Raw genomic sequence first — 72,089 nt, 5'->3', positions numbered from 1 at the left:
AAGTGGGAGGCACATATGCAAAGTGTGGTAATTCCTACACCGTTCACCTGATTTGGATGTAAATACCTTCAAATTAAGGCTGACAGTCTGCAGCAAATCCATTGTGGTGGTGTATAGAGCCAAAAATGTTAGAATTGTGTTGATGTCCCAATATTTATGGGCCTGACTGTATACACACCTTTTTTGAAAGCCCCAGAGGCTGCAACACCTAAGCAAGAGGCATCACTAACCAAACACTGCCATGAAGACCAAGGAACTCTCCAAACAAGTAAGGGACAATGTTGTTGAGAAGTACAGGTTAGGTTATAAAAAAATATCCAAATCTTTGATGATCCCCAGGAGCACCATCAAATCTATCATAACCAAATCGAAAGAACATGGCACAACAGCAAACCTGCAAAGAGACAGTTGCGAACCAAAACTCACGGACCGGGCAAGGAGGGCATTAATTAGAGAGGCAGCACAGAGACCCAAGGTAACCCTGGAAGAGCTGCAGAGTTCCACAGCAGAGACTGGAGTATCTGTACATAGGACGACAATAAGCCGTACGCTCCAAAGAGTTAGGCTTTATGGCAGAGTGGCCAGAAGAAAGCCATTACTTTCAGCAAAGAAGAAAAAGGCATGTTGTGAGTTTGTGAATAGGCATGTGGGAGACTCCCAAAATGTATGGAGGAAGGTGCTCTGGTCTGATGAGACAAAAATTTAGCTTTTCAGCAATCAAAGAAAACGCGATGTTTGGCGCAAACCCAACACATCACATCACCCAAAGAACACCATCCCCACAGTGAATCATGGTGGTGTTTTTCAACAGCCGGGACTAGGAAATTGGTCAGAGTTGAGGGAAAGGTGGATGGTGCTAAATACAGGGATATTCTTGAGCAAAACCTGTACCACTCTGTGAGTGATTTGAGGCTAGGATAGAGGTTCACCTTCCAGCAGGACAATGACCCCAAACACACTGCTAAAGCAACACTTGAGTGGTTTAAGGGGAAACATGTAAATGTGTAGGAATGGCCTAGTCAAAGCCCAGATCTCAATCCAATAGAAAATCTGTGGTCAGACTTAAAGATTGCTGTTCACAAAAGTCAACCATCCAACTTGAAGGAGCTGGAGCAGTTTTGCAAGGAGGAATAGGCAAAAATCTCAGTGGTTAGATGTGGCAAGCTCATAGAGACTTATCGAAATCGACTTGATGCTGTGATTACCGTAAAAGGTGGCTCTACAAAGTATAGACTTAAGGGGGGTGAATAGTTATGCACATTGACTTTTTCTGTTATTTTGTCCTATTGTTGTTTGCTTCGCAATAAAAAAAAAAAACCTCTTCAAAGTTCTGGGCATGTTCTGTAAATTAAATTTTCTAAATCCTCAAACAATTCATGTTAATTCCATGTTGTGAGGCACCAAAATCCAAAAAAAGTCAAGTGGGGTGAATACATTTGCAAGGCACTGTATATGGAGAGAGCAGTGGGTCCCTAGTTGATATTGCTGGGCAGGAGTGCCATGACTTCCTGGAGTAAACAGTCTTGAGTAACTGTGCACAGTGACTCAGCCGAGACTGTGCTTGATATATTCAATGCCTGTGTGAACCATCTGCTAAACTGCCTCGGTAAAGTACAGTAAACTTGTTGCACCAAACCTTGCCTCATTATTGCCTCTTCCAACACTGCATGGGACCCTGCCTTGCACCTCACATTTCATCACCATCAAGGGCTTCCCGAATCACCATCAGGCAGGAGAACCCAAGGACCAGTGTGTACCCTTTCCATCACTGCACGGCCCAGAGGAGCATCAGGGTGGATAACTTCAACCTCTATTATTGCTACTGTCACTCCTCATATCCTCTCCTCTCTCCTGGCCTCATTGCAGTAGCCTATAGCTTTAAGGGATGTGTTGCAGCCCAAAAACAGTTGTTTAGGACAATTAATAAAAAGAAGAAGCTTTTGTGGAATAAAAAAAATTCACCCTACAGTCAAGCATGGAGGAGGTTGCCACAAGAGAAATGGACTGCAATCAGAGTTGACACTTTAGAGAAGATGACTAACAGAATACCGTGTGGATACTTTATGGGGTTTTCTGAGAAAAATTCGTTTTTAGCAAGTTTCGCAGCGTGCCTCTCTAAACAGAATATTCACACTTACCTGTTCCTTGATCTTTGGTCCTCCGCACTACCTCTACGCTGCCTCTGCTGTGCTCATGTTCCGATCCCCACAGTGTTCACATCCAGCGCAACATGAGCATGCTCACATACTCTGCTGCAGCCAATGACTGACTTGAGTAGTGATGTGGCCACAGGGGCAAGCACTCTGAAACAGCTATCTATGGATGGATATTTGGCTTGTCGATACCCTCTGCAGTTGCTGCACAGTGGATGGGTATATTTATAACATACTGTAGGTTGGAGTCCCAGCAGGTTAGGTTGAGTAATGTAGCCAGCTTTATATAACTTGGTGCAGTCTGGGGATTGACAGACCGGGAAGCGAGCATAGGCCTAGTCAAGGAGTTAAAGGTGGTGCCTGTGTAGTGTGCTCTGACACAACCCCTTATTTTAACCCCCTGACTTTAGATATTCACCAGGGCTTGACAGTATAGAAGTGGTTCATTAGCTTCTTCTTCTGTTTCATTAAGTATGGATTGTGACATTTTTCTAAGAGGAACGTCTAGCTAATACATTTTCATTTGAAAACCTGGCCACATTAGAAATATTTTAATGAAAAGAGAGACATGCAGCTTCCCCAATGTTTTTTCCAGAATTCATTAATATGTGAAAGTGTCGCAGAAGCAGTGAACTGGAAACTGAAATGTTATATATATTACAGAGAAATTTTATAAATCCAAGAAAGAGCATATTAGTGCACAGTAAAGAAGGACATGTTTTTCCCAGAACATAAATCAGGTGCAGTAGAACAAAATGTAACATGCAAACATAAAAGTCACATCAAATGTAAGAGTACCTCATTTAATAAGTAATATCTAATTTAAAAATACCTATGGTGTTGCTAGAAATATTTCAGAAAGACCCCGTTGCTTATACTTAGAGATGAGCAAAGTTTAAAAAAATTCAATACGGCCAATTCGCCGAACTTTGTCAAGAAATTAGATTCGTTTGTGAGGGAATGTATAGATTGCTGCAGAGAGCCTGCTCCATATCCGGCAGGTGTCGGCTGTATCATACAGCTGACACCTTGCAGCAATGATTGGGAATGGCGATCCCGTCGAACCCCGTCCTTTAACCCCTCAGATGCCGCGATCAGTTGGAGTGACAGAAGAAGAAAGCTCCCCCCCTGGTCCAACAACCCACCCCCTAGTTGCAAATCTGAAACAAGTGACGAGGAGAAGTGTAGTGTACGGGGACTGTAATGCCCGTCACTACAGAAGGGTCACTTGTGTGCTGTCGTCCCCCTTATCTATGGGGAAGTTGGTATAAGTCATCTTTATAAAATGTAATGTAATGTAATGCTATGTATTTCCCTGTTGCTGTAAAATGTGCATGTACAGGCCTGCTAGGGGTGTCATTTCAGCTCTTAGTCACTAGAGGGAGCTAGGGAGCCCTAGTTTATATAAGGCCCAGTCAGGGAAAGGAAGGTCTAGAGTCTGGAGTCTAGAGTTGTAGTTGGAGACTAGACAATGTCAGAGTCCAGTCCAGGCCTGAAGCCTGCGGACCAGGAGAGGGTATTGCAGTCCCTGTAACCGGGTTCCAGATCCAAGGAGAAGGTTCCCCTCCTGAATTTATATATGCAGAAGCAGGAAGAACACTGTTAAACAGCGAGGGAGTTCTGAAGTTTCTAGAGCCTGAGGAAGCTGAGAGAGAGACAGAGGCAAGTCAAGGAAAGCAAGAGGTACTCAAGACAACAGAGGAGGTACTTGATAGAGATAAAACCAAGGATATACGCCAGAGCTAGGGCATTGGACCTTGGAGAAGAGTTTCTATGTTCCAGGATCAGTCAGGAATAGAGTGCAAGCTGCTTGTACTGCAAGTCCTGTGTTTAACACTCTAAAGTCACCTTGCTATATATATATATATATTGCCTGCATCAACGGTATTGAAAATCAACTGTCTTCAAAATAACTGCGCTTCCGTCAATGTCCCTAAATGATGACTACTAAAGTTTGAATTCTGTTTTAACATCACGTGGTTCCTCAGTTATTCCTGCTATCAGCAAACGGCGTGCCACCGTTTAATTGGCACTGGCGTCACGAACATTTCTCATTATCACCTGCCCTTGCAGAGAGTCAGCCGTCTCAGGTTAGTGTCTATTGCACTACAACACCCAGGAACATTTCTAAACCTAACTTGAGTACGCTGCACCTCTCTTTTGGCGTCCCCGAACAGGATTCGCACGCTTTATAGTGCAAGAAGCGTGAACTTTGTGCCTTATACAGTTGCCCTGTGACCAAAGTGACAAATTGCCTGTTTTATTAAAGTGGACTTTGTGGACTGAAAAACATACCCAAAGTGTGCCTAAAACCTCCAAAAAGCGCTGTGCAGTGTTGCGCTATCAAGAGGAAAGAAATCGCCACATCGGAGTGTGGTTTTATGGACTTTTTACCATCCTGCTTGCTGTCAGTGAATAGACAGCGTTTCTACCAAAGATGGCCGCTGAGGCTACTGAAATAGCTGCTGCGTCATCTTCATCCCGAAAAAGCGGGAAAAATTGGCGCCTTTTTGAGGAAATAGCGGGAAGGAGTTCAAGGTCAGGCGCCACTGCTTATCTGGACATTTGCATGTCGGCCAGCATGGACTCCGCCTTCCCCATACTGGAATACCTGGGGGGCGGCCTCCCAGTGCAATGGGAGGATCTGGCTGATCTTATTGGCGCCACCCTGTCGCTCTCCAGAGAAGGATCGAGCATGTTGGAGAGTGAGCACTGCGTTGCTGCAACGTCCGTGCCTGAAATATCAAACATGGATAATGTTGGTGTCGAGCCAGAGGAGGCTCCACCGGCCTACTCTCCTGGACCGGAGAGACCCGCCTGCCTGCCACGGGAGAAAGAACCAGAGCCCTGCTATGGCTCTTGGAGAGACTTCTTTCAGCCCTCTTTCAAATGGTCCTCATTAATGGCAGAGATCCGGGAGGCCGCTATAAAGCGGAATACCAAGACTAAAATATATTATGAGGAACTGACCAAGACAATCCATGAACGACACACCAACACCCAACCCCGCCTGGAAAGGAGAAAGGGGTTGGTGGTGTCCTTTGACAAAACCCGTGGCTACGGGTTCATCCAAGATTATCTAACTGGCAGAGACTTGTATGTTAACAGAAGATCTGTCAAGAGAGACTACCTCCCTTCCTATCAGCACAGCCTCCGCGAGGGAGAGGAAGTGGAGTTCACCCCTGCCGAGAGCCTGAGAGGCCCTTATGCAACTGCCGTGACCCGTCCTATACGAGAACCTGAGGACTGGGAGGCAGAAGAAGACTACTCTGGCTGCGAGCGGGAACCTGAACGCTCTCCAGAGCCGGCCCATCACGCCTTCCAAGAGCGGGGCTCCTTCATTTGGCCTAATGTCTTCTGGCAGCCAACCGTGTTGGAAAAATGGGTGAGCCCCTATCCTTCCCCCGAGCTGCCTCGTCGGGAGAAGACCGTACAGGACATGGAGAACTTAAAAGGACTTCGGGTTACCTTGGAGAATATCCGGAAGGGTAGGAGACCCGATGCGCCACCGGAATCTGCAAAGGCCGCGTCCGAGCCATCGTTGACAGTACCTGCGCCGGCGGCGCCAGCAGAGGACAGCGATTCCGACACAGAGAGCATTGGTGACCAGATCGTCCGGCTGGAGGAAAAGTTGCGGGAGCTGCGCAAGATTGCCACCGCCAGGATCCGGACGCCGCCTAAGGAGGATGAGGTAAGGGTGCCTGTCACCACCCGTAGACCACCTTCTGTCACCCCCGCTCCGTTGTGGCCCCAAAGAGGACCCGCTAGTGCTGTGAACTGCTGCACAAAGCCCACCGGACCGCTTGCGGCGGCGGTACCCAATGCAGCACAACCCACAATCATTGTGCCGGGACCGGTACGGTCCACAAGAGGGTTTACCCCTAGGCCCATGGGGCCAATACCTATTAGGGGCCCCTTTACCTTGCAGCTGCCCCCTGACACCGTTATGTGGGCACATCCTCCTGTAGAGGACTACTACAGGCCGTACTTGCCAGCAGAGCCGGGTAATTATGACATACCCCTGTGAATCAGCCTGCTAGGCCTTTGATTTATTTTGTTAGAAATGATGATGTTGGAAGCTTAACCCTTCCAGGACAGGAGTCCTATGTTTCCTGGTCGTTTGTTGCTGCTGCCAGTTTATCCACGGCTCAGTGGTAGGTGTCACCCACTGAAGTATTAAAGTCAACGAAGCCAAGTTTGTTTCCAGGACCTCCTGCCTGCTTTTGCTATCCTACGCCAAGTTGTGCCTGTTCCTTTGTTGCACCTTTTACCCTTAACCCCCTTTTCAGGTTGATCAGGGGTATTACAGCACTTGTTTTATATTGTGCAACTTGATACTAAGGAACCGTGCCCGGAGATAGACTCAAAAGAACCTGAGCCTCTGAGATTTTTGCTCTTTTAAAAGGAAATGTGCCCAGAGATGGACTCCACCGCATGAGAGCCTCTGTGATTTATAGGAAAATAACCTGGGTACGGACTCATATTTGTTCTTTGAGCCTCCAAGAACTTTTATACTGTTTTACCGTTTCTTGCTGTTCTAATATGGACTTATTCATTGTCATGGACTATCCTGGTATTAATGTCACGCTGTGCCAGGTCAGCGCCCCAGTTCCATTCACTATCCTGAGAGAAGAGAACGACGCCCCTTGTCACCACCCTTCACCTTTGCCAATTGGACCTGATATGAATGACATATATGTATGCCTGCATGTGTCTTTTTCTGTTTCAGGTAAAGATTCCAGTTGGGTGGGCCCTGATGGAGTACGAGGTCGTACTCAGCTTAAAGCAGTGGGGTATGTAGTGTACGGGGACTGTAATGCCCGTCACTACAGAAGGGTCACTTGTGTGCTGTCGTCCCCCTTATCTATGGGGAAGTTGGTATAAGTCATCTTTATAAAATGTAATGTAATGTAATGCTATGTATTTCCCTGTTGCTGTAAAATGTGCATGTACAGGCCTGCTAGGGGTGTCATTTCAGCTCTTAGTCACTAGAGGGAGCTAGGGAGCCCTAGTTTATATAAGGCCCAGTCAGGGAAAGGAAGGTCTAGAGTCTGGAGTCTAGAGTTGTAGTTGGAGACTAGACAATGTCAGAGTCCAGTCCAGGCCTGAAGCCTGCGGACCAGGAGATGGTATTGCAGTCCCTGTAACCGGGTTCCAGATCCAAGGAGAAGGTTCCCCTCCTGAATTTATATATGCAGAAGCAGGAAGACCACTGTTAAACAGCGAGGGAGTTCTGAAGTTTCTAGAGCCTGAGGAAGCTGAGAGAGAGACAGAGGCAAGTCAAGGAAAGCAAGAGGTACTCAAGACAACAGAGGAGGTACTTGATAGAGATAAAACTAAGGATATACGCCAGAGCTAGGGCATTGGACCTTGGAGAAGAGTTTCTATGTTCCAGGATCAGTCAGGAATAGAGTGCAAGCTGCCTGTACTGCAAGTCCTGTGTTTAACACTCTAAAGTCACCTTGCTATATATATATATATATTGCCTGCATCAACGGTATTGAAAATCAACTGTCTTCAAAGGAACTGCGCTTCCGTCAATGTCCCTAAATGATGACTACTAAAGTTTGAATTCTGTTTTAACATCACGTGGTTCCTCAGTTATTCCTGCTATCAGCAAACGGCGTGCCACCGTTTAATTGGCACTGGCGTCACGAACATTTCTCATCATCACCTGCCCTTGCAGAGAGTCAGCCGTCTCAGGTTAGTGTCTATTGCACTACAACACCCAGGAACATTTCTAAACCTGACTTGAGTACGCTGCAGAAGGAGGATAATCAGAAACAATAGATGACATTGAAGTTGATGGAAAGGAAACAACAACTTCCTTCTGCTGACGTTGACGAGCCCTGACTGCTGGAGAGGGGGTACGGGCTGATGGGAGATGCAGCAATTACTGCATCAGGCTGTAACACTAAATTAGTGGCACGGTTTTCCCACAACACTTTATAATGAGGTTCCATGTATTGATGCACAGCCGTTGGGCCAATATTAGCACCCCGGCCGTGCCTCACCTTCTGCCCACACATTCTGCATAACGTCACCCTCCTGCCACACTAACGAGTATGACATTTTCTCTCCACCACTGTGTGATGCCTGCCTGTCGCTGCTTTTATGAACCTGTGCACTACTAGTGTGCTCTTACCCGACTGTCATCATTGGTAGTTGCACGCCCAGATGAGTCCAGAGCAGACCTCTCCTCCAAGTCTGTGCTGGCCTGTAACTGCTGACTGTCCTCACAAAGCTCATCCTCACTGAAAACAGAGCAGCATACATTACTTGGCTACCTGCAGGAGCAGCAAAAGCAAGAGGCAGGTTCAGGACAGGTGAGGACACAGAGGCCTCTGAGTTCTGGGCCATGCCAAATAAGTGTGGTTTTGGAGGAACCCACTGACTCCTGGCTGTGTGTATCTGCTGTCACCTGAGATGATGTTGAAGAGCGAGTCAACCATTCCAGTACAGCTGGACTGTTGGTAAGAATACGACTGCTGGATGACAGTGGCAGCTCTGGCCGGTTGCTGCGGCTGCGGCTGCTACCAACCCCATTTCTTCTGCTGCTACTTGTGCCGCCTACAGCAACAATTTTGCCACTGCCCATTCCATTGGAGGGCCCAGGCAACTCTCTCTTGCCCAGGGCCCAGGCAATTATCTGTTACCCATAGTGTACAGTAGCTGTATCAGTAATATAACAGATTTACTATGACTGTTGCAGCAGTTGAACAAGATAAATATGGCAGTATATTAGACCGCCCTTAAATACTGAGTTTGATGGACAGTAAGTCTATGTGTAAAATGACAGCGTAACTGTGAATGTTGTAGCAGTTGAACGAGATAAACGTGGCGATATACACTGCGTGCAGAATTATTAGGCAAATGAGTATTTTGACCACATCATCCTCTTTATGCATGTTGTCTTACTCCAAGCTGTATAGGCTCGAAAGCCTACTACCAATTAAGCATATTAGGTGATGTGCATCTCTGTAATGAGAAGGGGTGTGGTCTAATGACATCAACACCCTATATTAGGTGTGCATAATTATTAGGCAACTTCCTTTCCTTTGGCAAAATGGGTCAAAAGAAGGACTTGACAGGCTCAGAAAAGTCAAAAATAGTGAGATATCTTGCAGAGGGATGCAGCACTCTTAAAATTGCAAAGCTTCTGAAGCGTGATCATCGAACAATCAAGCGTTTCATTCAAAATAGTCAACAGGGGCGCAAGAAGCGTGTGGAAAAACCAAGGCGCAAAATAACTGCCCATGAACTGAGAAAAGTCAAGCGTGCAGCTGCCAAGATGCCACTTGCCACCAGTTTGGCCATATTTCAGAGCTGCAACATCACTGGAGTGCCCAAAAGCACAAGGTGTGCAATACTCAGAGACATGGCCAAGGTAAGAAAGGCTGAAAGACGACCACCACTGAACAAGACACACAAGCTGAAACGTCAAGACTGGACCAAGAAATATCTCAAGACTGATTTTTCTAAGGTTTTATGGACTGATGAAATGAGAGTGAGTCTTGATGGGCCAGATGGATGGGCCCGTGGCTGGATTGGTAAAGGGCAGAGAGCTCCAGTCCGACTCAGACGCCAGCAAGGTGGAGGTGGAGTACTGGTTTGGGCTGGTATCATCAAAGATGAGCTTGTGGGGCCTTTTCGGGTTGAGGATGGAGTCAAGCTCAACTCCCAGTCCTACTGCCAGTTTCTGGAAGACACCTTCTTCAAGCAGTGGTACAGAAAGAAGTCTGCATCCTTCAAGAAAAACATGATTTTCATGCAGGACAATGCTCCATCACACGCGTCCAAGTACTCCACAGCATGGCTGGCAAGAAAGGGTATAAAATAAGAAAATCTAATGACATGGCCTCCTTGTTCACCTGATCTGAACCCCATTGAGAACCTGTGGTCCATCATCAAATGTGAGATTTACAAGGAGGGAAAACAGTACACCTCTCTGAACAGTGTCTGGGAGGCTGTGGTTGCTGCTGCACGCAATGTTGATGGTGAACAGATCAAAACACTGACAGAATCCATGGATGGCAGGCTTTTGAGTGTCCTTGCAAAGAAAGGTGGCTATATTGGTCACTGATTTGTTTTTGTTTTGTTTTCGAATGTCAGAAATGTATATTTGTGAATGTTGAGATGTTATATTGGTTTCACTGGTAAAAATAAATAATTGAAATGGGTATATATTTGTTTTTTGTTAAGTTGCCTAATAATTATGCACAGTAATAGTCACCTGCACACACAGATATCCCCCTAAAATAGCTAAAACTAAAAACAAACTAAAAACTACTTCCAAAAATATTCAGCTTTGATATTAATGAGTTTTTTGAGTTCATTGAGAACATGGTTGTTGTTCAATAATAAAATTAATCCTCAAAAATACAACTTGCCTAATAATTCTGCACTCCCTGTACTGTATTAGACCACCCTTTACTACTGAGTCTGATGCACAATAAGTCTGTGTAAAATTATAGATTAGCTATGAATGTCGCACTAGTTGAACAAGATGCACATAGTGATATATTAGACCGCCTTTTAATACTGAGTCTGATACACAGTAAATCTATGTGTAAAATGACAGATTAACTGTAAATGTCGCAGCAGTTGAATAAGATAAATTCGGAGATATATTAGACTGCCCTTTAATACTGAGTCTGATGCACAATAAGTCTGTGCTAAATGACAGATTAACTATGAATGCTGCAGCATTTGAACAAGATAAATGCAGCGATTACACTTAACTTGCAGTCTCCCTATGCTCTCCTTATGCTCTCCCTACAGTCTCAAAAAACTCTCCCTACGATCTCCCTGCACTGTTCCTGCACTCTCATTCTCCAATATTCTTTTTTTAACTGTTTGCAGCAACACTGTCCCTAGCACTTGTCACGTCTCTCTATATGCTCAGCTCTTAGTGAAATGGCAGTACAGGATGAGGCTTTTAAGTAAGAGTGTCACGGCTGAGGATGGGGAAAACCTTCAGCCGTGCGATGCACAGAGATGATGGTCGCTGCTCGACCAGGACGACAGGATTAGGGAGCATGTCACCTCCTAAACGCATCCCTAACCTGACCCTGACTCCTAGCTACATGAGCCGACCTTGATGGTAGGAGGGCTCATGCTCCGGAACCTTGAAGTCCCTGCTAGCCCTCAAGATGGCCCTCACCTAGGAGCAGGGTAAGACGACCTGTTCCTTCTGGACACGAAGGAACAGGAGTCTCACTGGCCAAGCTGCTGGGAAAAAGGGGAACACAAACAGTCCTATGGATATGGCAGGTAATGTGAACTAGTTCCACTTACCTGCCACAGCCTTGCTGACTGGATCCCTGTGCAGGCAAGCTGAAGTCCACACAACATTCAATGAACCCAGCAAACACACAACCACACACAGGAACCCAGATCCATAGCTGCACCAATATACAACAGGAAAATATCAACTGAACATCACAACATGGTGTATCACAATTTATGACCACAAGGGTGGCCTCACTGGCAGATGGAAATGTGACCAGGAGAGTTCCTCCAGCTTACAACAAGGCTGGAGTACCCCTCAGACATCATGTCTTAACTGAGGCTTTATAGCCCATGCAGCCACACCCACAATCGGACACACCCAGTGCACACACACACACTAGGAAGGAAGTTACCCTTCCAAGCCAGGGAAGGGAAACACACACTTAAAGGAGAAGTGTCCAAAACATGAGACACACTGTGGCTGTTGCCGCAAGCAACGACATGGGTGGCACTCATGTCCTGGGAGTCAGCCCGAAGGTCGGGACACAGCCACCACATGTACACAACGACTAAACGTTGCAACGGACAACCACAGTGAGGGGAAGATGTCAGTGCACACCAAACATAAGACAGAGTGCACACAGACATACATAAGTGCATACATACAGACACACAAACTCCAAAGGGACCGCACACATACCTGTTGTCCGCGGCAACCGCACTTGAGGCAAACTACATCAAGCCTCAAGCTGCGGTTGAAACAACAACCCAAACCGCGGGCAACTGTATGCGGCTCCCAAGGAGTCACAGCCAGAACCGTGGCCGTGACAAAGAGACAGCACGGGATGAGGCTTTTATAGGATTGTGACATCACAGGGGATGGCTATCTGCACATTGGGTGGCTGCACAGCATTATGGGTGATCTCACATTACCGGGCTCCTTACTTTCACTTTGTAACATGCGAAGCTGGCATTTTCGAAAAAAACTAATTATTACCACGAAGCGCAAGAAAATTTGTATTTGTGGCGATTCGTTCCCTGTTAAAGCCTGCAGGGGTTTGTATTCGCCCTTGTGACTAATATGTCAGCTCCAGTTACAGGAAAAAAAAAAAAAAAACATAAAATGCCACTACACATCACACTGCAGTTTCTAGCCACCCCCCCATAACCTCCACCAACCATAACCCATACATCCCCTATATCAAAATTACCATTGGGGACAGAATTTGAAAAGTATTTTAGTTGGAGTTTGTGCATTTTTCCAGGTATAAAAAAATAGTAAAATAAGGAATACATAAAATGTATGTATATATCTCTCAATAAAGGTGCAATTATTATTTACATAACCAGATACAAAAAAAGTTATGGCTCTCAAAGACACATGTACTAAATAAACACAATGCATATGGTCATTTTACACTGCCTGGTGCAGAGTGCATGGTGACTAGTGATGAGCAGCAGGGGCAATATTTGAATTCGCAATATTTCGTGAATATTTGAGCAAATATTTGTCATAAATTTGCAAATTCAAGAATCCGCAATTATTTTCTTGATTGCGAAAATCGGCAATGTAATATGCGCGTATTGCTCGCGCAATACAGGCGGGGGTCACTGTTGCTAAATTTTTCAAGCTGCTAGAAGTTTCCTGAGACTGGAGAAAATGGTTGGCACGGCAGAACATTACAATGGCTTTATATGCAGATAGAGCGCTCCAATATATTCGCAATTTCGCAAATCGGCGATTAATGATGCGCATATTTTTGCACAATACATGCAACTTCACATTCTAGCAGGTCTGACTACATATTACTGATTGGTGCACTAAGTATTGTCACACTACCTAACACCCTGCGCTGGAACCTATCAGCTACACTATATCACGATCTAACCTACACTGACTATCTCCCACTATCTGTATTATATATATATATAAGCTAACTAACTAACTATCTAATGTAATTAAACAGTAAAGCACAGAGCACAGCAATATCACTGCTGTCTCTCTCAGAACTTTAAAAAAAAACAGCAGAAAATGGCTGCTGGGGAGGTTCTTATATAGTAAGGGGTAGGCAACTTTCCTATTGGTTGCTAGGAATGTTGCTAAGCTCAGACAAAGACATTGCAGCCTTCTCATTGGCCCACAAGCAAGAAGGGAGGTTACTGATGAAAAAAAAAAAAACTAGAATATTCGAGAATAAGAATATATAGCACTATATTCTAAATATTCACAAATTGTCAAAGTGGTGATATTCGCAATTAAAATTTGTGATTCGAATATTCGTGCCCAATAGAGATGTCGCGAACATAAATTTTTCCATTCGCGAACGGCAAACTGGAATTTCCGCAAATGTTCGGGAACGGGCGAACCGGGCGAACCGCCATAGACTTCAATAGACAGGCAAATTTTAAAACCCACAGGGACCCTTTCTGGCCACAATAGTGATGGAAAAGTTGTTTCAAGGGGACTAACACCTGGACTGTGGCATGCCGGAGGGGGATCCATGGCAAAACTCCCATGGAAAATTACGTAGTTGACGCAGAGTGTGGTAAGTTAAATTTGCAATGCGATTAATATAACCTGCATTCGCATTGCGATTACAACTTAGATCTGAGTTCCTAATGGTTGTATTGCTAGAATTGACGAATATAATTAATATAGCACTATATTCTCAATCTTCGTTATATTCTAGCAATACAACCATTAGGAACCCAGCTCTAAGTTTTAATCGCAATGCGATTAATATAACCTGTATTAATTGCATTGCGATTACAACTTAGATCCAGTGGCGTTGCGAGGGGGGTGCGGTGAGTACGGGCCGCACCGGGTGACACCAGTCTGATGGGGTGTCACCCGCGGCCCGCCGGCGCAGGAGTTCTCACTCACAAGTTCAACTTCTAAACTTCGCAAGCAAGCAAGCACGTTGCGCCGTCACGTGGTAAAGGGGGACGGAGGTGTGACCCACTGCAGCCTGGTGAGTGGTGGGGCGCCGCGGCAGCTGCCCTGCAGGAGTCTCTGGTGCCGGGAGGAGGAGGTAGGTAGAGCGGCTCTGACTTTATAGACCAAATTATTTTAATAATACCCCAATAATAATAAGTTAATAACCGAACCCCATTCATAAATTACTGGTGGATTATTATAGAGACGGCCCAGACCAGGAGACATAAGGGGTTGGGTTGAACTGTGGGCTGGGGCCACCCGGCCACATTTACTAATCTTTGCTCAGGGGGGCCCTCATAAATATAGACCCACATGGTGTGGACTGGTCATTTTTACTAAGGAATATAGTTTAAACGTTTATGTGCAAAAGAGAAAATAAGAAGTCAGCTCCAATCAGATATCTGCACATAGACCAAGACTCTGGGTCTATGCAGATATCTGATTGGAGCTGACCTGGTGACTTCTTTTTTTTTTTCTTTATCTCTTTATTATGGCTTCGGGGGGGGGGGGGGCAGGAATGACACCATTTTCTACCGCACCGGGTGACACCAGCCATAGCAACGCCAACCATTAGGAACCCAGCTCTAAGTTGAATTCGCAATGCGATTAATATAACCCGTATTAATAGCATTGCGATTACAACTTAGTCAAATTTGTGACACTGCAGCTTCAGAATGAATCTAAGATGGATGCTGTCCAGGAGGTGGGAGGGTCTGGGAGGGAGGGTATGCTGCTGATTGGCTGGAATGTGTCTGCTGACTGTGAGGTACAGGGTCAAAGTTTACACAATGATGACGAATAGGGGGCGGACTGAACATCGCATATGTTCGCCCGCCGCGGCGAACGCGAACCAGCGATGTTCGCCGGGAACTATTCGCCGGCGAATAGTTCGGGACATCTCTAGTGCCCAACACTAATGGTGACAGACAAAAATAGTTTGATCCTCCCCATACAGTTTGTATATTCTGGCAACACATCCCCAGAAAATGTCTGAACTATTAAAATATAAAAATGGTTTTCCTGCACAGTGTATGTCGTAACAGAAACAAAAATACACATAAGATTTGTCTTTTTTTTTGGCCATCTTGTCCCCCTAAAAAATTTAAAGGGCTTCTGTCACTCCACTAAACTCATTTTTTTTTTGTCTCTTTAAAATCCTTATGCTGCGATTTCTCAATATATAGGGCTATTACTCAGTTTAATTCAGTAGTTATATAAAAAAAACTGACTTTTATAATATGCAAATTACCTCTCTAGCAGCAGGTAGGGCGGCTACCTGCTGCTAGCAGCCGCATCCTCCTTTCATAATGACGCCCCCTCCTCATGTTGATTGACAGGGCCAACGGACGCGCTCGTTCTCTGACTGGCCCTGTCTGCGTTTTAAATCTCGCGCCGGTCTTCAGTTGGCGCAGGCGCACTCAGTGGAGGACGCTCGCTCGGCCGCTCCATCCTCAGTGCGCCTGCGCCGGGTGTACATGTGACGTCATCGGCGCAGGCGCATTGAGGATGGAGCGGCCGAGCGAGCGTCCTCCACTGAGTGCGCCTGCGCCAACTGAAGACCGGCGCGAGATTTAAAACGCAGACAGGGACAGTTAGAGAAGGAGCGCGTCCGCTGGTCCTGTCAATCAACATGAGGAGGGGGCGTCATTATGAATGGAGGATGCGGCTGCTAGCAGCAGGTAGCCGCCCTACCTGCTGCTAGAGAGGTAATTTGCATATTATAAAAGTCTGTTTTTTTATATAACTACTGAACCAAACTGAGTTATAGCATTATATATTGAGAAATCGCAGCATAAGGATTTTAAGGAGACAAAAAAAAAATAATGAGTTTAGTGGAGTGACAGAAGCCCTTTAACCACCTCCGGACCGCCGAACGCAGCGACGCGTCCTGGAGGTGGTTATTTAACTCCGCCTTGACGCGCCGGCGCGTCCTCTCGCGAGACGCGAGATTTCGGTCACAGCCGGCCCGCGCATGCGCATCGCGGGCCGGCAAAAGTTCGAGGAGAATTGCATCAGCAACCTGCCAGCCAATGATCGTCGCTGGCAGGTTGCTGATTTTTAAAAAATCGAATCACAAGCCATATAACAGATCATATTAGTAAATATGATCTGTTATATGGCTTCTCTGCTCCTCTGCTGGTCCTTTTCGTCGGTTGGATCCAGCAAAGGAGCAGACTTCACTGTGAGTACCCACTAAACACTGTCCTTAGCCCCAGATCACCTTCCATCACCCCCATCATCCAAATTAACCCCTTGATCGCCCCCTGTCAATCACTTAGTGAAAGACAAAAAATGATCAGTGTAAACTGTCACTTTTTTTTTTTCACTAGTATTGGCTGTTTTAGGATAGTTTAGGTCCCTTGGTTAGGTAGTTAGCGTCAGTTAGCGCCCAGCCCACCGCACCGCAGTCACTGATTCGCTGATTAGCGTATCGCTAATCAGCATTTGTACTTTTATAGTATCTGTAAGTGATCAAAACTGATCACGGTCAGATCTATAATAGTATTAGTGTCACTTTAGCTCGCCCTCCACCCAAAACGCAGTGTTTGCCCGATCAGGCCTGATCGATCGCCCACACGTGCGTTCACCCACACCCGCCCCACCGCAGTGACAAAAAATTTATTTTTTTTGATCACTGCACATTCACTTTACACGCGCTGCGGCGATAAAAAAATCTGTTTTGATATTTTTTATCAACTGCAGCGGCCTCCGGTACTTCGCTAGCCTCCCCTTTGTAAGACAGGCTTGCTTTTTTTCTTGGGTGGTCTCAGGGAATACCCCTAAATTTAGTAGTCCAAAATGTCAAACAGGGGATATTCTTCTGAAGAGGCCTACAGGATTCTGACCCAGTCGGATGAGGAATGGGAACCCTCATCTGACGAATCTAGCGGGTCAGAATATGAACCTGTAGAAAGCAGTGGCTCTCTGACCCAAAGTTCGGACGAGGAGGTGGAGGTCCCTGATAGAACCAGGCGTACCCGGCCCCGTGTCGCTAGACCACAGGTTGCGCAGGATCCGCTTTAAGAGCAGCAGAGTGGGGCTGTCGCTGCCGGATCACGTGGTGAGGCATACACCAGCAGCGCAGCCCTTCCTGGACCTAGTACCAGCACTGCCGTACAACATGGTGAAGTAGCGAGCACCAGAAGGGCAGTTGAAGCTGGTACGGTGGCACGTGCAGTAGTTACCCCGTCGCAGCCACCGCACAGACAGGCCCGTAGAGCCCCTAGAATCCCTGAGGTGCTGGCAAACCCTGATTGGCAGTCACCAACTTCAGCCGCACCAGTAGTTCCCCCTTTCACCGCCCAGTCTGGAGTTCGGGTTGAGACAGCTCAGATCGGTTCGGCACTGGGATTTTTTGAGCTGTTCTTGACTGCGGAGCTCTTGGACTTAGTCGTGGCAGAGACAAACCGGTATGCCACACAATTTATAACCGCAAACCCGGGAAGCTATTATGCCCAGCCTTTCAGGTGGAAACCAGTCCAAGTTTCCGAACTTAAAATTTTTCTAGGCCTTCTCCTCAACATGGGTCTAACTAAAAAGCATGAATTGCGGTCATATTGGTCCACGAACCCAATTCATCACATGCCCATGTTCTCTGCTGCTATGTCCAGGACACGATTTGAGACCATCCTGCGTTTTCTGCATTTTAGCGACAACACCACCTCCCGTCCCAGAGGCCACCCAGCTTTTGACCGGCTCCACAAAATTCGGCCCCTCATAGACCATTTCAACCAGAAATTTGCAGATTTGTATACCCCCGAGCAAAACATCTGCGTAGACGAGTCCCTAATACATTTTACCGGCGCCTTGGCTTCAAACAATACATCCCAAGCAAGCGTGCCCGGTATGGGGTCAAATTGTATAAGCTCTGTGAAAGGGCCACAGGCTATACCCACAAATTTCGGATCTATGAGGGAAAAGATCAGACCCTGGAGCCGGTCGGTTGCCCTGACTACCTGGTGAGCAGTGGGAAGACAGTCTGGGACTTGGTGTCACCCTTATTCGGCAAGGGGTACCATCTTTATGTGGACAATTTTTACACAAGTGTGGCCCTCTTTAGGCATTTGTTTCTAGAACGGATTTGCGCCTGTGGCACCGCGCGAACTAGTTGCGTGGGCTTCCCCCAACGGCTCGTTACCACCCGTCTTGCAAGGGGGGAGAGGGCTGCCTTGTGTAATGAAGAACTGCTCGCGGTGAAATGGAGAGACAAGCATGACGTTTACATGCTCTCCTCCATTCATGCAGACACGACAATCCAAATTGAAAGGGCAACCCGTGTCATTGAAAAGCCCCTCTCAGTCCACGACTATAATGCGCTCATGGGAGGGGTGGACTTCAATGACCAGATGTTGGCTCCCTATTTAGTTTCCCGACGCACCAGACGCTGGTATAAGAAGGTGTCTGTATATTTAATTCAATTGGTTCTGTATAATAGTTTTGTTCTCTACAGTAAGGCTGGGAGAACACGATCCTTCCTCAAATTCCAGGAAGAGATCATCGAGAACCTCCTGTATCTAGAAGGTTCCGTGGCCCCATCCACCAGTGTAGTTAGCCGTCTACATGAGCGACATTTCCCCAGTGTCGTTGCTGGTACCTCAACCCAACCGCCACCCCGAAAAAAATGTCGTGTCTGTAGCAGGAGTGGAATAAGGCGTGACACCCGCTATTTCTGTCCTGACTGTCCTGACCACCCTGCCCTATGCTTAGGCGAGTGTTTCCGGAAGTACCACACACAGGTACACCTAGCATAGGGATTGCATCTCACAGGACAGGCACACAGGGCTATTAGGGCCCTTTTACTCACAGCTGCTGCAAACCTCTCCTTTCACCTGGGATAAAGTGCATAACGTACTTCGCCACATCTTTGGGCGATTTGCGCTTTGAACATTGTCCCATGGGGAAGTAGAGGTTTGTTCTATAAAGGTAAAAAAAACTAAACAAAAAAAAAATTACCGGTAAGTAAAAAAGTTAACGTTCAGTTAAAAAAGTTTAAAAAAAGTAAATATGTTCTGTTCTAAAGTTAATAAATTTATTGCGTTGCGGCCTGGTTTTTTCTTTTTTGTTTTGTTTTTTTTACCTTCCAGGTGGACCAACCTATCGACTAGCTGCAGCACTGATGTGCATTCTGACAGAAGCATTGCGCTGCTGTCAGATTACACGCAAGTCGGTGTATGCGGCGCTGCAAGACGAGATTTCTCCTCTGCAGTAAAAGATACGTTTGCCGAGGCATATGAGCTGAGGAGGTGGCGGTGTTCATATACTTTGGAAAACACTTTGTATATATATATAAAAAAAAAAAAATCCCGGCAATGATTTATTCATCCACATCGATTGATGTGAATGGAGAAATCTGGTTTGCCAGGGCATACGAGCTAAGTGGGTATGGATGTTGGGCGGAGCTCCTATGTCCTGGCAGACGCCTTTCCCCTCCTTTTTCTTTTTTTGGCAGAGATTTTTTCATCCACATTAATCGATGCGAATGAAGAAATCTGTGCCGTTCATTTTTTTCTTTCAGCCCAGAGGCTGAACGGGAAAAAAAAAATCTCATTTCCCGTATGCTCAATATAAGGAGAATAGCAGAAACTCCTAATGCTGGGCATACATGTAATGATTGCGGAGACCCTCAAATGCCCGGGCAGTACAAACACCCCACAAATAACACTATTTTGGAAAGAAGACACCCCAAGGTATTCGCTGAGGGGCATATTGAGTCCATGAAAGATTGAAATTTTTGTCCCAAGTTAGCGGAAAGGGAGACTTTGTGAGAAAAAAATCAAAAAAAATTTTTCTATGAACTCGCCATGCCCCTCATTGAATACCTTGGGGTGTCTTCTTTCCAAAATGGGGTCACATGTGGGGTATTTATACTGCCCTGGCATTTTAGGGGCCCCAAAGCGTGAGAAGAAGTCTGGTATCCAAATGTCTAAAAATGCCCTCCTAAAAGGAATTTGGGCCCCTTTGCCCACCTAGGCTGCAAAAAAGTGTCACACATGTGGTATCTCCGTATTCAGGAGAAGTTGGGGAATGTGTTTTGGGGTGTCATTTTACATATACCCATGCTGGGTGAGATAAATATCTTGGTCAAATGCCAACTTTGTATAAAAAAATGGGAAAAGTTGTCTTTTGCCAAGATATTTATCTCACCCAGCATGGGTATATGTAAAATGACACCCCAAAACACATTCCCCAACTTCTCCAAAATGGGGTCACTTGTGGGGTAGTTATACTGCCCTGGCATTCTAGGAGCCCAAATGTGTGGTAAGGAGTTTGAAATCAAATTCTGTAAAAAATGACCAGTGAAATCCGAAAGGTGCTCTTTGGAATATGTGGGGTCACACATGTGGTATCTCCGTATTCAGGAGAAGTTGGGGAATGTGTTTTGGGGTGTCATTTTACATATACCCATGCTGGGTGAGAGAAATATCTTGGCAAAAGACAACTTTTCCCATTTTTTTATACAAAGTTGGCATTTGACCAAGATATTTCTCTCACCCAGCATGGGTATATGTAAAATGACACCCCAAAACACATTCCCCAACTTCTCCTGAATACGGAGATACCACATGTGTGACACTTTTTTGCAGCCTAGGTGGGCAAAGGGGCCCACATTCCAAAGAGCACCTTTCGGATTTCACCGGCCATTTATTACAGAATTTGATTTCAAACTCCTTACCACACATTTGGGCCCCTAGAATGCCAGGGCAGTATAACTACCCTACAAGTGACCCCATTTTGGAAAGAACACACCCCAAGGTATTCGCTGATGGGCATAGTGAGTTCATAGAACTTTTTATTTTTTGTCACAAGTTAGTGGAATATGAGACTTTGTAAAAAAAAAAAAAAAATCATCATTTTCCACTAACTTGTGACAAAAAATAAAAAGTTCTATGAACTCAATATGCCCATCAGCGAATACCTTAGGGTGTCTACTTTCCGAAATGGGGTCATTTGTGGGGTGTTTGTACTGTCTGGCCATTGTAGAACCTCAGGAAACATGACAGGTGCTCAGAAAGTCAGAGCTGCTTTAAAAAGCGGAAATTCACATTTTTGTACCATAGTTTGTAAACGCTATAACTTTTACCCAAACCATTTTTTTTTTTACCCAAACATTTTTTTTTTTATCAAAGACATGTAGAACAATAAATTTAGAGAAAAATTTATATATGGATGTCGTTTTTTTTGCAAAATTTTACAACTGAAAGTGAAAAATGTCATTTTTTTTTCAAAAAAAATGTTAAATTTCGATTAATAACAAAAAAAAGTAAAAATGTCAGCAGCAATTAAATACCACCAAATGAAAGCTCTATTAGTGAGAAGAAAAGGAGGTAAAATTCATTTGGGTGGTAAGTTGCATGACCGAGCAATAAATGGTGAAAGTAGGGTAGGTCAGAAGTGTAAAAAGTGGCCTGGTCTTTCAGGGTGTTTAAGCTATAGGGGCTGAGGTGGTTAATAATAGCTCTGTAGATATAACATTTTAAAAGTCATGGTTTTTGGAAAATGGAGATACAAAGAAAATTTAGATTTTTTTCCAAAGGTTTTAGTTTTTAAAAAGTACAAGACATGGCAAATTAAATGGTGCTGTTAAAAATACAACTTATCCTTCAAAAATAAGTCCTCATATGGATATATAAACAGAAAATTTAAAAAGTTATGGCTATTGGAATTTAAGGAGGAAAAAACAAAAATACCAAAATGAAAATGGTCCCAGTCCTTAAAGCGTACCTAAGTTTTCAAAAAAAAAAGTTTACCTTACCTTTACCTTAGTTCTGTTCACAGGGGAAATCACACTTACAGATACACAGGAGGCTCCTATAATATTTAAAAGCTGTTTAGAAGCAGTTCTTTTATCAGGATCTCAGGTAGCTCTGATATGCTCTGCTCCCACTTCCTCTCAGCTGTTACTAGGGATGGTTCTTGCCTGATAACAGTGGACTGAAAATTAGGTGGACGTGAGACCCCTAGCGGCCATGATTTTACAGCTTTTTTTAACTCTTTCCCAACCAGTACGGTGTTTGGGAAGGGGTTAAAAAAAACCTGGGTCTTTAATGATGGCACCCGCTCCTGAGTGAAGCGGGCTCCATGACCACAGGGTCCTTGCTGTTTTATACAGTAGACACCTGCGGCTCATGTCCGGAACTCGCAATAATGCTCGTTGCAGACATTTAACACTTCAGGCAATATGGTGTTGGAAAGTACAACTTGTCCTACAAAAAACAAGCCCTCATACGGCTATGTAAACGGAAAGATAAAAAAGTTATGGCTCTGGGAAGGCAGGGAGCACAAAATGAAAATGCAAAAACTAAAAAAATGTCCGGGGTAGAAAGGGTTAAATGAAGTGATATACTGTAGATATAGAAGTTACACCATTCTCTATTAAATTAAATTAAATTGTGTGAAAGTACAGTGACTCTTTAGGGGTTAAAGAGGCCATGGCACAATGGTGAGCGCTGCAGCCTCTTCACAGCATTGTATAGAAGCTGTGCTTGGTGTCAGAGCTCAGGCCATTCATTTGAACAGGACTGAGCTGCGACTAGCCCAAATGTGTCACTGGCCAAGGAAGAGACAGCAGCGCTCTTCAAATATCTGATTGGCAGGAGTCGGACCCCCATCAATTAGATATTAAAGAGGATAGGTCATCAATAGCTATAGAACTGCTGTGGGTATAGTCCATAACTCCCAATGCTAAATGAAGAACTTCCAACAATGTCACCATGTTATGGAACTTGCTAATACATTGTATAGACCAAGGGGGTCATTTATCAAACTAGTGTAAAGTAGAACTGGCGTAGTTGCCCATAGCAACCAATCAGATTCCACCTTTCATTTTCCAAAGGAGTTGTCCAAAATGAAAGGTGGAATCTGATTGGTTGCCATGACCAGTTCTACTTTACACCAGTTTGATAAATGAGCCCCCAAGTTCCCTATTTGTAGTTTTAGTAGTATTATTTTCATGCATTTCGAGAAGCATAATTTAAACTGCTCTTTATTTTAGTCCTTTGCATCCATCCAAAAACTCTATTATAATGTAAAACATATACAAAAAAGAGTGTATACACAGACATAAAAAAGCCCATATGTGGTCACTGTACTCTGATAAAGAGGGCTCCTTTATCCTTCTATGATATTTCTTTATCTTCCTTTATCCTTCTCACATATGTTCTCTCACCTAAATCCCTCATCCATTCTCCCCTCCTATTCCAGAACTTCCTAACTTCCCTCCTTTCTCTCGTCTCCCTCTCTCCTCCCTATAGGCTCCTTTCCTGCTCCGTCCGTCCCAGCCTACTTTCCTACCAAACTCTGACTCACTTTGTGGACCCTTGTTCTTCCAGCTGTTATGGTTTTCTGCTAAAGCTGTGCACTCACAGCCTGGGACGCAGACAGATGCCTAGGACAGGTAATTGTACAACATTCCATACACTTTATTACTATATCTTAATAATTTCCCTTCAGAGGGTCCTGAAAATACTGAAAGCACAATAGGCATCGAGAGATGTGACACCAAAGATTAAACCCTGTAAGCCTTAAATCCTTATGATCCTTCAATGTCTCATATTGTCCCTTAAGGTTCTAAATTCTTAATCTGCTGTAATGCTGACAAGTGTAAATGGATATACGGCACGTTTTGTGGGTTCTCTGCATACATCTTAGAATTAGAATAAAAATGAAAGGTTTCTTAAAATTTTACAAATTGTGTTGCCAGGATTTCTGCTGATTCACTTGTATTTAAAAAGAAACCAGGGGCTACGTAAACTGTAAGCATGATAAATAGGGAGCAATCATCCATCTGGATTTCTGCAAACCAAAGGTCGACCATATTATTACCTTATAGCATAATCAAATGCATGAAGATTTTTGTCGTGCTAGGTGTGTGCTGTTGTGCGTTGTGAGTCACAGTGCCTAGCTGATTTCGGCACTTGTATTGCATTCAGAAATGACATTCAGCTTATATGTAACACTGGCATATGAAACTTTATCCTTATATGATGCCATTGCCTCCCATTTATAAAAAAAAATGTAGACAATAAAAGCGCCACAAAAGACCACCTCTTATCCAGACCAGGTTTTCCATGACAGACTTTTAGTTCCACCACATAATATGCACACTGGCCATCTTCATTGAGAAGACCACCCCCTAGAAGACCACTTTTCAATTAAGTTTTGGGTGGTAGTCTCAAAGAGTTTTCACACGGTACAGTGATCCCTCAAGATACAATGGACTCAGGATAAACTATTTTCAACATACAATGGTCTTTTCTGACCCATCTTAAGTTAAAAACCAGACTCAACACACAATGCCTCAGACTCAGATCCAACCAATCAAGGTCACTTCTCTGGTACAATAGCTGTATTAGTTGCTGGTTAGCAGCTATTCCTGACTGTTACATTTAAAGACTTGTTTTATATGTCTTAGCTATCTGCTTATTTTTCTTAAATCTTCATTTTCTCTTATCTTGGATGACATTTTGGGTTTTGGAACCGATTACTTAACTTACAATGGTTTTAACATACAATGGTAGTCCTGGAAGCAATTAATAGTGTAACTTGATGGACCACTGTATTACATGTTCCAATAGTGGTGATGGTCTAACGTATATTTGTTTGCCATATGTTTAGATGATCGTTTATGGGCCTATTTTCAGTGTATATTCTGAACATAGAGGCCAAACATGATAGTTCTTGAGAACATTTGCTTGGAAAGACACATGAGATATATTCATATATATTCATTTCCTGTTATCAGTGGTTAAAGAACTGCATGCAAAGTTGTCTTGTTAACCAGTTCATTGCTGCTTTGGCTACAATGAATGTCCTGCACATGAGAAACATGCCCTGTGTGTCCCCTGCCGTCATTAGTCTCCTCTGTGTACTATGTTCTGACCGCTCTCTTATCTTCCCTGTATAAATAACTTTTACGTTTGTTTAACCGTTTATTATTAATCTCTTCTGCCCTTTCCAACAGAACTTGCTTCCTCCTCCTGGATAAAACTTAGTCCATCCACATTTATCGTATACCTTTATGTTGTTACCTTTGCTACAGCTTAAAAGGGGTTCTCTGGGAATGATTTCAAATAGCTGCCAGCAATCTGTCCTAGAATGTGAGCAGGATTAGTTGCCACCACTTGCAGAGCTGGGTGAGGTGGCAGGACCTCACTACACACTACTCTGCTCTACAATAGATGGTAATGATGTGATCCTGCCTATGATATGCCATCAGGGCCGGAATGGCCATAGACCCTACAGGGAAATTACCCAAGCTCTACTCATGGCCACCAGCTGAGTACATAATGATCTGATTCTCTCCTATACACCTGGTCAGTGGCTGCAGGTGCCCTCCTGATTTCAACCGTATTTCTGTCCTCAGGATAGTGATACAGTTGAAGACTGTGGTACAGGTGGCGGCATTTTGTGTTGCACTGTGGTATTTGGTTGTTCTGGTGTGGTATATTGTTTTGCACTAAGGTATTGCTGCCTCTGCCTACTTTGGTTGTCCCTGCCTACATGTGTTGCCCTGCCTTCTGTCAATTTGGACACACCTAAAACATGGGGCCACTTTTAGGTTTTTTTCCAGGGCCACTTTAATTTTCCAGTCCGCCCCTGTATGCCTGACAGGGAAACTCACCTGTCATATGCAAGTGCCAGAGCGTAACGTGTAGTGAGGTCCCATCACCTCACCCTCCTAGGAAGCTCTTCACGTGGAGGCAAGCAGTCCTTCTCACATTCTAGGTTGCTGGTGGCCATTTTAAACCATTCCCGGAGAACCCTTTCAATCATATTAGAATTATTAGGACTACCAATGACAACACTAAATCTCCACTGGGATATAGATGAGATCCTACCTTGTCACCCACCGGTGGCACTGGCACTCCCTTTGGGGCCTAGAAAGCCAAGAACAAATGAGAAACTATAGTTTTATTTATATTTTTTTATATTTTTAAGAATTGATCTTGCATTTTTTTGTCCATTGTTTCATGTTTTGCTCTCTTCAAAAAAAGCCAGCCATATACATGAGATAACTGTCAGTCAAACACTTGTTCAGCCCACAGTCATCTCTCTCCCCGATGCCTCCATAGAGGCATACTTGGCTCAGCAGAGTGGGGAATGGGAGAGAGGAGAAAGCCGCTGCCAGACACCGCTCTCTGAGAATAAGCGGATTTAGCGTGTTAAAATCCATTGAGCCTGACCCTTTTCTCCCCCAATATCTGCTATCAGAGGAAAATTAAGAGGCCCCCATGCACATTACATGGTCAGCCGATCCCATGTATATGGAAAACTCAAAGAGATATTCAATGATTTTAATATTGAAGGCCTATCCTCAGGATGGGCCATCAACAGGATTGAACTGGCCCACCAGAGAATCCTTCTGTGGGCCCAAGCTCTAACAATCATGGACTCCTTGTAAAACAAGGCCCTTAAGGTCCTATATACACAGAGGGAGGGCCTTGGAATAATTTCCTTGGTGGGCCCAAGGGACTTCAGTCCGATGCTGGCTATCAATATAAGATTGGTGGGTGTCAGACACCCGGCACCCCTGCGATCAACTGTTCCTAAGTAGCTCCACCACCAGAAGTCAGCACTGGAACTACACAGCTCCATTGATGGCCTATCCTGTTCCTCTCTTTAGGAAAGACCAGACTGCTGTACTTTCCAACAATACATTTGAAAAAGGTTATGCTGAAAAATATTGCTCCTACGGAACACAGTACACAGAGCCTAATCTATTCCTCTGCTCCATTCAGCAAATAAGTTCTGGTCTTCATCTTTTTAATTCTATATCTTCTCTTTGCTCCAGTAATAGATGGGTGGATCTGCTGGACAGAGCCAAAAATGCTGAAGAAACTGCTGATTATACCAAATTTAGCTAAGCCTCAAGACGAAAACTGCTTCCGAAAGCAGAGAATGAGAAAGTGAGGGTGAATGAGGGAGTGACTTCAGGAGAGAAAGTATTTGGTGGGCATGAGAACTGAGCTTTGGCAGACCTTGTACAGTTAATGTAACCCTTCCATTGCCACACACTAATGTCTGGAATATAACTGTATTAAATACAATATCAATTTAGCAACGTATATTACAGCTCTTTTATTAGATGTGCCTGGTTATAATACAGTTATCTCGTTCTCATTACTGTGTGGCCACAAGTTAATGCCACCATAATAAATAATAATGACTGCAAAGGCTGGATTAATATATAACAGTTGTGGCATGCTAGTTGTTTTATGCCTGAGCCAGACACAACTGATTACAATTTTGTGCTCTGGTCTGGTATCCGTAGTTAAAGGGGTTCTCTGGGCTACAGATATTGATAACGTATCCTCCAGATATGTACACACTCCATCCTCCAGGGGCTACCCAAAACAGCTGATCGGTGGGGTCAGTGGCGTATACAAATTATGTAGTAGATGTCACCTGCAGTCCTATGTAACACCACAGATAACACAGTGATAACTTTTTGAGTACAGATAATGTAGTAGATGGGTGTGAGGCCCCAGAATTCAGAACACGCACAGTGTGACCTGGAGTCTGGGGCCGGGCTGAGGCAGTGTGGGCCAAATTTTATATACCCCCTCCCCCCTACCCTACCGTGAAACAGATATTTGGATGGACATAACATACATTGCTATGAAATATACAGGAGAATACAGCACCATCTCCTGTGATATAGACTATCCTCAATGTCTTCATTCGGAGGTAGGACCGTCTTGACACCTTCTTTCAGCCGCATCTCATCTCTGCAAAGTTTTGCAGAAAATGTTTTAGATTCCTCACTTTACTATCACCCTTACATAACAGACCTCCCCTTCCCCCGTAGTGCTCATAAGTATAATGCTCTCTGTATAATTATAATATATAGTGGCCCCCTCTGTATTATTATTATTATTATTATTATTATTATAATGACCACCTCTGTAGTATTATAGTAATAATTATGGCCCCCTTCAGCTCCTCCAGCATACAGTCCCGTGTAAGATACATCACTCCCCCTGTCTTCAGTCCTTCTTGCAAACAGTCCCATGGAAAATACATCACTCCCCCTGCCTTCCGCTCCTCCAGCATACAGTCCCATGTAAGATACATCACTGCCCTGCCTTCAGCCCCTTCAGCATACAGTCCCATGTAAAATACATCACTCTCCCTTCAGCTCCTCCAGCATATAGTCCCATGTAAGATACAACCCCCAGAGGATGCCATCTGCCCATCTCTGCTGTCCATATACCAGTCCTACCAGTATTACCACTTCACATACCCCCTGGTCACCCCACACCTAACAGTCTGAGTCACTTGTCTCCCTGAGTGTTAGGTGGGGTGACCAGGCGGGCAGGTGGTATATCAACACTGTGACACTGACTGTCACTCAGTGCTGATAGCCAAGCACCAGGCAGCGAAGTTCCATGAGAGCCAGACCAAGCAGGACCGTGGCAGTCAGGGTGCTGGTGAAGGATGACCAGAGAGACAGTACTGCCCAGAGGATGCCATCTGCCCATCTCTGCTGTCCATATACCAGGGTAGGCCTGGTATATGGACAGCAGAGATGGGCAGATGGCATCCCAGAGAGGCATACTGTCTCAGTGTCCCTGGTCATCCTTCACCAGCACTCTGACTGCAGTGCCATGGTGTCATGTGCTTGGCAGCCTTGTCCTGGCTCTCATGGCACTGACTGGCACAGTGGCACTTCACTCATATTATCATATATTACCCCTAACGCCTACCTGCCCTCAGCCCATGCCAACACAGTACACTAGTCATTACTGACCTAATTACACACTCAGGATGGGACTTTGGGACTCTGGGACAGTGACACTGACTGTCACTCCCTCTGTCTCAGGGTCGCTTGAATCACTGTCTCTAGGCTGGACTACAGTCTACTACTGATTCAGCGACAGTGCGGCAGCCATCTTCTGCTTCTTCTTGCTCCGGCTCCTGGCTGTGCACTGTCTTTCCCGCCTGGAAGGTGGGCAGAGCCTATCAGGAACTGCCGTGCGTGCCCCGCCTCGCCTCCTCACTCTGCTCTGCAGCCGGGCGCTGTGTGAAAAAAAAAAAAACACAGCGTCGGCGATTTAACTTGTGCCAGCCCAGCGGACAGCGCCCCCCCCTGCAGTGTGGCGCCCGGGGCAATGGCCCCCCTAGCCCCCCCACGCTACGCCCCTGGGTGGGGTGGTGGGTGTCAGACTATCACTGATCTGAGGTATGACATGTCTGGAGGATAGGTCATCAATATCTATAAAGTGAGTTAAAGGGTTCACTAGTGAGCACCAAGACCCTATCACTTAAGGCTTTTGGGTGGTGCGAAGGTTGCCAAGTGACCCCATAAATGTTCATTATTTTTTTTTTACTTGTTCCTGCTCAATATATTGTTTTCAGAGTTGCCACTTTTAGTGCTGGAAGCCCTCCAATAATAACATGTGCAGCTGCAGGAACGTCTAGAATAAATGTCCAGCATTGTTTAAGCCGAATCTATAAAAATAATACAGTATTTTGGTATCAGGTAAAAGTGTAGTGGACCATTTAGACTTTTTCTTTCTTGTTATCCCTCTGGCTCTTTCTACATTAGATTACATGGTATGTGGACATCCTGGGGACGAGGATAAGAAGTGCAGACTTTAGCACATTACCTGGAAGTACTCCTTGTTTTGCTGGGCCCATAGTAAACAGGGGCGGATTGGCCGTAGATCTTACAGGAAAATCTCCTGGTGGGCCACCTGGGCCCTCCTCATTGTCAGTCAGTGGAAGTTTTCGGGAATGTATTTTGTGCTGCTGGCAGTATTTTGTGATGGACTGTGGTATTTGGCTCTGTTGGGGTGGTATAATGAGCCACAATATGGTATTTCTCACCCTGCCTTCCATCAATTTGAACCCCACTACAAGACCACTTTTAGTAATCTTTTAGTAATCTTTCCAGGGCCACTTTAAGTTACTAGCCTGCCACTGATAAATATGCATAGTAGACTACGTACAATGGTATACAGTAAAAGAAGAACATAGGGGTCATTTCTCAAATCACAATTTTTGTTTTGTGACAGAAAAAAGTTGCTGATGCCTGCTTGCAACATTTGGTGCATATTTTTGCAACATTTGGTGAGCCTCACCATTTTTAGAAGTGGAGCGAAAAGTAAGCCAGGATTTCAGACTAGAACACCTATAAGTCTTATTGCTGATATGCGACTTTTTAAAAATTTTCCAAAAAATTCTCATCTCCACACTAGGCACCCACCTGGTGTACTTTTACAGACATAGGTGTACACCACATTGCACATTATTACTGTGAACCAGTTATTAAATTTGGCGCACCCTCACAAAGCCGCTGACACCAAAACCATTGCAAATGATAAATTCAGCCCATAAATTTTTAAAAAATTGCATTTTTTTTATACATTGTGAACCTATGGATGACATGGTACCTTTAGCATATCTGTATCTGGATGTATATGTTAACTGGAAGTCATAAATGTGATGTGAACAGAGTCTTAAAGGGGTTGTTCAGTATTTTTATATTGATGACCTCTACCCAGAATAGACATCAACATTTGATTGCTGGGGTCCGACACCCAACATCCTCAATGATCAGCTGTTCCAAAGTATCTCCAGGGCTGAGACTACAGAGATCTGTCTATTGGCTGGTGGAGAGAGTTGGTTGCTGCTCCCATTGAAGTGAATGAGGATAGGCCATCAACATAAAAATACCGGACAACCCCTTTAATCAGTGCCTTAATATTGCTGCAGGCAACAGAGAGCTTCTGTTCACATTTGTGCTACCCTCTTTCCATCAGAGGTTCCTGTATTTTCACTGTCAAGAATACTGGAATCCCAAGAGAATCAAGACAAACCCTATAATAAGTCAATAGGAGAAGTCAGGATTTATTAAGATTCATCCAAAACTGATGTCATATTTGTCATAGGACGATTGAGAACAGAAGTTATGTTGCTACTGTGAGCAGAGCCTTATAAATTGTGAAGATCACGAAAAGTTAATAGAGCAACCCGTGAGCAAAGTGCAATTGTTCAGCTAGAACAAACTTAGTAGCAGCAAAGTTTACCAATATATAACTTTTTAAGTACATAAAGAACCTTTAAAACATCATCTAGTTTAGTTATATATCCCCTATGATATTCATATGTGAGTATATAACAGCATTAATGTTACCTACATTGGAATTTGTAATGGTGTCTACATAGTTACATAGTTCAGCTGAAAAAAAAAACATAAGTCCATCCCGTTCAACCATAGGATGGGTGGGGATGGGAATTTTAGGAAATAGGAGTGAGAACCAAACGTCTACACATTTTCATAAGCATTAATGCTATTTAGTTTTAAAAAATCAGCTAAGCCTTTTTTTTAAACCGTCAGCTGTTCCTTCCATGACCTGAGGTAGACTAGTCTACAGATTTGCAGTTCTTACAGTTGCAGTGTCCCACAGTGGCAGACAAGAATGGAAGGAGTGGTAGTGACAATGATGGTGGCAGTAGTACTCACAGTTCATGGTGGCAATCTTCCCTCCGGCACTTCCTGGGCCATGCACAATGAATGGAGGGTGCACCCTTTCTTCCCTCAGGGCAATCCCTGACCTTCTGGGGCTCCTGCCTGATGATAGTTGAGCTGCCTTTGATTGTGGATATTTGGCATGGTGTGAGGCAGGAGGGCAGGATGAAGGCCAGCGAATGGTAGAAACAATGGCCAGGCCCAGTGTAGATGGAATAACTTCCTCTTTACTAAATAGATAATGGGAGTAGTAGTTCATACAGCAGCAAAAGACACAGTTCTGAGGTATGTTACATATAATGATTCTCCCAATAGTTGTATATAAGTGGTAGCAGGGATAGTAGTGATCCACCATGAGTCTCACTCTTAGTTCACATTGCAACTTTTCCAAATAACCAGAGGCATGCAGTTCTATTCTCATTAAAGGGGTTGTCTCACTTCAGTAAGTGGCATTTATCATGTAGAGAAAGTTAATACAAGGCACTTACTAATGTATTGTTATTATCCATATTGCTTCCTTTGCTGGCTGGATTCATTTTTCTATCACATTATTCACTGCTCGTTTCCATGGTTACAGACCACCCTGTAGTAGTCCATCAGTGGTGGTCGTGCTTGCACACTATAGGAAAAAGCGTCAGCTTCTCTGGTGGCCGGGACCATGGGAGCGCACATAGGCCAGTGCTTTTTCCTACATTGTGCAAGCACAACTGATGTATTGCAGGGTGGTCTGTAATCATGGAAACTAGCAGTGTATAATGAGATAGAAAAATGAATCCAGCCATAAAAGGAAGCAATATGGATAATAACAATATATTAGTAAGTGGCTTGTATTAACTTTTTCTTCATGATAAATGGCACTTACCGAAGTGAGACAACCCCTGTAACACTTTCTGCAATTCCTGGGCTGAGGGGTGCAGATCTTATATCTGGATGGCCAGTGCAGATCTTATATCTGGATGGCCAGTCCATCTCAAAATGTATTAGGTGCCGTAGGCAATTAAACCTTTCCACAAGCAGTAAAGTCTTAATGACATAAACATGTGGTACCATACGGTCTGAATCCAGTACAGACTTGATGGTTCTAAACTTTCTGTGGAAGAAGACCGTGGCAGGATCAAGTGGGTGGAGCCTAACTACAAACATACCGGAGGCTATAACCGGAGAACGGAGCGGCGCCCGGGGATAACAATAAGTGCAGCCGGATCCCTGGGCGCCGCTCTACACTTCTGTATAGTCAGTTTAGAGGCTTTCTTCTGGTGAAAGGTCCTCTTTAAGGACCAGGCAATTTTTTGCAAAACTGACCAGTGTCACTTTAAGTGGTGATAACTTTAAAACGCTTTGATTTACCCAGGCCATTCTGAGATAGATTTTTCATCACATATTGTACTTCATGACACTGGCAAAATGAAGTAAAAAGAAAAATGTTTATTTATAAAAAAAATACCAAATTTACCAAAAATTTTAAAAAGATTGCAAATTTCCAAGTTTCAATTTCTCTACTTCTATAATACATAGTAATAGCTCCAAAAAAAAGTTATTACTTTACATTCTCCATATGTCTACTTCATGTTTGGATCATTTTGGGAATGATATTTTATTTTTTGGGGATGTTACAAGGCTTAGAAGTTTAGAATCAAATCTTGAAATTTTTCTTAAATTTTCAAAAACCCAATTTTTAGGGACCAGTTCAGGTCTGAAGTCACTTTGCGAGGCTTACATAATAGAAACCACCCAAAAATTGGAAACTACATTCTAGAAACTACACCCCTCAAGGTATTCAAAACTGATTTTACAAACGTCGTTAACCCTTTAGGTGTTCCACAAGAATTAATGGAAAATAGAGATACAATTTCAAAATTTCACTTTTTTGGCAGTTTTGCTGGACTGTTTTTTTTTACACCATGTCCCATTTGAAGCCCCCCTGATGCACCACTAGAGTAGAAACTCCATAAAAGTGACCCCATCTAAGAAACTACACCCCTCAAGGTATTCAAAACAGATTTTACAAACGTTGTTAACCCTTTAGGTGTTCCACAAGAATTAATGGAAAATAGAGATACAATTTCAAAATTTCACTTTTTTGGCAGATTTTCCATTTTAATAATTTTTTTCCAGTTACAAAGCAAGGGTTAACAGCCAAACCAAACTCAATATTTATGGTCCTGATTCTGTAGCTTACAGAAACACCCCATATGTGGTCATAAACCGCTGTACGGGCACACGGCAGGGCGCAGAAGGAAAGGAATGCCATACGGTTTTTGGAAGGCAGGTTTTGCTGGACTGTTTTTTTTTACACCATGTCCCATTTGAAGCCTCTTGGCCCTGATGCACCCCTAGAGTAGAAACTCCATAAAAGTGACCCCATCTAAGAAACTACACCCCTCAAGGTATTCAAAACTGATTTTACACACTTTGTTAACCCTTTAGGTGTTCCACAAGAATTAATGGAAAATAGAGATACGATTTCAAAATTTCACTTTTTTGGCAGGTTTTCCATTTTAATAATTTGTTTCCAGTTACAAAGCAAGGGTTTACAGCCAAACCAAACTCAATATTTATGGCCCTGATTCTGTAGTTTACAGAAACATCCCATATGTGGTCGTAAACCGCTGTACGGGCACACGGCATGGCGCAGAAGGAAAGGAATGCCATACGGTTTTTGGAAGGCAGGTTTTGCTGGACTGTTTTTTTTTACACCATGTCCCATTTGAAGCCCCCCTGATGCACCCCTAGAGTAGAAACTCCATAAAAGTGACCCCACCTAAGAAACTACACCCCTCAAGGTATTCAAAACTGATTTTACAAACGTCGTTAACCCTTTAGGTGTGCCACAAGAATTATTGGCAAATAGAGATGAAATTTCAGAATTTACATTTTTTGCCAAATTTTCCATTTTAATAAATTTTTTCTAGTAACAAACCAAGGGTTAACAGCCAAACAAAACTCAATATTTATGGCCCTGATTCTGTAGTTTACAGAAACACCCCATATGTGGTCGTAAACTGCTGTACGGGCACACGGCAGGGCGCAGAAGGAAAGGAATGCCATACGGTTTTTGGAAGGCAGATTTTGCTGGACTGGTTTTTTGACACCATGTCCCATTTGAAGCCCCCCTGATGCACCCCTAGAGTAGAAACTCCAAAAAAGTGACCACATTTTAGAAACTACAGGATAGGGTGGCAGTATTGTTGGTACTAGTTTATGGTACATATGATTTTTGGTTTCTCTATATTACACTTTTTGTGAGGCAAGGTAACAAGAAATAGCTGTTTTGGCACCGTTTTTAATTTTTTGTTATTTACAACATTCATCTGACAGGTTAGATCATGTGGTATTTTTATAGACCAGGTTGTCACGGATGCAGCGATACCTAATATGTATACTTTTTTTTTATTTATGTAAGTTTTACACAATGATTTCTTTTTTGAAACAAAAAAAAATCATGTTTTAGTGTTTCCATAGTCTGAGAGCCATAATTTTTTCAGTTTTTTCAGTTTTTGGGCAATTACCTTGGGTAGGGTATGATTTTTGTGGGATGAGATGACGGTTTTATTGGCACTATTTTGGGGTGCGTGTGACTTCTTGATCGCTTGCTATTACACTTTTTGAGATGTAAGGTGACAAAAAATGGCTTTTTTTACACCGTTTTTATTTTTAGTTTTTTACGGTATTCATCTTAGGGGTTAAGTTGTGTGATATTTTTATAGAGCAAGTTATTATGGATGCTGCGATACCTAATATGTATACTTTTTTTTTATTTATGTAAGTTTTTCACAATGATTTCATTTTTGAAACAAAAAAAAATCATGTTTTAGTGTCTCCATATTCTGAGAGCCATAGTTTTTCAGTTTTTGGGCGATTATCTTAGGTAGGGTCTCATTTTTTGCAGGATGAGATGACGGTTTGATTGGCAATATTTTGGGGTGCATATGACTTTTTGATCGCTTGCTATTACACTTTTTGTGATGTAAGGTGACAAAAAATGGTTTATTTAGCACAGTTTTTATTTTTTATTTTTTACAGTGTTCATCTGAGGGATTAGGTCATGTGATATTTTTATAGAGCCGGTCGATACAGACGTGGCGATACCTAATATGTATACTTTTTTTATTTATGTAAGTTTTACACAATAACAGCTTTTTTAAAACAAAAACAATGATGTTTTAGTGTCTCCATATTCTGAGCCATATTTTTTTTTTTTTTGGGCGATTGTCTCGGGTAGGGGCTCATTTTTTGAGGGATGAGGTGACGGTTAGATGACAAAAAAAGGTTTATTTAGCACAGTTTTTATTTTTTATTTTTTTCGGTGTTCATCTGAGGGGTTAGGTCATGTGATATGTTTATAGAGCCGGTCGATACGGACGCGGCTATATTAATATGTATACTTTTTTTTTCCCCCTATTTCTTACCAATTTTTTTTTTACTTTATTTGGGGAAAATTAAGTTTTTGTTTATTTTTACTTGAAACTTTAAATTTTTTGGGGGAAAAACTTTTTTTTTCACTTTATTTTTTGTCCCACTTTGGGACTTGAACTTTTGGGGATCTAATCCCTTTACAATGCATTCCAATACTTCTGTATTGGAATGCATTGGCTATATGAGTAATACAGTGAGTATTACTCATACAGCTTCCGGCCTGTGAGATCCAGGGGGCTGGATCTCACAGGCTCGTCACCGGAAAGCAGCGCGATGCCTTCCTTAGGCATAGCGTTGCCTTCTATGCCATCGGGTCCCCCCTACAGCCGCATGGGGACCTGATGGCACCGCTCGCCGCCGCAACCGCTGGTAAAAGCCACTGGGGGGGGGGGGGTCACACGGGACCCCCAGCACATTTAGCCAAGGTGCCTGCTCAATGATACCGGTACGTCATGTGTCCTTAAGTACCAAGACAACATGGCATTCCGGTACGTCATGTGTCCTGAAGAGGTTAAACAAGTAACCTTTAGCAGTGATCTACTGGGTCAATGAATGATAAAGAAGTCTTGACACCAGAGACAGTGAACTTTTCCAACTATAAACGGAGGCAGCTTCCCTTTTCTTTGGATGGACTTTAACATGGAATAGCTTTTCATCATATTTTTGGACTGGCCTTTTATACATTTAGGCTGCTTTCACACTAGCGGATCCGTCATGGATCTGAAAAAAACGCTTAATTTACCATAATACAACCGCATGCATCCGTTATGAACGGATCCGGTTGTATTATGTCTTATATAGCCATGACGGATCCGTCATAAACACCATTGAAAGTCAATGGGGGACGGATACGTTTTCTATTGTGTCAGAGAAAACGGACACACAGTGTCCTGACACTACATTGCGGACACAAAAACGCGGCTTGCAGCGTTATTCTGTCCGCGATGGGAGCACAACCAAACGAAATGCATTTTAGTGCATTCTGTTTCGTTCAGTTCAGTTTTGTCCCCATTGACAATGAATGGGGACAAAACTGAAGCATTTTCATCCGCTATTGAAATCCTTTGATGGATCTGAATAGCGGAAAGGAAAACAGATGCCTCTTCTCAGGACTAAATAAATTTAATTATTTTAATCTTTCCTCATAACATAGAACCACCATGCTTTATCAGTTTAGTTGCTCTTGTTTTCATTTTATTCCAGCTCCAGGACATCCTTTCTATTGACTGGTGCCCAGACCTGCACTGCATATTTCAGATAAGGCCACACCAATGCTTTGTAAAATAATTATATTACATCCCTGTCCCGCGAGTCCATGATTATGATTTTTTTCTCTGCAGAAATGAAATGTTAAGAATGCTACTGTTGATATACCATATTCTGGTAGGTGTACATATTTTGGAATTAGACCTATTATTAATTGGGAATCATCACATTTTTTGACAATGTTATATCCAAAAGATTTCATATACTAATTCTACACCTGGCCACAGATTGGGCCGGTGTGGAATCTAGGGTGCTGGGTGATAGGGGCACTAACAAGCTCACCTGCATTGTCTAGGGATCTTTAAATACAGGGAAATGGCAGAAAAAGCTTCTTACACCTCACATGTGGCCTATACCATCCTAATGGTATCTGAACATGATCTAAAATTATTAACCCATTCTTATTAAGAAAACTTTTTGGGATCACTTAGTATAAACAACCCATTTATTGTCTTTATCCTCTAAAAGTAATACAGCATAGAAACAGCAAACATTTGATGTTGCACAAGGCCTATATCTCCATAGACATTGCACTGTCAGCAAAAAGGCATGTAAGAACCCATCCCAAAAGTTACATCAATATCCTTTTATTCTTTCCTTGCCTATTTCTACTGTTGTCTATAACGCTAATGCATCTCCTAAATCCCCTCTACATTGTCCATAGCAATTACATTGGTTCATATTCATAGGCCAATATCTAGAGATGAGCGAATTTCTTGAAATTCGTTTCATCTCAGATTCACCAAATTTTAAAAAAAAGTTTTTTTGGGTCGGAACTGATTCTGCCCAAATCAAATATGCACCAACTGCCTTAAAAATTGGTACATAACACTCTAAGGTCTCTTAGATCTATATCTGATGGTATCATGTAGACTTAGTGTTCTTTTCCTTTTGGAAGGAAAGCTGGTTTGCACCTGTATTTGGGTTTCTGGGAAAGACATTCAAATTAGCTTTCATTCCATAAAGAAAAGAAACACTAAGCATTTCTGATCCAAGCAGATAAAAGATATACTAATTTGCATTTAGAAATGCAGAAATGCAAAGCACCATTGACTGGACTACAATACTCCTCATGCATAGTAGATGGTCTCCCTAATGAGAAAGAGCACCCTCAAGAGCACCCGAAGGCCACTCAGCTAAAACAGGCAATTTTCCCTTGGCACACTCAGTGCTATTATATTTTTGGGAGAAGAACTGGCTTGCATGTCTCAGTTGGATTCATCTGAAATTAATCAAGAAGTTTGGGCCAAATTCTGACTAGGTAAAATAGATTTGCTTGTTTCTACCAATAACACAATTCAATGGCGACGTGTTACGACAACTGTCGGTCAAAATTGAACTGTGCAGCTCGACAACAAAAAAGGGAGGGACAATTCAACGCATTCTGCTAAGACATGTCTCCAGTGGGGAAACCTATGATGAAATCTGGAAGCTGTAATTGCAACCTATAGTTTCTTTGCAGTCATATTACATAATATGTCTACTGTAAATGAAGCTTAGAGATCAATATATTGTAGTTTGCACTTGGAGTCAAAATAAATATTTGGAATCATATATCAAGATAAAGATTGGTCCATCTGGATCTGTGAGATTTATTAGAGAACTTAGAAGAATATTGATACCTGTTTTACCAGGCTATAATACACAAAGCTGAAATTCACTAACTGCATTCATGGCAATTTTTTTATATCTAAAAATATATATATATTCTTTTAAAATCAGTGAGGCTGAGGAGCCCCTGCGGACAGACTTTCAATAAGTGAAGGATCCTGGGGAAAGTAGAGAGTCGTGAAGTAATACGTTTGAAGTTATATCCACTGTTTTTGATAAATATCTTTTTCTCCACTTCAGACAGTTGCACTGGCTTCAAATGAATGTATTTCTGTGTTAACAAGTAATGTTGCTTGATGTCTGGAGTCTGTCTACCTCTATAGACCATTTTTTCCCAATGTAGTCATTAAGTGGTCTCAATTGGGATGCCTAAATAAGCAATTAAATATTTTGGGTAGAAACATTTTTGTAAATGCATGAAAATTCATCTACCACTCATTATTATATAGTTATGTCCTTTAAAGGTATACAGTAGGTTCATACTAGTAGCTGAAAAGGTACAAATGAATCCATTGAGCTTTTTGGCTACTAGAAGTTATGATAGAATACAACAGACACATTGGGGTGAAGACTGGCGCTTTCTGTCCCTGTCTTGATATCCCCTGTGATCCCACCTACTCCTGCCTTTCTCTGCAGTGGCTGTGTGTGTTCATACATATCTGTTTTCCAATCACTATCCTGATGGGAGTAGGGTGGTGGGAAGTGGTGGGAGAGAGCTCTGCTCATGAATACATCAGACTCTGTCCAGCATATTCTTTAAGCACTCCTAGTAGCCAAGTGACATGGACTTGTAGCTGTAATATGCTTTCTTACTTGGGGCAGCATATTAAACTGACAGATCCTCTTTAAATGTTTTGCTGGCGCTACACAATGATCTTGGCCTTGACATTTGTCGTGCGACCAGAGATTGCTGTGCAGCAGTGCAGCCATTGAACCAAAAAGAGTCGCAGTGGGACACAAAGGTGGCACAACTGCCACCCTAGAATCTCAAAACATCAGTGTTGGATCTTTTTAGCAATTCTGGGGCTGTGGTAACTTGCAAGTCATGCATGGTCATGTGAGTCACAGCCAATATCACCAAGTAGCCCCGGACTTCGAAAAAACACATTTCCTTAAAGTGGTTGTCCGGGTTCAGATCTGAACCCGGACATACCCATAATTTCACCCAGACAGCCCGCCTGATGTTAGCATCGGAGCATGAAAAGCAGGATCGCGCAGGGCAAGGGCTCTTTTATTTACAATAACACACTGCCAGGTGAAGGCTTCTACCCAGCATTGTGTTTGTTGACGTCACCGGCTCTGAAAGGCCGGCTTTAGTGCTGCCCTAGCAGTTTTACAGGCTAGGGCAGCGCTAAAGCCCGCCCATCAGTGCTGGTGACGTCACGGGGCTCACTTCTGGGCAGAAGCCTCCACCTGGCAGCCCTAAGGGGAGCCCGCTTCATCACCGGAACTCCAGAAAATGCCTTTGCCCTGCGTGATTAAGCGCATGACAAAATAGAGAATCGGAGCATGAACTGCTCCGATGCTCAAGTCAGGGGGGCTGCCTGGGTGAAAATGGGGATATGTCCGGGTTCAGCTCTGAACCCGGACAACCCCTTTAATAGGAAATTCATAGTTAATATTTGAGAATCTCCAGTTCAGGACTCTATGAGTCAGAGTAAGAAGTGACTTAAAAGAGCTTTTCTAGCTCTAAAGACTTGGTCCTCAACCTATGATATACTGTAAGAAGGTGCAGTACAGTATATGATGGTAGACTTGCGGGTAATTTAGTAAAGTATTTCTGTAATGTATCTGAGTAAGAGGTTGTAGGGTCAGAAACCCTGCTCTGGAGGACCCAGTATGTCTACACTGCCTGCTGATTTCAAATAAAACTGTGTAATACTACATTTGTGCTGGAAATGTAACCTTTTGTGACAGATTCCCCTGTATATTTAAGGGGTTATACAAGACGTACGAAGACCTCAGAGAGTGGCCAACCCATGGGGGTGTTCATACTTACTGGTCCCTACCACTGGTTTCCGGCTTCATTGCTACCTGACCATCTCTGCAGCTCCGCGATGCTCTGGCATCAAAATCCTGTTGACAAGCACCACGTGACAATCACTGGCCGCAGTGGTGACCTGTCACCCATGTGGCACTTTAATGGATCACGTGACACATGGGTGACAGGTCACCGTTGCATCCAGTGATTGTCATGTGGTGACTGTCAACAGGATGTTGATGCCAGAGCATGGTGGAGCTACATAGATGGCAGGGGAGAAATAGAGCCAGAATTTAACAGCGGGAGCCAGTTAAGTATGAACTCCACCATGGGACGGCCAATCTCTGAGGTCTTTTTAAGTCTTGGATAACCCATTTAGAGGGCATAGGTCAGCAAATTTGTACCTCTGAAACTGGCTGACCTGTTACATGTGCGCTTGGCAGCTGAAGGCATCTGTGTTCGTCCTATGTTCATATGTACCCGCATTGCTGAGAAAAAAGAAGTTTAATATATGCAAATGAGTCTCTAGGAGCAATGGGGGGGGTGCCATTAAACATTGAGGCTCTGCTCTCTCTGCAACTGGAATGCCCTCTCCAGTTTGATTGACAGGGAAACAGGTCAGCCAGTTTCATAGGTACAAATCTGCTGACAGATGCTCTTTAAGGCTGGATGATCCCAGCAGTAGGATAACCTGTGGTCCTTTCAACAAAACAGAGGACAAATTTTAAATCAGTCAAATCCTGCATAATTCTGCATAAGACTGGTCTGAATAAATTGAAAATCTTGCTGTATCAATATTGAATTATATAGTAAAAATATTACACGGTTGATCACTGTTCAGAGTGGGGGACGGGCGGTGTTTTGTGCGCATGGGTCTTTAGGGATTCTATTCCTGACAATGAGATGTATCAGCCAGAAGACCGGATATGGACTTCAAAGAATTAATTTCTAGTCTTTTCTAAGCTCAATAGACCGTCCTATTTGCTCTTTGATACAATGCAGCTCACTGTCTCATGGTCATGAATATAGTTGTTGAATGCATGCTTCAAGATACATTTTGCATTAATGCCATTGTTTCCATGTGTCATAATAATGTAGATAATACTTCAGTAAATGATAGGACTGCAGTGAAGGACATAGAAATTTTTCTTAAAGATGAAGGAAGGAAGTCACATTAGGTTCTAAGAATTTCACTGAGGCCAAAGGGAGCACAGGAAAACCAATGTAAACTTCCCCCTATTAACAGAGCATTGAGAGGGAAGAAGGAAGACAATGGGATCTCGGAGGGGAAGGGCGAGGGCAGGAGTTTAACATCGTGGAATGAGAACACAGCTTGTTTTCACCTATGCCAATAGCTATATAAACAAGTAAGTCAACGACTGACATTACAAGTGCCTTTAAATCTGGAGATGATCCAATTCCAGGACAAATGAGGCATAATGAGTAGAATTTATCAATGTTGTCTGTTTCTAGGAGGTAGAGTACTGACAGCTTTATCAGAATAAGTACAATAGTACCTTTTAACAGATGATAGCTTGTGCATGGATAAACCAAGAATGAGGAAAGCAGGACAAGATCTTATCAAAGGATACATTCATGTACAATAACAGGTGGTTTCACCAGCCATAATAGGCAGAGAAGAGCCAGAAAAAGATGACACATTTAAACCAGTCAACCTTTTCAAGCAATCACTGAAGGAATTGATACAAATCTGTCTTAATGCCCTTTTGGAGACTTCTTCTAATACACCAGCTTTCTACAGTGGCACTGCAGCAGGGCCTCTAACAGTTGTTATGGTAGTGCTCCGTGCCCACCGCAATCCTGCTATATGAGGCGGGCACAGGCACCTGTTCTTAGGGATCAGGCAGCCAGGACCCACTTTTCCACGCACTAGTGGTGAAGCGATATGTGCTCTTTTCCCTTCTTTCTATTATTACATGTACTGCAGGCACCACCAGCCACAATTTTCCTCTGGTACCTATCTGCCCCCTTTTTCATACTCCTTCTTCGCCTACCTGACTTCACGCGCGAAATACTGCGGTTTTAAATAACCTTGTACCATGTTCATTTTTTGTATGCCTGATGAAAAGAGCAATTCGTCCTTGAAAAGTGTAGCATTAATAAAGGAACCTATTTTATATACCTACCCAATTTGGAAATCCGTTAATGAGGGGAGTGCCGTGATACAGGTCCTGTTTTTCTTCCTTCGATTGACACACGGCCAGCGGTTACCCGCAGCTACCCTTGGACACCGCTCGCTGTGCGGTATAGAAATACAGCCCACTCATCCAACTGTTGTGGTTTACACAACACTGAAAGTTTAGCGCATTACAAACCTGGTGAGACAGCTCATGAGACACTTCTATAATGATAATGAATGAGGAACATGTTCTATGTATTATATGAAGCAGTTTCATAAGTACATATATGCATATATCTTCATAGCATTTGCTAACTTCTTAATTTAATAGATTTCACACTACACACATTCCATTCATGTCTATTTCCCTATGAGCATAGGAGGTATACTGTGCAGTATGTATGACTAATGAATCTCACCCCTGTAGTGACACGGGTCAAGGTCTGAACAGTAGCTGACGTGAAATTCCTTTTGATAAGTGTGTGTGTGTGTACTGAAGCATTGATAACAGAACAAAGATAAACTTGTGTGGTGCATCTGTGATTGGTGTAGATTGAGTAGTCTTCAGAGGATGACTGAAGGTTCACGTGGAAAAGAGGAAGACTTATATCATAAATATTTAATGTCAGTTTCTTATCTTACTGGCCCAGGTTACAGATTCATTGATAGTCTGGTAAGACAGGATGTTTCTTTTGGGTATTCAGGAAGTTTTTTTTTTTTTTTATGCTCTTTTTCATGTTTCTCATTGCTTTTTCTGATGGGATGGACATTAAGAAAAAAGTTTTCACGTCTACCAAATTCATATGTCTTCCAATCTAGAGGAGGCACCAAGTGATGGTAACATTGAGGGTATGGCCACACGGTCATGTTTCCTGGTGTAGATTTGGAAGTCAAAATCAGGAGTGAACTAAAAAAGAGAAGAAGTTGTATGTCTTTTATACTTTCTCTATTTTTATGATCCAGTCCTGATTTTGGCCTTCAACACTGCATTAGCAAAACTTAGCCATGTTTCACCATACTCTTAAAGGTCCCCCCAAATGAAAGTCTAGGTTGTGTCTTGGTTTGATTACCAGAATGGCTGACTTCATGCTGCCTAAGACATGAAGCTCCTTAATAGAGCCATTTATTTCCAATTTTACAGTTGATGGCTGATCATGTCGTAGCTACAGGAATATGAGTCTGAAAGTTTTCAGTCCTTACATACACTTGTACTTTCTACCTATTATCTCACATTCCCCATTCCACAGTAGCAAGTTAACTTAATGTGATTTTCCTACATTGTAATCCTTTCGGTTTATTTAAGTCTTGCATATGGTATTTTGCAGCAGAATATTGTCTGTGGCATCAGATAATGTCCTCAGAAAATCTAAAATTGTCTTAAACAGTTCTGGCATTTCCAGATGAAATTAAAAAAGTGCTGTGGGTTGTTGTTTGTATATTTTATTATTTTTATTTTACATATATCGCTAACTCACCACCAGCATTCTAGCACTGTATTTTGTTATACATTTTGAACCTTTTCATTATGGGAATCTGGTCATGTGACCTCAAGTCTGACCAGCAGTCCAGAGCTTGATCTAATGTGTAAAAAGGAACTTGGTCTCTCCCACATGGCTGACTTTATCTGAACTACAGGACGACATAAACACAAATCAAATCCCTACTTGCAGCTCTCAGGCCCTTCCCCACCCTCCATTTAACTCTGTATATCCCTGTATTAAAGATAAAATGTCTCCCCTATTTAACCGAGCATGAGTGCAGATATATAGTAGGTCAGTCTATACAGTGATTAGCTGCAGTTATATTAACCTTCTGACGTGCACACATCCTGTACTATCTGTGTGTGCTGACTCTCCAGTGTAGTTCTATGAGATGTAGCTTTACACTGGTCTCCTTGCCTCCTGCATATAAGAGCTGACAGGCAAAAGAGAGATGACAGAGCAGAGAGGACAGACAAGCTCAAGCTGCATCGCATAGTGAAACATGGAGACCCTGCAGTTTAAGGGGACAGCAGCTCTGTGTCACTAATCAGTCATGGCTGCCATTAAACAGATTAGTGCAGTGTGGCGAGACTCTGTCCCTTCTGTCTCTGCAAAGCCAAGCATGATAGGAATAGTATAATTAATTCGGAAAACCATATCTGAGGGCAGTGTTTAAACTACATGTGCTGTACGGACCTTCTAGCGTCCCAGGGGCATCTGACATTCAAAGCCTCTATTTCAGTGTCTATGCTCTTCACCCTAAACACTACCATAAGGTTTAGTTATTACTATTTTTATATTATATTACTAATCTTTATTACCACAGCCCATGGGATGTAGTTATTGCCCTGCTTCTTCATCCCATGGCCGCTTCAAACCCACGTGACATTACCATGTCATGTGACCCTGTGACGTCACAAGGTCCTTGCAGCACATGAAGTTTAGACACAACCTATTTCTGAGGGAAAGAGGTCAACAGATCAATATGGCAGACAACCCACAAACGGTACAGCAAATAAAACAGGTATACATAAGGCATAAACAGCAGCCTATATCTTATTCTATAATAATGGCCTATCCTGCACTATATAGGTAAAGAAAGCTGCTTTAACCTCTTACGGACAGAGGGCGTACAGGTACGCCCTTATGTCCGAGTCCTTAAGGACACAGGGCGTACATGTACGCCCTGTGTATTTCCAATCACCTCCCGCCATGCGGCTGTGATCGGAACAGAGTGCCTGCTGAAATCATTCAGCAGGCACTCTGTGACAATGCCGAGGGGGGTCCTGTGACCCCCCGTATCGGCAATCACAGCAAACCGCAGGTCAATTCAGACCTGCGGTTTGCTGCGTTTCTGGGTCATTCGGGTCTCCGGTGACCCGATAACCCGGAATTGGATGGTGATCGGTGGTGTGATAATACACCACCAATCACCATCCTTAGATCCTGAGAGGTGGCGGTGACATCACCTCTCAGGATCGCATCCTATTGGCTGGACGGGCGGGCCGGGGTTAACTTCCCCCAGCTCTGCTCTCCTCCTCCACACTGCTTCCGTGGAGCCAGGAGAGAGAAGCCCGTCCGTCCATCTCTGAGCCCAGCACCCCCACGTGGGCCACCATAGTGCCATCTGGCACTCGAAAGTTATTAGGGACAGGTTTAGGGAAAGGTTAGATTAGGCAGGGAGACTGAGGGATAGTTTTTTTTTTGTGCTTCACCCTGATCAGGTGTCTAGGGTCCACAGCACACTCAGCTGTGTGACCCTAGACCCCCCAGGGGTGCTGCAGCTTGCCCCCCTGTGCCCCCCGTCCCCCCTCACACACACACACACACACACATTTTTTGTGGCCGGCACTCTTAGCGTCCGGCCAAATTTTTTTCAAATTTTCGGGGCTTTCATTTTTTTTAATTTTTTTTAATTTATTTTTTCTGTTAGGCTTAGGGTGGGTTAGGGTAGGGTATAAGTGAACGTGAACTCCTGTCCCCTTACATGCACACTAAATAAAGTTTTACACACACACACACGCACACACACACTCCCCTTTGACCCGCCAGACGTTCTCGGCCGAGGAGGCATACGCCCTGCTTGTCTCTGACTCCGAGAGCCCCAGCATCAAGTGACGATGATGAGCCCCCAAGGCAGCGGAGCCAGGGGACCCCCATGCCAGGGACCCTGTGGCCCACACTAGTATGAGCAGCCCTGGGGCTCGTACTAGTTTTATGTCCCACCAGATAAGTCCATCTGTGCCCCCTACCGGTGAACTTGTCTGGTGTACCCTAGAGGATTTTGAGCCTTTGATTCCTGACTTTGTTGGCCAACCAGGAATCCAGATTCCCACAGTGGGCTTCACTGTATATGACTTCTTTAGTTGTTTTTTTCAGTGACCACTTTGTGAATCTGATGGTGGAGCAAACCAACGTGTTCGCCCAACAGTTCATTGCTCAACACCCGGGCTACTTTTTGGCTAGGTCCGGTGGCTGGACTCCGGTCAGTGCAGCCGAGATGAGGACGTTTTGGGGCCTCGTGCTGCACATGGGCCTAGTCAAAAAACCCAGTGTCAGGCAGTACTGGAGTGGGGACGTCCTCTACCAGACTCCACTCTACTGTATGACCATGACACTTTCCCATTTTGAGGCCATTCGGAAATGCCTGCATTATGCAGTTAATGCAGCATGTCCCCCCCAGGTGATTCTGCCTATGACTGCCTGTACAAAATCAGGCCGGACATCGATCACTTCAGGGCCAAATTTTTGGAGGCCTATGTACCTGGAAGGGAGGTCGCTGTTGATGAGTCTCTCATTGGATTCAAAGGGAGACTCAATTTCTGCCAGTATATTCCCTCTAAGCGGGCAAGGTATGGCGTGAAGTTGTACAAACTTTGTGAGAGTTCCTCAGGGTACACTTGCAAGTTCTGTGTGTACGAGGGGCGAGATTGTTAGCGGGAAACTTGTGTGGGACCTTATGCACCCACTGCTAGATAAGGGTTACCACCTGTACGTGGATAACTTTTATACTAGTATCCCCTTGTTCCAGTCCCTCGCCGCCAGATCCACGTCCGCTTGAGGAACCGTGCAGAAAAATCAACGCGGCCTCCCTACCCACCCCCTCCAGGTACCTATCCCCAGGGGTGAAACCCGTGCCATTACCAGTGGAAACCTGTTGCTGGTCAGATATAAGGACAAGAGGCATGTCTTTGTACTGTCCACAATTCACGGTAACGGCATTACCCCTGTCACTGTGCGAGGTACCGCGGCAACGGTCCTCAAGCCCAATTGTATCGTGGACTACAATCGGTATATGGGAGGAGTTGATCTCTCTGATCAAGTCCTTAAGCCATATAACGCCATGCGCAAAACCCGGGCATGGTACAAAAATGTTGCAGTCTACTTGGTACAGGTTGCTTTGTACAACTCTTTTGTGCTGTCCCGGTGCGCTGGCAACACAGGGAAATTCCTGCAGTTCTATGAGGCAGTCCTCAAGGACCTGATATTTTCTGACCGAGAAAGAGCAGGCCGGAGTACCTCGGAAACTGGAGGCGCCCGGATCGTGCAAAAAAAGTGCAGAGTGTGTTACAGGAGGGGGATACGGAAGGACAACACCACTCAGTGTGGCATGTGCCCCGATCATCCAGGCCTCTGCATTAACGGTTGCTTCAGGGAGTACCACACTTCCATGGAGTACTAAATTTATAATCCCCTTCCCCAATTTTAATTCTATTTGGCCACAGACAATCGCCCAGAAAAAATAAAACTATGGCTCTCAGACTTTGGAGGCACTAAAACAAAATATATATTTTTTTAAATGATATTATTTTGTAAAACTAAAATAAATTTAAAAAAAGTATACATATTAGGTATCGCCGCGTACATAAGAACCTGAACTATAAAAATACCACATGACCTAACCCCTCAGATGAACACAGTAAAAAAAAAAAAAAAAAAATGATTCTCAGACTATGGAGATACTAAAATGTTTTGTTTTGTTTAAAAAAGGATATTATAGTGTAAAATCTAAATATATTTTAAAAAAAGTAGACATATTAGGTATTGCCGGGTCCGTAAGAATCTGCTCTAACCCCTCAGATGAACACATGACATAACCCCTCAGATGAACACAGTCAAAAAAATAAAATAAAAACGGTGTGAAAAAGCCATTTTTTTTGTCACCTTACATCACAAAAAGTGTAATAGCAAGCGATCAAAAAGTCTTATGCACCCCAAAATAGTGCCAATAAAACCTTCCTCTCATCCCAAAAAAATTTGCCCCTACCTAAGACAATCGGCCAAAAACTAAAAAAAAAATGACTCTTCTCAGACTATGGAGATACTAAAATGTTATTTTTTTTGTTTAAAAAAGGATATTCTACTGTAAAACCTAAATAAATTTTAAAAAAAGTAGACATATTAGGTATTTCCACGTTCGTAAGAATCTGCTCTATAAAAATAGCACATGACCTAACCCCTCAAATGAACATAGTCCAAAAAATAAAATAAAACGGTGCCAAAACAGCTATTTTTTGCCAAATTTTCAATTTTAATCATTTTTTTCCGTTAACAAAGCATTATTGCCCTGATTCTGTAGTTTACAGAAACACCCCATATGTGGTCGTAAAATGCTGTATGGACAAACGGCAGGGCGCACAAGGAAAGGAGTGCCATATGGTTTTGGAAGGCAGATTTTGCTGGACTGGCTTTTTGACACCATGTCCCATTTAAAGCCCCCCTGATGCACCCCCTGGAGTAGAAACTCCATAAAAGTGACCCCATCTAAGAAACTACACCCCTCAAGGTATTCAAAACTGATTTTACAAACTTTGTTAACCCTTTAGGTGTTCCACAAGAGTTATTGGCAAATGGAGATGAAATTTCAGAATTTCAATTTTTGGGCAAATTTCCCATTTTAATCCATTTTTTCCAGTAACAAAGCAATGGTTAACATCCAAATAAAACTCAATATTTATTGCCCTGATTCTGTAGTTTATAGAAACACCCCATATGTGGTCGTAAACTACTGTACGGGCACACAGCAGGGTGCAAAAGGAAAGGAACACCATATGGTTTCTGGAAGGCAGATTTTGCTGGACTGGTTTATTTACACCATGTCCCATTTGAAGCCCCCCTGATGCACCCCTAGAGTAGAAACTTCAGATAAAATGTGACCCCATTTTGGAAACTACACCCCTCAAGGTATTTAAAACTGATTTTACAAACTTTGTTAACCCTTTAGGTGTTCCACAAGAGTTATTGGCAAATGGAGATGAAATTTCCGAATTAAAATTTTTTGTAACCTTGCCTCACAAAAATTTTATATAGAGCAACCAAAAATCATGTGTACCCTAAAACTATTCCCAACAAAACTGCCACCTTATCCCATAGTTTCCAAAATGGGGTAACTTTTTTGGAGTTTCTACTCTAGAGGTGCATCAGGGGGGCTTCAAATGGGACATGGTGTAAATAAACCAGTTCAGCAAAATCTGCCTTCCAGAAACCATATGGTGTTCCTTTCCTTCTGCGCCCTGCCGTGTGGCCATACAGCAGTTTTTGACCACAGATGGGGTGTTTCTGTAAACTACAGAATCAGGGTAATAAATATTGAGTTTTGTTTGGCTGTTAACCCTTGCTTTGTTACTGGAAAAAATTGACAATCTGAAATGTCATCTCCATTTGCCAATAACTCTTGTGGAACACTTAAAGGGTTAACAAAGTTTGTAAAATCAGTTTTGAATACCTTGAGGGGTGTAGTTTCTAAAATAGGGTCATTTTTGGGTGGTTTCTATTATGTAAGTCTCACAAAGTGACTTCAGACTTGAACTTGTCCTTAAAAAGTGGGTTTTGGAAAATTTCTGAAAAAATTCTAGATTTGCTTCTAAACTTCTAAGCTTGTAATGTTCCCAAAAAATAAAATGGCATTCCCAAAATGATCCAAACATGAAGTAGACATATGGGGAATGTACATTTATAACTATTTTTGGAGGTATTACGATGTATTATAGAAGTAGAGAAATTGAAACTTGGAAATTTGCTAATTTTTCAATTTTTTTTGTAAATTTAGTATTTTTTATAAATAAAAAAGATTTTTTTTTTTACTCCATTTTACCAGTGTCATGAAGTACAATATGTGATGAAAAAAAATCTCAGAATGGCCTGGATAAGTAAAAGCGTTTTAAAGTTATTCACATATAAAATGACACTGGTCAGATTTGCAAAAAATGGCCTGCTCCTTAAGGTGAAAATGAGCCCGGTCCTTAAGGGGTTAAAGACATTAGAAAGATAACCTAAGCCACAAATTATATAAAGACAGATGCTTGGCTTCATTTAAACAGCCTTTCCCCAAAAATAAAATGTAAAAAAAATCTGTAATGTAAGTATTCCTATATATTCCTTGTACGTATGTGGAGTGACATTCATGCTATGTCTCCAAAATTGGAACCACCACCTAGTGGGAGAATGGGAGTCCTTTGCCCCAATTCTATTAGTTGAAGTGACAGCAGCATCTAAGTGGAGCATTAATGGAAAGTTTTATTGTCGCTACATGCAGTCTGAATGTGAATGGAAAGCTTCCTCAGCTGTTTCCATATCTCTTAATGGCTGTAAATGGAGAAAGCATTGAACATGCAAACCCATTTCTCCATCCACCTGGATGATCAGAGGACCCCCTTCTCCCAATAGGTGGGAGTGCCAAAAGTGAGTCCCTCACTTAAAGGGGTTGTCCGGGTTCAGAGCTGAACCCGGACATACCTCCATTTTCACCCTGGCAGCCCCCCTGACAGGAGCATTGGAGCATTTGGAGATCCAGTGACGTCCCGGGACTCTCCATGGGGCTACCAGGAAGCCCGATGACGTCACCCGCACTGATGGGCGGGATTTAGCGATGCCTTAGCCAGTAAAAACGGCTAGAGCAGCGCTAAAGCCCACCCATCAGAGCCGATGACATTACCGAACACACTGCTGGGCGGAGGTTTCCGCCCGGCAGTGTGTTATTGTAAATAAAAGATTGCTTGCCCTAAATCGCGCAGGGCAAGGGAGCGCATCGTAGCATCAGATGCTCCGATGCTAGCCTCAAGGGGCTGCCTGGGTGAAAATAAGGGTATGTTCGGGTTCAGCTCTGAACCCGGACAACCCCTTTAACAGACATTTATAGCTTTCTCTGTGTTTATTTCTTGGATTCCCATGTGCAGTATTAGGAGGATGGGGGTCCTTAAAAATATCCAAGCAGGGGTTGAATGGAGAGGTTGCCATATATGTGCAGAGTGGTCACTTTCAAGATACTGTTGTATCCAAATGGAGTGCTACTGGAAAGCTCCATTCAGTCTCTTTATCCAGTCAGAGACTGAATGGAGATCTTGCTCATATGTTTCCATAAATCCCAAAACCTTAAATAGAGAAAGCCACAAACCTGTGTGGTCACTTCTCCATTCAGTCTCCTTCTGGATAGTGAAGGGTCTTTGTTCTTCTGATAGGGAGTCCCAGAAGTGGGTCCTCAACCTACCAGAAATGTATGGCATGACCTGGGTTCTTATAATGATAATACATATTATATAATACACATATTAATAAGGATAATACATATTTCTATGATATTCTGGCCTATAAGTCCATAGTGGCAGCCATAAAAGTTGGTCACCAAGCATTTCCTATTCATGTACCGCAGGAGAACAATGTTACTCATAAATGAACAGAATTTAAAAGTCATAAGAACAAGCCAGAGGCTGCAATTTCTACATAATTCATCGATTTCTGGGTTAATGCTCTTACAGAGGTGGTTGCACTGAAATGCACCTTCCCTTTAGTAATAAACAGATAAAAGAAAAAAAGACATTTCCAATATTGGTGGAAATTAGAAATCCATATAATTCAATGTTGTTTACAGAATTTGCATAAGAATAGGTTAACAGTTCAGTTATGTGCAGCTTTATCCTCTTCAATTCACGGATTCTGAAAAATCTCTGAATACAGCATATTTGAATTTCATGCTTGGATTTCATCTATGACTGTGGAGGCTGGGGCTTACTTAAAAGCTAAGGGAACATCTAACACATGGCTTCTCATGTGGAAACCTTCTAAAAGCATGGGGTTGTAACAAAGGGCATAGTCTATTTAAACTCAACTTTTACCACTGTACACGATGGCGTATGTGTTTTCCGTTTTCCTAATGCTCTTTATGTATATTCAGTGGAATGCTGTGCTTGTTTGTCATAAGATATTTTAGGAAACCTCTATAATGCCAGCTTTGTCCAAGTTTCTCAACAAGTCAAGGGGTCATTTTAGCAAAGGGTACATTTCTCCAGACTATAATTTTTTCTCAGCCATAAGAAGTGAAGAAATATTTTTTTATTCTTTTTTCTTCTGAAAATAAATTATACCTAAACATGAAATCTACTTTTTTTGTTCCTTATACTTATGTCAAACCATTGAGAATAAATACGTCTTGCTGCTTGTATAAATAAAATTAAAAAACACTCTTGACAAAACTGATACAATGTGGGAAATTTACAAATCAAAACTTGCCAGAATCCTGTCAAAAAATGGGCATAAATATGGTACCTTAACACAACATCTATCAAGTCTATTTGACCCCTTTTTCACCTGGTCCGTCATGGGGGTATGGTATAGATGGAGAGGGAAATGCCTAGTGGGAAAGGGAACATGGCTTAAGATGTGGCAGTATACTCCAAAAGTGTGCCTTCATTTTGAGGTTGTATAACATACAGTTAAAGGGATATTACGGTGTTTATTTATTAATTTTTTTACTTATTTGTTTATATAATAAAAAAATCATAAAATTTTCTAATATACACATATGTAAAATTCTGCATATTTATACCTTTCTTATATCAAACAGTTGACCCCTATAAGCATTAGAATGGTATAACCCATGTACCAGTACTATGTAATACATCCATGGCCTAACTGAAACATGGCACCAGTCATATGATATTCTTTACACCCTGACATTCAGTGCAGTGTTACATGATGTAAATGTCCTGGGTCAGCATGCAGGACACATTCGTGTGATAAGTAAATCGGACTAGTGGTGGAATTATGATTTTTATTGTGGTTATTACAGTAACTATATCATTGTGTGCCTGTCTGTAATGATTTCTAAAATGGCTGCCTGTCTCTAAGTGATGTTGTCATGTTGGTAATAAAGCTTAGTTTGAAAAAAACAGCACACACAGAACTCTTCTACACAGACACGGACAGACATTATGAGATACTGCTGCAGGTATTAATACTGTATATACTGTACATGTTCTTCTCCTCAATACACTACTATTTACCTGTTAGATACCTGGTAAGTTAACTTAAAGCCAGGTCACATGATACATTTGAGGGTCACATGACTGACATCATGTTTAGTCCTATCTATTTTTCCTACAGATGCATTTTACAGGACTAAAATGGACTGTACCATTTTTTCTTTAGGGAGAGACAAATACACAGATATAATAAAGGTCTGAAAGCCAAATTTTTAATTGGTGTAATTAGAAAATAGTTTGACGTCCTATTGTCTAAAGAAATAAATGTAATCATTAAAACAAGAATGCCTCTTTAAATATGATGTTTCTTGGTAGAAAAACAAAACATCTGACTCTGTATGGACATGAACAAGTTGAGAATAGGGTCTTACACAGATGTTCAGATTAAAGGGGTTGTTCAAGATAATAAAAAATCACAGACAAGCACTAAAATGGCTAAAGTGATGATGTTCTGTATACCCACACATCATTGTGCACTGACATAAGGCAGTGAAGTGATGGGATACAGCACCTGACTGCTGCAGCTAATCACTGACCTCAGCAGTAGACCAAACTGCATCAGGAAAACAGAACCTGCACAGGAAAGAACAGTGCCAGTAAGAGAGGTGAGTGTAACTTTTTTTATTTTAAGCCATTTTAAGGCTTGTCTGAGATTTGTAATTATTTCGGACAGCCCCTTTAGGGCCAGTTTGCAGTGGGCCTGGAATTGGAAGCACTCACCTTTTTACAAAATCAGATGGAGAACGTTCTTAACAGCGTCTTAATTAATTTCAGTAAGGAGTTACTAATAAAGAAAATGCTGCCAGTTTTCTTTCTTGTAGTGGATTCTCATTGAGGCTGAAACTTGGCAAGATCCCTGGTTTGTAACAGAATTTGTAAAATATGAATATTAATTATTCTTGTGGATAAAATTTATAAAAATGATATATTTCGAACATTTGCTGGAAAATGACCAGAAATACATGAAGCAAAAATACACAAAGGGCAAGATTGATCAAGAGCAGGGCAAGGGAAAAGTAAAGCAGTTGCACATGGAAACCAACCCGTTTAGAGCTTTGACTTTTGGAAAATGAAAGCAACAATCTCCATTTGCCTTTGCAATAGTTAAAAAAAATTATTTCAATGTGATAAATAGTTGAAGTTAACCTCTAGTTTCAATATACAAATTTTCTTCTCTTTTTCAGGTTGGATTTCAGTCTTAATTCTGTAATCAGAAAATCTCAAGACTCTGAATTTGTTATCATAAGATTTTCTCTACTGTGTTGCCTAAAGCTTCTTCACATCTACCGTGTGGTTTTATTGCTTCAGTTTCACAAGAAGTTATAGAAGATAACAGCTTGTCATCTCATAAACAGATTTTGTCAGTTTTGGCTTAGAGATCCTCAAGAGTTTCTTGTTAAGAACCCTTTTATAATTATGTGAGACAGTGAAGATAATGGTGTAAAAAGATTCTCTTCATATGTTTCTTGTTCAACAATTTTCATTGTAAATAGACAAAATGAGTCTGGGAAGTCTTCCAGTCATAAAAAACCTGGTTTCTCGATCCAGACGAGAACGGGTGCCACTAACATCAGAAATGATCAGTCCTCCTCTGGGTGATTTTCGGCACACAATGCATGTAGGGCGAAAAGGAGAAGTCTTTGGGGATACCTCTTTTCTCACCCACTGTCATGAGAAACACAGGCACACTCGTTGGAACTACATTACCAAGAAACTACGCCAGGCTCGATGGATGTCTCCTGAAAGCCAATCTCCTGGGCATCCAGTATGTCCCCCACCACCAATTTCTCCCATTATTAAGAATGCTGTATCATTGCCACTTCTCAATAAGCGTAATTGGGATGAAGAGACAGATGGGACCCCTGGAGAGGCCTGGAACTCTATGTCAAAGTCATACTGCCATGATGGTATGTTACAAGTCTGAAAGTACATTTAAAGTGTATCTGGTACCAGGAAATTCACTGATAAACCAGGCACAATGCCTTGTAGTCCTAGCTCAGCTGAATGTAATGATGCAATAAATCACTTTCTTCTTTCTGGATAAAAAAAACTTTTAATCCATATACAAATAAGAAGTTAAGTGCACAAACGGTGGGCCAAAGAAACTCAGCGCCCCCTTGCTCTTCCTGCTTCCCCTGTCAGCCCCTCCCTCTCATTTCTAATTGACAGGGCCAGGCAAGATGACTGTGCAGCAACCTGGCCTTGTCAATCATGAAGGAGAGAGAGAGGCTGGTAGAGAAAGCAGGAGGAGCAAGGAGTGGCTCGGGCCCACCATGGCACACTTAACTGCTTATTTGCAACGGATAACTAAGTGAAAAGTATCATTACACTGAGCTGAGATATCTCTATAGGGCATTGTGCGTGGTTTAAAAGTGAATTTCCTGATGACAGATTCCCATTAAAAACTGACTCTTCTCAAACTATGAACATTTCTCCCACATTATACTTCCAAGAGTCAAGGAACCTGAACCTGAGATTTTGGGGTTATACAGGGTGGGCCATTTATATGGATACACCTTAATAAAATGGGAATGGTTGGTGATATTAACTTCCTGTTTGTGGCACATTAGTATATTTGAGGGGGGAAACTTTTCAAGATGGGTGGTGACCATGGCGGCCATTTTAAAGTCGTCCATTTTGAATCCAACTTTTGTTTTTTCAATAGGAAGAGGGTCATGTGACACATGAAACGTATTGGGAATTTCACAAGAAAAACAATGGTGTGCTTGGTTTTAACGTAACTTTATTCTTTCATGAGTTATTTACAAGTTTTTGACCACTTATAAAATGTGTTCAATGTGCTGCCCATTGTGTTGGATTGTCAATGCAACCCTCTTCTCCCACTCTTCACACACTGATAGCAACACCGCAGGAGAAATGCTAGCACAGGCTTCCAGTATCCATAGTTTCAGGTGCTGCACATCTCGTATCTTCACAGCATAGATGATTGCCTTCAGATGATACGAGATGTGCAGGACCTGAAACTACGGATACTGGAAGCCTGTGCTAGCATTTCTCCTGCAGTGTTGCTATCAGTGTGTGAAGAGTGGGAGAAGAGGGTTGCATTTACAATCCAACACAATGGGCAGCACATTGAACACATTTTGTAAGTGGTCAGAAACTTGTAAATAACTCATGAAAGAATAAAGTTACGTTAAAACCAAGCACACCATTGTTTTTCTTGTGAAATTCCCAATAAGTTTGATGTGTCAAATGACCCTCTTCCTATTGAAAAAACAAAAGTTGGATTCAAAATGGCCGACTTCAAAATGGCCGCCATGGTCACCACCCATCTTGAAAAGCTTCCCCCCTCACATATACTAATGTGGCACAAACAGGAAGTTAATATCACCAACCATTCCCATTTTATTAGGATGTATCCATATAAATGGCCCACCCTGTATATGGAGGTGCTTTAGCTCATCTAATCCTGTTTGTGAAAAAAATTTAATACTTTTGTTTGTTTTGATCCTGTAAATTTCTACTTCCTGAAACCCAGCAATTGAGATATGGAAGCTAGTGGGGTATTGAGGTTAACTGAAGGCACTTACAGTTTTGATTTAGCTAAACTTTTAGATACTTCACATGTTGGTAAGAAAACATACACTCACCTAAAGAATTATTAGGAACACCATACTAATACGGTGTTGGGCCCCCTTTTGCCTTCAGAACTGCCTTAATTCTACGTGGCATTGATTCAACAAGGTGCTGATAGCATTCTTTAAAAATGTTGGCCCATATTGATAGGATAGCATCTTGCAGTTGATGGAGATTTGAGGGATGCACATCCAGGGCACGAAGCTCCCGTTCCACCACATCCCAAAGATGCTCTATTGGGTTGAGATCTGGTGACTGTGGGGGCCATTTTAGTACAGTGAACTCATTGTCATGTTCAAGAAACCAATTTGAAATGATTCGAGTTTTGTGACATGGTGCATTATCCTGCTGGAAGTAGCCATCAGAGGATGGATACATGTTCTCATTCTGTTTACGCCAAATTCGGACTCTACCATTTGAATGTCTCAACAGAAATCGAGACTCATCAGACCAGGCAACATTTTTCCAGTCTTCAACAGTCCAATTTTGGTGAGCTCGTGCAAATTGTAGCCTCTTTTTCCTATTTGTAGTGGAGATGAGTGGTACCCGATGGGGTCTTCTGCTGTTGTAGCCCATCCGCCTCAAGGTTGTGCGTGTTGTGGCTTCACAAATGCTTTGCTCCATACCTCGGTTGTAACGAGTGGTTATTTCAGTCAACGTTGCTCTTCTATCAGCTTGAATCAGTCGGCCCATTCTTCTCTGACCTCTAGCATCCACAAGGCATTTTTGCCCACAGGACGATGTTTTTCCCTTTTCACACCATTCTTTGTAAACCCTAGAAATGGTTGTGCGTGAAAATCCCAGTAACTGAGCAGATTGTGAAATACTCAGACTGGCCCGTCTGGCACCAACAACCATGCCACGCTCAAAATTGCTTAAATACCCTTTCTTTCCCATTCTGACATTTAGTTTGGAGTTCAGGAGATTGTCTTGACCAGGACGACACCCTAAATGCATTGAAGCAACTGCCATGTGATTGGTTGACTAGATAATTGCATTAATGAGAAATAGAACAGGTGTTCCTAATAATTCTTTAGGTGAGTGTATATTGCATGATTTATCATACAGAGCGACAGAGACATGGAAGAACATATACCTGACAGGTCGTAGTTATCTCTTAAGTCAGTTTGTTGCTCAACTATCTAATTTTATGCTGCAAATTATTATGTTTCTCTGCTCAGGTCTAGAATCTGGATTTTGCACCATGCCTCGACTCTCATCCTCTGAGGATCCATCTGAAGACACTAGTTTTCAGAAACCTGATGTTGACTGGGCCAGCTCTGGACTAGCAGATACAGAGGAATCCAGTGTCTGCACTTTTTCCTTGGAACCTTGTAGCAGTCTGTGTCACTCTGACTCCATGCAATCCTTGGTTATGGACTTTGGCCCATCACTTATGACTGAAATCCTAGAAGGTATAAACTTCTCAGATACTCCAAAAAACCCTGAAGGTGCAAGTGTCCTCCACCAAGAAAGTATGCTATTAATTAACCCAGCCAAGTTTGAGGTGACTTTAGACAAATCTGAAGCACACCAATTCCAATGTGATATCCAAGAACCAAAAGGTCTTGTAAGTTGGGAACCAACCACAATAGCCGAGGAAATGGAGATTGATACAGACAGTGGGATAACCGGATCCGAACAGGGAAGCAGAGGTATCACTGGAGATTTATGGGACTCGGGAGATGGCTCTGAAATAGAAATGTAGGCATTACTTAAATATTGAAGATGTGGCTTTTACTAGTTAAAGTTGCTTTTCTACGAGCATATATGATTCTATTTTATGAACTGGGATGAAAAATGTATCCTATGTAATCTGCAAGCACAAAGCATTATGGTCATTCTAATCTACTTATATTTAATTGATTGAGAACCCTCATACATAAGAAAAATATCTACCTGAAAGGCAACGAATGTTCTTCAGTATCACTATTACGGCACATGAAAGACTATCTGTTGAAGACCAAAAGAGAAGCATTTGTTGTTCATTTTCATTCCCCACAACTTCTGGGTCACAGAGAGAATGCAAGTTTTTTTGTTCTATTGTATACACAATTATTATCAGGGCACTTTTAGCTTTATTGTGTGATTTCATACATATAGGACAACCTTCACAATAATTACATAACAATCTAACACAAATATATTTTTGGGTCAAATTACCTAAAACATAGGGTTCAGAACTTTTTTGTTTGTAGAAAATGCTGATTTGTAGATGAACACAAGTCTGCAGAGCATCTTCAGTTAGCATCATAGTCAATGGCTGTGTGTTCTTTTGGTATAATAAGTGGCTAGCAGCAGTTTAATAAATTGCAAGCTGTGTGAAGGCTATACAGAAACAAGTTAATAAGATGCAAAAAAAAAACAAAAAACATTGCCATAAATTGTGCAAATTGATATAGTTTGGCACATTTTATGAGCCCCTTGGTGCATTTAGTTTTAGAAAAATGCATGACACACAGCTTGCCAAGGGACTGTGACTCAACATAAAATGTGTGTAGCTTAGAGGGAAAGGAACGTGGTCTAAGATGAAACATTTTGCACAAAAATTACTGTATAATTCTAGTATAAAATTCTTCTGTCACAAGGTATCCAAACCAACAATTGGTATAAAGACAAAAATGTCTAGCCACGCACCACATTTATCATCCAGCCTTAGCCACTGTCATAAATTTCGCTCATGTCTAGACAGCCTAAGTTTACATCATTTTCAAGATTAGTAAATCCCCAATTTATTGAAAAAATTACAGTAGCTTGTCTTCAAAATGTTCAAATGTTTTAGACTTTATTTTAAATTTTATTTTGCCAAGACAATTTTGCATTCAGATCTTACACTGCAAACTACTGGCGTAAAAGGGTTTTCCAATATTTCATACTGATCGGTGGGGGTACGACACCAGGGATCCCTGCCAATCAGCTTTTTGAGAAGTCACCTTCTTGCAGGTTAACAAGCACAGCACCGTACATTGTATAGAGGCTGTGCTTGGTATCGCAGCTCAGCCCCATTCACTCTATGGGGCTGAGCTGTGCCTAGGCCACGTGACAGATGAACGTGTTGTCACTGGCCTAGAGAAAGCAGAGAGAAGGCCACAGCGCTCACAGGAGCGCCGGTGCCTTCTCCAACAACTGATCAGCAGGGGTCCCGGGTGTTAGATACTGATGACCCATCCACAGGATAGGTCAGCAGTATAAAAAACTCTGGAAACCCCTTTAAGTTCAGGCCTGTGGTTAACCATAAATGACCCATGTTCCTTAACAATGAAGAACTAATTTAAATGTTTCAATGTTCCAGTGGTGACATTGTCAAGGTCAGAAAACCAACATAGTTTACTTTTGCCTTTTAAGAGTTGTCTGATCCTCCAAGAATTGCATTAGCAATGGGCGCCCTCCATACAACCAAACCTCAATTTCTATTCACATCGGTTTAATGGGTTTATTTGAAGGCCAATGAATATGAGTCTCTTGTTTGTAGTAACTTCATTATGCAAAATGCCAAAGTAAAAATGTCAGGGGGCAGCATTCGATGTGTTAAACCTACTCATCTTCCAATGTATTTAGTATTTATCAAGATATTTATGGTTTTAAACAGGGTTCACACTTTTCAAAGCCTCCCCCATCAACTTCCCTGCATACCCACTCCCGTGTTTACCAGACAACTCTCCACCCATTGAGTAGTTTTGCCCGCTTATTGCCCTCACACAGTGGATATGCCCTCTTAATGCCCGAGCACAGTAGTTCCGCCTCCCTAGTGCCCCCACACAGAGGTTATGCATCCTTAGTGCCCCTTCACAGTTGTTATGCCCAGTTAGTGCCCCCACACAGTAGTTATACCCCCTTAGTGCCCCAGCATCGTAGTTTTCCCCACTTAGTGCCCCCACACAGTAGTTATGCCCAGTTAGTGAACCCACACAGTTGTTATACCCTCTTAGTGCCCCAGCATAGTAGTTTTCCCCACTTAGTGCCCCTACACAGTAGTTATGCACCCTTAGTGCCCCTTCACAGTAGTTATGCCCAGTTAGTGCCCACACAGTAGTTATGCCCCTTTAGTGCCCCTTCAGTGTAGTTATGCCTCCTTAGTGCCCCCTTATGGCCCCACACAGTAGTGCCCCCCTTATTGCCCCCTGCACAGTAGTTAATAAAATTTAAAACAGTAATACCTTGCCACGTTTCCTACATGAACGAAGCACATTCTGCTCTCCCAAGCAGGCGTGGAGATGCGATGACTTTATCACACCTGCTGGGCTGAGCTGAGAAAGCTCATAGGCTGGGAATAGAGGAGAGAATTATCTTATACTCAGCCCATCAGGTGAGGTGATATCACTGCATTGCGTGGGCTGTGGAAAGCACAGGCCAAGTAATGAGGCCTGGGCCATAATGGATGATAAACATCATCATTACAGCCCATGCCGCCCTGCCACTGTGCACCAAGTAGAAGATGCTACAGCAGTAGTTCAAATATTTTTGCATATTTATGACAATATAGTATTATGGTGAGTAAATATTGGACTACCCAGGATAAAATTGTTGGTGTCCAATGTGTTATAAAAACCCTTGGTCTTCAAAAAAAATTCTATGTGATGTGACATCTGGTCAAATCAGCTTATAAATTGTGTTTATTGTACCTGGAGTTCCCAAAAAGTGCCAGATTTGCATATTTTCCAAACTCAAAATGTATTCAACTTATTGGTCACATGATCATGTACAGCCACCTACTGTAGATACAAGGTTGACCATGTAATCTAGACCCTATGGGTCTCTATCAAACATATTAAAAAGCCTTGCTTGCTATGCTCTATAATACTACATTTGTGTACCCATACAGTACAGATAAAGTGATGCACATGAAGGGCTTTCCTGGATATAGAATTTATATATATATATATATAACTTTATACTCCTTATAAATGTTTCAGAAGAAGACAATGAAGAAAAAACAAGAAAACACTAATACATTATATTAGTATGAACATTGCTTCCTTTTATGTAAGAATCAGTGTACCTTATAACCAAGAATAAACGTTATTTCAATGAAATTTTGTATATTTTTTCAGGGTCAGACCTCAAGCACAAAGGCACAGCCATATCCGATTCTCTGTCCACTGTCCATAAAAAAAGGACCCTTGAAAAGCAGAAAGCTCCAGTGTCCATTCCATTTTTTCTCAGTCCCACCAATAGAAAGGGCTATTATTATTTACCAGTACACACCTGCAGAGAAATTATTGGATTGAGCAAAAAAAAAAAAAAAAAAAAAATGTATTCATGATCCCAGTGACTTCTATAGGTCATTGTGCTTTTAAAAATAGATAGCCTACAGAAGAAACATACACTCTTATACATGAACACTTGGGAATGGGGGTTTTCATTCTCTTTCTCTCAACTCCTTGTCACTAACTATATATGTTCAGGCATTGGCACATTTCTCTGCACAGATGTTTTAAAATGTCTGTGCATAGACCGTAGCTATGCGCTAATTGTGCAGCTCCAGGAGCGGGGAGCAGACTGTCAGTGACAGCAGGGCTCTACATAAGTATGACAGAGATGGGTTTTCACAGTCCCTGCTTTGCCCACTGCTCCATACACAATGTTCATAGAGACCAGAAAGCAGTAATGCCACTTCCTGCTCAGGTCCCAGCAGTCATGTGATCACTGGGGGTGGGGGGACCCAGATCAGCTCTGCAGTCAAGTTTTATAGCCATGTGCAACTTCTGGGGGGGGGGGGGGCTGTATTCCAAATCAGTAATAAATATACATGTATTTTTTTTTAAAAATGCGAAAAACTTTTACCCTTTTCTAAATAAAAAAATATAAAAATAAAAATGACATCAAAATATAGCCCCAACTATGACTGAAAAAGGCACACCATTATTTACATAACTAAATAGGAAAAAAGCTATGGCTTTCAAACACTTATGTACAAAAAAAAATGGAAGATGCACCTGGTAAGGGGTTGTCTTACCAATACAAACCCTTTTTGAAATTACTGTAAACTGGCCTAGCAATCACTTAATCCCCAAGAATCACCATGCCACTCAGGTTTGAAACATGTAAGAGTTAGGCCTCATGCACACAAACGTATTTTGTTTCTGTGTCAGTTCCGTTTTTGTTTTTTCGCAAATAGAATGCGGACCCATTCATTTCAATCGGACCACAAAACACATACGGTCTGTGAATGTAGCCTTAAAGGGATATCACTGATTCCAGTTACTGTCCGAGAGGGCATTTATAGCCTTTTCCTGTGTGTTGAGCCAGGACTAGGAAGTGGAGAACAATGGCAATCAGAACAGCATTGAAATGGAAGCAGCAGGGGATCAGTGAGGTGAGTAATGAATCTTTTTTATGTAACTAATTCCAGCCATTTAAAAAAAAAAATATGTTCTTCCCCGTAAAAACCCTTTTAAACTCCTATGTTTCCTCCTATGGTTTTAAAGATGCTTTCATATTTTTTTTATTCATTTTACTTGTATTTCATTTGTATGTCTGCTGGATACTACAGATAGAACCAAGTGATCACCAAAAATCCAGCTTATAAAAAACTCTTCCCGGAAAGTGAGGAGCAGCCATAGATTTGTGGTTACTGCAGGGCTTATGTAGTATCACATGGCAGTCATTCAAATAAATGGCTGACCATGTAGTACACGGACAGGCTGGGTCTGCCAGAGCAAAAGCTGCTTTTCATTAATTCCTCTCCTCTCTGGCTAATAGAAGGGGTTCCTGAGTGATTTACCACTGTGACCTCCGTATGGAAGTTCTTGGGAGATGTTCAAGGGCAAATTAAGACATTTTAGGGTGATCTATTCAACCCAGATAATCCATCAAGATCTTAAAACAAGGCACTTACTAATGTATTGTGATTGACCATATTGGTGCCTTTGCTGGCTTGATTGATTTGTCCATCACATTATACACTGCTTGTTTCCAGGGGTTATGACCACACTGCAATGCAGTAGCAGTGGCCATGCTTGCACATTATAAGAAAAGGTGTCTTAGACTGACGCCTTTTCCTATAATGTGCAAGCACAATCACTGCCTCGGATTACAGGGTGGTCGTAACCCCTGGATATGAGCCATGTATAATGTGATGGACAAATCAATCAAGCCAGCAAAGGCACCAATATGGTCAATCACAATGCATTAGTAAGTGCCTTGTTTTAAGATGGCAGCACGGTGGCTCAGTGGTTAGCACTGTTGCCTTGCAGCATTGGGGCCCTAGGTTCGAATCCAACCAAGCACAACATCTGCATGGAGTTTGTATGTTTGTATGGGTTTCCTCCCACACTCCAAAGACATACTGATAGGGAACTTAGATTGTGAGCCCCATTGGGGACAGCTTGATGCTAATGTCTGTAAAGCGCTGCGGAATATGGTAGTGCTATATAAGTGCATGAAATAAATAAATAAAATGAATCCAGCCAGCAAAGGAAGCATTATGGACAATCACAATACATTAGCAAGTGCCTTGAATAAACTTTCAGTACATGATAAATGCCATTTGTTGAAGTGAGACAAACCTTTAAATATTTCCAGGGTTTCACCTTTTTCAGTTCTACAGGATGGTATGAGAAGGGACTGGAGTAGTATGTCGATTTTGGACATGAAGAACATTTGAAACTTGTGACAATAAACAGTGAGTTTTGTTTGGGGGCTAGCTTTATCATCCCGCGTAGACACGCTGTGATGATTGTGAAGACAGTGCTGTTTTATGTGACTATCTGAGGTAAGAGGAGATATTTATGCACTCACGTGCTGTTTTCTCACATACTTGTTTAAGTATGTCAATGACATTTTGCATTCTGGGCGGGTTAACATTTAGACATTATCAAGTTCTGCAATTTTTTGGCACAATCTACCTAACATTCCATGTACACAGTGAGGGTATTATGTCTTTTCTCCTAGAAGGCCATGAGACATTTACCCTTTGATATTCATTAAAAACCAAGAGATAAAGAAATATGCTAGTACTGACTGTAATTTTTTCTCACAGAAAGCAAATTCCTTACCTCAACTTCAAATGAGTAAAATATAGATTGTAAAAAAAAAAAATTGGCAAAGGAATCGCATTGCAAACATTGAACTTTCCAAAAGCATTTTTCATAGATACGGGATCCATTATAAAACATGTAGAGAGTAGTAACACTTTCGAAAAATGTTTGATACATCATAGTGACATATCGAAGGTTTCGATCAGTGGTGGTCTGAGTGATGAGACCCCCACGATCTAGAACAAGGAGTTAAGTGGCGCTTTTACACAGGGTGAGAATCTACAAGATAATCTCTAATGAGCGTTCATAGGAATGCAATTATCTGGCAGTGTAAAAGTGCTGCAGATTACCCAATGAACGAGTGAAACGCTCGTTCATCGGGTAATAGATCATTCATGTGGACACAAAGGGCGTCATCAGACTGGCATTTTAGACGCCGGTCTTAATAAAGCCCTATACCTGTTGGTGGATCCTTTGGAGTTATGAAGAGGCGCCGGCCTCTTCGGCATATCCACCGCCACTTCTAAATGTAAGACGGCTTCCTAGCTGTCTTACATTTAGACCTTTTTCTACGCCTTAAACAGACGTAGAAAATGCTAAAGGAGACGGGCCTTCTGGCCCTTCCCCGTCCATGCCACGTCCACTTTTTGAGACCAGGCGTGAGCGGGTAAAAGTCACAGATTACGACTCAACAAATTATTGCGCTGCAATCTGCACCTGAAATACTCCTAATATAGGCGTATTTCAGCTTCATAAATGACCCCCAAAAGTTTGCCGGCAGCAGATCATGCTGTGTAAACAGCTTCTACTGTCGGCAAATAATGAGTCAGTATGGGGAAGAGCAATGGCATTAGCGATCGCTCCTCTCCATACTGTGGAGGAGATCACTGTCAGTGATGGCCAGTTCGCCGTGTTCGCCCGCGAACACATGCGGGCTGCCATCTTAACTCACAAGTCCGGCGATGCACAGGTAAGCCCTTACCTGTGCCTGCGCCGCGAGCCGGTCTGAAACAAATGCGGTCACCGGGAGCAGTTCCGAGAACAGCCGCCGGGGGCCTTCATCGGGCTGTTCTCTCAACTGCCTGCTCCCGCTGACCGCATTTGTTTCAGACCGGCTCGCGGCGCAGGCACAGGTAAGGGCTTACCTGTCCATCGCCGGAATTGTGAGTTAAGATGGCAGCCCGCATGTGTTCGCAGGCGAACACGGCGAACTGACCATCACTGATCACTGTATGTAAATGTTGCGGTCTCCTCCGCTGCCAAGCAGGAGACTGTCGGGAAGGAACGCTTCCTTCCCAACAATCTGCTTTTGTTTCTTCCCGCGTAAAGGGACCTTTAGAGATGCTCCCCTGAGCACTGCCTCTCCTCACTGCTGAAGAGAGATTGAAGAAGGTCTCATAGGCTTTCTATTGAGCCCGTCTTCTGCAGTGAGCAGAGACAGTGCTCACCTGAGCACTTCTACCTCCTTGTTTTAGATCGGCGGGGTCTCACTGATCAAAACCTTTTATATGTCTCTATGAGATATCAAACGTTTTTCTAAAGTGCTGTTACTCTTTGATAGGTTATTCCCATCTTCTGAAGTGATGGCTTATCTCTGGCATATGCTACCATTTTATAGACGTTTGGGGTCACACCTTGAACTCCTACTAATTCTGAGACTGAAGAAGCCACAGAACTAGGTTAGTGCTGCAGTTCTTCAGTTTTTCCCTAACAAAGTGCCCTGGAAACCTGCTGTGCAAGGAACTGCAGCACGGCTCCATTTAAATGGGTTATGTCATGGTGTAAAAAATGGAAATCAGACATCATATAGTACATGACTAGTATTGAGCGCGAATATTCGAATAGCAAATTTTTCTCGCAAATATCGCCACTTAGATAATTCGCAAATATTTAGAATATTTGTTTTTAGTTTTTTTTTCCATCTCAACCCATTAGTGATAGTAAATGTAATGGGTTCAGATGAAAAAAATATATAAAAATAAATAAAACCAAGCTAACCCAATAGGAAAGTTGTTTAACGCCCTTACGCGATTCGATGAAAGCGCATATTTAATTGCCGATCTTTGGCATATTAAATAATGAAGAATATTCTAATTCAGCACTGACTAAGATATTTTAGCCTTCTCACATTGGCCCACAAGCAAAAAGCAGGCCGGTAATGGACCATTACTTGTGGGCCAATGTGAGAAGGCTAAAATATCTTAGTCAGGACTGAATTAGAATATTCTTCATTATTTAATATAGTTTATCTTATGCCAAAAATGCGCATGCGCACACGAATATTTCAATGACGATTTTTCGCAATAGAATAGCATTGTACAAATATAATAAAGTCTCAAATTAGCCTATATATCTCGAATATTTAGCTAATATTCGAGAAATATCGCAAATTCGAATATGGCACCTGCCGCTCATCACTATACATGACAATCTATTTTCTCTTTCTAATACATCTGAAACCAGGCCTGTACCTCACATGGAACCAGAGATTCCCCCCATTCATTGTACCAATTGTTCTGCCAGATTCTCTTCAGGCTGTCAGCTCAGGGGATGTGCCCTTTCTGCTGCAGCTCTTTCCCTGTAACTGCCAGAGCTTCTAACAGAACATATGGCTGGTAACAGTTCAAACTGAGTGCATGCAAACAGCTCAGTGAGGTGGACAAAAAATAAGGAACAGAACAAACAGCAGGTGGCGCTATACATATGCATTTTATTTTTTAGCTCACTGGCTATACTACATTTTTAATTACATGCAATTACAAAAGTATTCAGATCCAGGTGCTGGTTTTAAAAATGTAGAATATGCTTCACAGCCCTTTTAAGTGAATGGGTCAGCTGCAGTTCCCTTTACAGCCATGTGACTGGAAGTGGCAATGTTCAGGGGGTGCAGTGCTAAAACAGCGATGCGGATCCTTCAGTCTCACTATCGGTTGTAGACCCTGAAGTCGGACCCCTATTGACCATAAAGTGATGACATATCCCAGCAAATATGCCATCACTTTACAAGATGGGAATACCCCTATCATTGTCTATTATTATAGCGGGGCCTGACTGCTCCTTCCTTTCCGATGAATAGAAACCATACTGTATGTGAAGGGGTTTGAATTTCTGCATTATAGTTTCAGGGAGTTTCCACTGCAACCAAATAGTTTATGACATGTATCTGAGTGTAGACGTGTCTTCCCCTTTTGTACTATGAGGAAGAAGACACTAGGCTAATAGCATCACAGTTTGTCATCTGTCGTAGCAATAACTGCTCAGTGTGAATGCAGGGAAAGGACAATAGAGGGAACTAGTGTTCATCATCAATCTCTATCGATCATGCCACCATGAAGATAATCGATATCGGTGGCACAATCTGTAAATGTGAATGCCACTGAAAACAACATATAAAAGAACTAGATCTGCCCAGCGCATGGGTCTAACGATTGCTGTTTACCTATGTAACAGGGTCTTAATGCACAAATAGCTGACAGATATGGAGGCAGCAGGGTGCAGTCACTATTTACTCACTGGATGACCATTTGATCAGAGATATCACTTCATTACATTCAAAATGGCCGACTTTGGTTGCAATTTCCTGTCCTAGATTACGATTTCAAGAACAACTCTAGAACAGGGTCTTCTGAGCAGTGGAACATTGTGTAGACTCTAAAAACCACCGCACTGATAAATATATGGAAGTTTTTGTTATATGGACAGATACCTTCCCCCTAGAATTATCCAGATGCATTCCCTTAAAGGGGATGTCCCAGGATATTCCTTATATGATTGAAAGCTACAGGTCCCACCTACTGACTCGACTATTTTTGGAAGTGCTATTGAAGTGAATAGAGATAGCCGCACATGCACAGCAGCCTCTCCATTCCTGGTCAGATGCAGCGAGGGCACCCTTCATCCAGAGACCTTCATCTATTAGACATTTATGAATTTGAAGTGTGAGACTTTTCGGGCCTTGCACTAGTCATCATACAGTGTATCAGTTCTAAAGTGTTTCTTTAAAGGGGTTGTCTGGGCTACATATATTGATGACCCATCATCAGGTCATCAATATCAGATCGGTGGGGGTTCAACCCATTATCAGGCCATCAAAATCAGATCAGTAGGGGTCCAACCCATTATCAGGATAGGTCATCAATATCAGATCGGTGGGAGTTTGACACCGGACACCCCCACTGATCAGCTGCTTTAAGCAGCAGTGACTCCTAAAACTATACGGTGTACTAATCTGGAGGCAGACAGCTCCATACACTGCATAGTGGCTGTGCCAGGGTACTGCAGCTCAGCTCTAATTCAAGTGAACGAGAGCTGAGTTGCAATACGCCTGTGCCAAAAACGGCACAGTGTACAGAGCCTAGTTTCCAGCGCCACAGCTACCTGAAAAATCTGATCGGTGGAGTTGCCACCTCCACCAATCTGATATGGATTACCTGTTCTGAGGATAGGTCATGCATATCTGTAGCTCAGAAAACTGATTAGAGGTGTAACTTGCAGCTCCTGGGCCTCAAGACAAAATCTGTAACAGGGCCTTGTACCTACCATGAGCCATTTGTAGAATACTGTTGGTCTCTTATAGTATATGACAGAGGAGCCCTTGGACCCCCTTAGGCACCATGCATGGTCTATGTGTGACTGGTACCTCAGTAGTAGCTATACCCCTGCATAGGAATAAAACATATTCTAGAATTCTTTGCTCTTTTCAGCTCTGCATTGTTTTAACATTTACCTGCTGATTTTGCCAGAGATGTGTGGCTAAAATTATTTTTACAGCCTGTTACTGGAAGAAGCTTGACTTTAATTGCTGGGTGAGAGCTACAGTTCTCCAAACCAGTCCTCGTCTCTGTTGCTTTGCTTGGATTAGCAGACTTTACCAGGCCTCGTGACAGAACGCTGGACATTTTTCTTCCTCACACTCCTGCGTCATATACTGAATAGCATACAAATATATCTTGAGGTCCATTCCCTCAAGTGAAAGAAGGTATGCAGACATAAACACAGCTGACTGTACAAAGCCGCAAATCGCGGGAATAAATCTCTGCCATTTCACAAGATGATAAAAGCTGTACAGAATTTAAGAGGCTTTTAGCAGCAAGTGACCCTAAGGGATGAGCAGTGAGCACATATAAATAAAGAACTAAAGGGAAGGTAAGAGTAACAAGTAAAGAGAGGGTTCAGGAAAATCTAGGCGATGTGAGTATTTAAAGTTAACTCAAAACCTTAAAGGAAAAGCCAGGTTAAAAATAGAAATAGATTAAAGGAGTGCTAAACACGCTCACAATAGCCATCGGGCTTCGAAAGGGTGGCAATCCTATCCTGGCCCTGACACCTGATGGAGTCCTAAAAACCCGTCTAATACATAAGAGAACACAAGTAGAGATGGCCTTGCGGTTCGCCCGGCAGCCGTTTCGCGGCGAACTTTGCTAGTTCGCGATTCACCGAACAGGCGAACATATGGAGATGTCCGCTGGCGCCATATTCTTTTACCTTGTGAAGAACTTTGACCCATGACACATCCATCAGGTGGTACAGGACAGCCAATTGAGACGTTTCAGCACATGGACATACCTCCTACCTTATAAATAAACCTGATCTGGCCGCCATTTTACATTCAGTCTTTTGCCAGTGTAGGGAGAGGTTGCTGTGTGGAGCAGGGACAGACTGTTAGGGACACTAAACGCTAGCTAATAGGGCCACAAAAGTCCTTTTAAGGACTGGTATAGGTGTGCTATCGATAGGTGGGACTTACTGAGGGGTGTAATAAACTTCTAATAGACTTTCTAACATAGAAAGTATATTATAGTGCATTTGTATTATGCAGCAGATGTGACCGCAGCTACAGATAGTGACAAATGCCATTGGAACTAATAATTTCTACTGGTGTGCTATACCAGTTGCCCCCCCAAAAAAAGTGATTGAAGCAGGGATGTGATATACCAATAATATACTTTCTATATAGTGCATTTAGGTAGTGCAGCATTTGTTTGCAGTTTAGCTGCGCTATCTCAGCTACAGATAGTGACAAACGACATTGGAACAAATGATTTCTACTGGTGTGATATACCAGTTGCCCCCCCAAAAAAGTGGGGGGGGAAAGTGGGATACAGTAAAATTGTTATTCAGTGACCGCATAATGTACCTCGAGCTACATAATCACAATTTCTTTTATGTCAGGTGAATGCCTAATTTTTAAGGCCTGTACTCCTGTGGCCTAAAATAAAAAAAATTCTAGGCTCCAACAGGACACATTTAAGAGAATTTCCCTTTAACCACCTCCCGTCCGCACGTTGACTATAAACGTCCGGGAGGTGGTTCTCTATTTCTGAATGGACGTTCCAGAACGTCCGTTCAGAAACTGCAGCTGCACGCTAATAGTGCAGCTGCTGACTGGGTTGACCGCTGTCAGTGACAGCAGGGCAACCCTTAGAGAAGGCAGGGACAGTTCCCAGGTGTCCCTTCCTTCTGGATCGCTGCATACACTGCGCTTCCTGTGCCGGCCCGGCGGTCATGTGATCCCCTGGACCGGAGAGTGCAGGAGCTGTGTGAGGTCTTTCACAGACTATGTCAGC

General features: G+C 42.6%; 1 protein-coding gene across 1 annotated transcript; it reads left to right on the top strand.

Annotated features, from left to right (window-relative positions):
• The first annotated feature begins 23,619 nt into the window (after positions 1-23,619).
• On the top strand, positions 23,620-60,500 carry CDC42EP1 (CDC42 effector protein 1). The gene is made up of 3 exons (XM_040407747.1): positions 23,620-23,716; positions 55,132-55,854; positions 58,726-60,500. Exons 2-3 carry the CDS (start codon positions 55,446-55,448, stop codon positions 59,250-59,252), a joined length of 936 nt encoding a protein of 311 aa, XP_040263681.1. The 5' UTR covers positions 23,620-23,716; positions 55,132-55,445; the 3' UTR covers positions 59,253-60,500.
• The last annotated feature ends 11,589 nt before the right edge of the window (positions 60,501-72,089 follow it).

The sequence above is a fragment of the Bufo bufo genome, chromosome 9, assembly GCF_905171765.1.
Source record: "Bufo bufo chromosome 9, aBufBuf1.1, whole genome shotgun sequence".
In the NCBI taxonomy this organism is placed as follows: Eukaryota; Metazoa; Chordata; class Amphibia; order Anura; family Bufonidae; genus Bufo; species Bufo bufo.
Note: the sequence above shows the minus strand (reverse complement) of the source record. Positions and strands in the feature narration are given on the sequence as shown.

Excerpts from the sequence above, each read along its gene's own strand:
- CDC42EP1 (XM_040407747.1), top strand. The coding sequence starts at position 55,446 with ATGAGTCTGGGAAGTCTTCCAGTCATAAAAAACCTGGTTTCTCGATCC. Across the intron at positions 55,855-58,725 it reads AAAGTCATACTGCCATGATG|GTCTAGAATCTGGATTTTGC; the intron begins GTATGTTACAAG and ends TTCTCTGCTCAG.